The following is a 72089-nucleotide window of genomic DNA, read 5'->3' on the forward strand; positions in this document are numbered from 1 at the left end:
GGTGTGAGTTTAGTGTCTAGAGTTTTGAAAAATGACATCAAGGTTCTGAAATGAGTGCCAAAGTGATTGTAAAAAAGTGTAATATCAGGGGACAGTGGCTATTAGTGATCTGGCCTTCCGTGGCCTCTGTATTAATGTAACAGGTCACATTGTATGTGTACACTGATACTTGATAGTATAATATAGTACAAGTAAAAAACATACATAGGTATCATAGAAGTATTTTGCAGAAATGATTATGGATAGTTATCAAAATGGAGAGGAAATGCTAAATCCAGTCTCCCCAGGCTGAGCTTCTATTGCTACACCTGCTAAGTGGCTGCTGGCCCCACTATATGGATAGAGCCACACCAAGTACAAGAGTCTCCCCATTGCTATTTATATCTCCCTATCCAATCTTATATACGTGTCAGGGTGGGGTGCCTATTCCCCTGCATGCTTTGAAACCTATAGCACCTGGGACGCACACTTGGGATCCGGTTCCTCTGCCCCTCACATACACATGAGGAATCCCAGGTGCTCAATACGTCATACTGTCTCTTTCATCTCATGTGTAAACTATGGACAAATACATGACTAAACGTGTTTAGTTGCTTTTCCCAGAATGCTTTGCGCCACGATATGCAAATAACGGGGACTATGATTGGCTCCCTGACATTACCCACACTGCGACTGATGCTACCCATTTCACTACCCAACAAAGACCCATAATATGCGTGTGTCTGTCTGTCTGTCTGTCTGTCAAAGTATGTGTCTGTGTCTGTTTGTGTGTGTTTGTGTGTCTGTCTCTGTGTGAAAATGTGCCTGTCTCTGTGTGAAAGTGAGTGTGTCTGTGTCTGTGTCTGTCTGTCTGTGAAAGTGAGTGTGTGAAAGTGTGTGTGAGTGTCTGTCTGTCTGTCTGTCTTTGAAAGTGTGTGTGAGTGTCTGTCTGTCATGTAACTTGCACATCTGTTAGGGCACCATATGCAGAGATGTACACATATTGTTCCTTTTCCATATACACTCACCTAAAGGATTATTAGGAACACCATACTAATACTGTGTTTGACCCCCTTTCGCCTTCAGAACTGCCTTAATTCTACGTGGCATTGATTCAACAAGGTGCTGAAAGCATTCTTTAGAAATGTTGGCCCATATTGATAGGATAGCATCTTGCAGTTGATGGAGATTTGTGGGATGCACATCCAGGGCACGAAGCTCCCGTTCCACCTGTAGCGTAAGGTACACTTATAAATTTCAATTAAAGAAGTGAATTTATAGTATCACCTTATCACGAATCCTGGAATCTTGTAGAACTCAATTTCTGTAATAATTGGACGCAGACACCAATTCCAAAGATATAAATTGTCAAATTTATTCAAAACAAAGACTAAATGTAGCACTACACTAATTATACAAAAGGGAAAAACTAATTAAAATTCAACTCTATATCAACAAATCAAAGACAAATCACTTCCGTGACCAAATCAAAGACCATGGGATCGCATATGATAACACAAATCGTTAAACAAAAGAGGTTATAAACACATTGACTACAATACCAGTTAGTAAGATGAAGGTGAGTCTCTTGTTAGTATTATTAGTCAGACATTAAATAACTACGCAGGTTAGTATTTATGTCAGGTAACTTCTCGTTATATATATGTATCAGTCTCATTAACGTTTAGGTGGAGAGAAAGATCCTATCATTACTTGTTACCACAATTTCCCTTAACTGATTATTATTCAATGATTAAGGATAGGCAGGGCCACCTATAATCTGGTGTCTATTAACTTGTGTCAATTTCAGACTAAACAGTTAAACAGGAATGAGAAGATATTTCTCGGCGTAGACAGATTTTATTTCTAAAATTATCAACAAAACAGTTTAATGCAACACACATTTATATTTAAGAAAACTAAATGATATTACACATTCTAGAGTTATGAATCACAGATTAACATTTCTAATTGATTTCTCAAATGTCATGAATCATGAACTCCAAACTGTTAAACTTATCTGAACTTCGTCGCAGAGAGGCCTCTCTGCCTTCGGGCTCAGATAACAGCACACGGCACGAGGTCCGTGTGGTTTGGAACAAAGGCAGTCCGGTTCGGCTTTGTCCAAGAACTTCCACTCAGTTGATGCACCTGGAAGTTGGGGTTTCGCGAAAGTAGAGTCGTTTCCAAACAGATTTTCCACTGGTTTGAAGGCTCCAAGGTTGTGCACAAAATCTTCTTTGTAAGCAGGTTTCCACCGTAGTTACTTGAAGACAAAGTCTTTGAGGAAAGCAGGGCCCTGTTTGTTCCAAGGGTCAAGTTTCTTAAAACTCAAATAGCTATTTAAATGACTGACACTTTCGTATTCAGTCGACTTAGTCATTTGTCCAGCTGTAAAACTCCACTGATCAGGTGGGCACAGGCGGGCAGCGCAGTCTGTAAAGTTCTTTATTTAATAAAGTCCTTTAAAAGAATTCTTTGTACGGCTCAATCTCCTTCTCCCAGTTTAACTCTTCTGTTGCCGGCAAAGACTTGGTTGGTTTCTGGTTCCGGTTCGGGCAACAGAGCTACAGGTTGAGCTGTGGCAGCGAGTTACTGGTTCAGGTGAGAGAGAGAGAGAAAGAAAGGCCGTGTTTGTCCTTTATAGTCTATCAGATCAATAGGTGATTGGTTCCTGAGTTCTTGAGATTGGATTTCGGTTTCAGCCCCCAGTGTCCTATTGCAGGGGGGCTTGATTTATGACTGATGTCAATCCATGCCATCTTTTGGAAATGCCGGTTGGCACGGGTTCGTAGCTCTGTGTCGGGATTTCGGCTCTCGTCCATTTCAAAGAGTTTTTATTTCCTACAGGCCCCCTTCCCCAGACATCTCACAGCAGGGATTCCAAGCTATTTGGCCCATTCTCGGTGCCATCCTCCCAAGACTGTCACTTTGATGTAAACCAGTTCACATGCTGATGAGTTAAGGAAATCTGATAAATTTGGGGGGGAGAGGTCTTCTTTAGATCAGTGCTTCAGCTCAGAGCTAAAATGCTCTTATCAGAATACACCCAACATAACGCTACACTGGTTAATTCTGTTCTGGGAAAACCACAATCCTGCAGGTTTAATAAGTCTCTCTACACATCAGTCCCTGAGTACCTTCAACCAATGGTCATTTTGACCAATTAAGCCCAAGAATTGAGTCAATTAAGTTGTCATGGACTACCCAGTGAAGACGTGAACTCACGACTAGGTCACACTGTGAGCTCACCAGAGCAGACATTACACTGAGCTCACTGTGAGCTCACTTAGCGCTTTTCCAGCGACATGGTGCCGGTGCTGGAGCCGGAGCTGCTGCTCGGCCTGGGATCCAGCTGATCTTTTTTGAACCGGCCCGCTTTTCCACCGGTTTTGACGTCACTGGATGTGGGCGTTCCCAAGCATGGAGTAGAAGTGGAGAAACACAGCAATAGTAATCAGCACCGAGGCGACTGCGTCTTTAAACCCCATTTAACATCACAATCAAACTCATTCCGCGTCTATGGCAAATCGTAACCCTAATGTTACAAATGTTCCCTAAACACCTATTTTGCAGGATCAATAAAAAATTATTAGGATTTTTTAAACTTTTACTGACACACATAGTTAATAGCAATGTGTTATAACTTTACCGAAAATAATAATCTGTATATCTTTAATTGTTTAGACGTTATTAAGATATAATGCATCTTTCACATAGGGAACATTTGTAACATGTTAGGAAAAACAAACAAATGATTTGAAAATATTCATAATTACAGCATACAATTTGTCAGGCTTCATAAGAATGGTATTTATAACATACTCTGTAAAAATCAAGCAAATAGCATTTGTGGTTCACGAGAAAATATATATATATAATCAAAGCTATCAGACTATAGCAGCCGGTGTATGAAGACACATACGATTATACAGCATTATTTGGCAGCTTCGCAAGACCTAATTTGAAACGTTGTTGGTAAGTTAGATAATTAGTGGGGACCCGCTATTTGCAGTTCTTCCCCTCCATAATTGCTAAAATAAAGTTTTACTGACATTTTATTGACCCTACCACTGCATAGGGCACATCTGTAACATGAACGCTACTGAATGGCACATACATTGAAAACTACGGAGAACTGAGACAAATCCACTTTACACTTCATAAATAATCTTAAAACGTTTCCAACCAAGGCAACACCCACTTGAAATACGTTCATTCTCATTTTTGGTAAACAAAAAGAGAGATTGTTACATATGTTCCCTATGATGCATCTACAGAGAGAGAGAGACAGACAGACACTAACTCTCTCTCTCTCTCAGCTGGGAGTGTGTGGGAGGGGTCTGCAGTGAGCGGGAGTGCTGCTGAGAGCTCTGTCCTTTGGCTGCGTTTTTTTGTTGCTTTACTTTTTTCAGTTTGTTTATTTTGTCTTCTGTTTTCAGTGCTTTTCTTATTGTGGGGGAACAGGGGAGGGGAGGGGGGAGTACCGGTAGTTCTTCCCGGGTCGGGGGGTCGGACCCCCTGAATGCGTCTTTTGAAAAACTGACCCGACGCCATGGAGTCAAGATCGCTCCGGTGCAGTTCTGCCCCCTAGAGCAGTGTGTGTTAGCGGTTGGGGAGGTAGCAGGGTGTGAAAATATCAAGTCTGCTGCCATTGTTATCTTCTTAAAAACCACTGATCTGCTCAATCAGCTAGTGGCTAATGGCACAGTGTTAGACGACACTTTCACCCCGGTGTTGCCGCTCGCTGCTCCTGCCCGGAAGGTAACGCTGTCTAACGTCCCTCCGTTCATCCGCACCGGCTCGGGCAGCTGATGTCCGGCATTAAGAGGGTCCCGCTGGGCTGCAAAGCCCCGCAACTGAAACACGTCGTGTCCTTCCGAAGGCAGCTGTATATGATCCTCAATAACATCAATGAGGATCTTAATGTCTCCGAAGTTGGATCTCTCTTGCTGCCACCACCACGAAGATTGCTCTTTAGTAATGTTGGAAAGTCAAAGACAGCAACCGTCAGGGTTCTTGCATATGACGTATTCGTGCTGCACCTCTCTGCAAGGATCCAGGACAGTTTGTCAATGTAAACTCCAGTGCCTGGGAATATTTCCACCTAAAAGACAATGGTAAATAAAAAACAAGTTTATCCCCAAACTATTCTTATATTATGTTAAGTGGAATACATTATCAGTAAGGCTGTGATTTTGTTACAGAAATGTGTTATTAAAGACCACAGTATGTCTCAATTCTAAGTTTATTAATTTACAGACATAATAAAGTCAGTGAATCTGTGACACCCATAATTCAATTACATTCTTATTATTAACTTTAACTATGAATATAACTGATAATGTAGCATCATTAGATTGTTTACAACCAATATTTGTTTTCAATATATATATTTTTACCTTGTCTTTGTAATATTGTAGACCAAGAGTGTTATACCTGTTTTGGTGATTCTTTGTCAGATTCAGAACAATTTGCTGTGGGGCTGTCAGAACCACTTGATGGTGACACACTTTTGTCTTCATTGCTGATAAATGTGGCTTTTGTTACAATTTTTTTCAGATTGTCCAAAAGGTCTGGAATCTCTGGAGAAAAAAACCTTAGTATTAAATGATAATCATTTCTAGTAATATATTTAATACAAAGTGAAAACAAAACCATCAATGCCTGCAATTATACTTGAGAGACTTGCTCTATGTTATTGGCAAACTGACCTTTTTGTGGGTCATTAACATTAGCTACGAAAAAAATAAAAAAGATAAAATACAAGAATTACCAGGTCTAATGTAATGCATATAGTCATTAATGTAGGATTATGAAGTTATGTTGAAAAACTTTATTTAATAATCAGTATTATTAAACTATTAGACAGTGCACATTAAGAGTCTGTATTGTGGTTCTAGATTACTTCAGTATGATCAACTATAATACATTACTCTGGAATCTAAATTACTGAAGAATAACATTTATCAAGGTAAGGAATTATTTGCTATAAATAAAAAAACTTACCATCAACCATACGGTTTCGAAGACATTGGTTTTCATTTTTAAGTCTTGTGTTTTCCTTTTCGAGCTGCTTAACTTTTTGCTGTAGCTCAACTTCACTGGACTCTTTAAATGTCTGTAGAATATGACGGGATCTAATTCTTGAAGCTCCATCGGTTTTCTTTCTTATTTTGTGCTGTATTCAGAGAGGAAGAGAGTTTAAAATGAAAAAATATATATATATATGAATATGATTAAAAAAAAACAATCCTGCAATACATTTATTTAATATTTGCAGTAATTATCTCACCGGTAACTGTGGTTCATCAAGGTCACTATCATCTGAAATTTGAAGTTTTTTGTTTGGTTTAGGTACTCTCTTCATTTTAGGACAGGGCATTTTTGTTAGGTCATTAAGTTTTCTTCTTAGTTCGCCTTCTTTTCCTAAAATAAAAATAAAATAAATAAAACCCTGCATTATGTCCACAGATATTTGGGGATTATATTTATTTGTCATAAAAATACTGTGCTTTGACCATACAAATTAAGATGAACAGCCAACACTGAATCAAAACTGAAGTTAAATTATATCTGGTTTAATTTATTTTGTGATTTGGGGGATTTTATTGTAAAGCACAACACACAATAAATCGTTCTTACAAATGCCAGTCAAGTATGACGAGTTTTTAGCGCCCTCACCACCACCTACCATGTTATAAGAGTATGTTAGAAGTACAACACATTAATAACTTAAACATTCATTTCAAATATACTGTGATTGTATATATCAAATAGCATGTAAAGACTTTAATGTTTTTTTTTTTTAAATAAACATTGTTACCAGTCATAATGATCTGCGCTTCATGGACAGGCCATCCACCTTTTGGAGGTTTGTTCGTGTCTCTCCACTCTGCTCTGAAGTTTCGAGTCGTCTCTTCGTCATCATCAGCAATGCTGAATAAATCAAAATTGCGAAAGCAAGCAGTGGGAATCACGCTGTAAGAGTCTTTGTCGACCCCGCTTTCCCACTTCACCAACGCGTGCATCACCGCCATACTACCTTCACCTTCTCGTCCGTTTTTTCTGCGCGTTTTTCCCCCGACAAGTCACGGCACAAAAAACAGTCCCGCTCTGCATTCTGGTACTTGGCGTTCTTAATAACACCGGCAGGGTGTAATCGCATAGACCACTCGAGTATAAAGTACTACATATCCCATCTGTTACAGTTTTTTTTCTTCTTCTGAAACTGCAAGCGCACTACATAAAGTTTGGCAAATGAAGAAATTTGGATGATGAGTTTACAATCTTATAAACAGTATTTAAGTAAACCTAGATATGCAATTCCAAAAAGAACAGCATCGAGATGGAGAAACAGGATACAAAAATAATAATACAATGTTTATACTTTTTGTATTTTAATTACAGTATGTAATTATTGCCTTTTGATTTACATTTACAGAAAAAGAACGGCGGCAAACGTGGACTACCCAACAAGAAGCAACAAAGTTACTAAAATATCAGATTCTCAGGTAAGCTTCATGCAGCCATACATGTATAATTATAAAATCAATCCAAAAAATAGACCTTGTTTACCCTACAACTGATTTGAGTGTTAATTCTATTTAAGATATAAAAAAATATTTTGTTTTCTGAACTAATAATCTGTGAACATTCTATTATCTCTATAATTTTAATTAATACATTTATTTTATTATTGGTGGAACATTATATTTTTCAGCTCAGATGATTTCACGTACCATCAATTTTTCTGTTAATAAATGTGCAAAAACAAATCAGATGGATAGGCCCCTACATATGAACATTAAGTTAAAGGCCTAGAGTGAGTGTTCTTCACTTCCAGTCATGGCGGGCCACAATCCAGCTCTTTGTAACTCATCAACAACCAAAGACCTGGGAAAAGGGTTAAATGGCTTCAGTTAAGCCAATTAGGTAATTAAGAGCTCAACTGGAAAAAAAACAGCAGGCATAGGGGTACTTTAGGACCACAGTCACTGATATAACCTACAATGTTGTTGTAATGAAAATCAGCAGACAGTGGGCCTCCTCCAGGACTAAGGTTGAGAAGCACTGGTCTTGAAGACCACAATAACAATCGACCTCAAGGGCTAGGGATATTCGAGGTGATGCTAAACCAGTCCTGAATGTTTAAATATAATGTTATTTTCTTGTAGTGTGCCGTTGCTGTTAATGCAACCAGTTATATTGAGCCATCAAATACAGAAGCTGACGAAAGACATCAACATGTAAATTTAGTTGTAAATTTAAAGTGTGTGTGAAAAGTATTTTGTATATGGAGATTAACCCATAGTTTCACAGATAAATTGTGGACCAGTGATATTCAGGATCTTCAAAACAAGTCCTGAATGCTCAAACTTAACACTTCTTTTTTTAGAGTGTCGTTGCTGTCAATCCAGCCAGTGATGTGGAGCCATCAGATACAGAAGCTGATGAAAAACAACATGTAAATTTCCTAAATTAATATGGTGCATCAAAATACTTATTTAACACTTTCAACTGTTTCTTTGTGATTCCTAAAATTACTTTACAGGCTGGGGCTGGGGGAAGACACTGCGCCCGCCTGGAGAAGCCTGTACAAGCCCCCCTCAATAAGAGAGCTGGCAATCTGCAGTGGAGGGTGTTACACACCATTATTGCTGTCAATTCTTTTATTACTGTTCTTAACCCTGCTGTGTCCGACGCCTGCCCATTCTGTGCTCAGAGAGAGACCGTGTTTCACTGTTTCAGCACTTGTTCTCGGTTGTCACCCATTTTTAGTCTTTTAACTCGTCTTTTTACTGATCTTAACCTGATTTTTAACACAAAGGTTTTTATTTTAGGGGCGCGATACACCAGAAGGACCAAACATGTGGACCAGCTGGTAAACTTCTTGCTGGGCCAGGCTAAAATGGCCGTCTATAAGACTAGGAAGAACAGAGTGTGTGGGGAGGGCAGTGAGGATGCAGTGAGAGTGTTTGCCATGCTGGTCAAGTGCAGAGTCAGACTAGAGTTTAACTATTACAGGCTGATGAATGATTTGGAGAGTTTTGAACAGGTCTGGTGTATTAATGATGCCCTTTGTGAATTGTATGACGGGGAGTTGGTTTTTATTATGTAATTCATTTATAGGGTTTAGTATTTGATGGTTGTTTTGTTGTGTGTATTGGGTTGCTTTCTTTAAAAGTGTACAGATCAGTGGCGGAGTTAATGCTTGTTGGGGGGAGACAAACAAAGGGGAACACTATTTTTTATTTATTTATTTATTTTCTTTTGTATGAATTATTGCGTGTTGCAAACAGGCAATGAAGTCTGATAAAAGTCAAAAAGTCTCTCTCTCTCTCACACACACACACACAGCCAGCAAGACACACAGAGCCAGCCAGCTCAGCGATGACATCACAAACATCTCTCTCAGGTGACTCCTATGACATCACAGAGCACGTACATTCCGTTGCTTGCCGTCTGTCAACCACTCAGTCACTGCCAGCCAGACTGGCTGGCTGACTGGATGGTGGGGCTGCTTGCTGCTGCTGCGTACCTTAGCAAGCTTATTTGCTTGACCGGCCTTCCTCCTCCGCCCACATGCCCACCTATGTCCGATCTGCTGTTCACCTGGATCACAGCTCCGCCCCAACAAGGCAGAGCCTCCCAAGAATGGTACAAACTCACCCACGATCCCCTCCACGGAAAGCTATAGCAAAAGGCAAAAGCATTATACGTAATGAAGAGGAACCCGAGTCCAAGACGCATCCGACCAGCCATACATATTTGTGTGTATTAAAGATCACATTTTATTACATTTAGATTTTCTGTACTTTATTACATCTTTTTGTGATTTTTAAATGTATTGTTTCTTTTCCTTATATATGTATGTATGTATGTATGTATGTGTGTGTGTGTCTGTGTGAAAGTGTATGTGTTTGTGTGTCTCTGTGTGAAAGTGAGTGTGTGTGTGTCTGTCTCTGTGTTTGTGTGTCTGTCTCTGTGTGAAAGTGAGTGTGTGTGCGTGTGTCTGTCTGTGAAAGTGTGTGTGTGTGTGTGGGTGTGACAGTGTGTATGAGTGTCTGTCTGTCATGTAACTCGCACATCTGTGAGGGCACCATTTTTGCAGAAAGAGATGTACACATTTTGGAGCAACATATGCTGCCATCCAGACATCGTCTTTTCCAGGGACATCCCTGCATTTTTCAGCAGGATAACGCCAAACCACATTCTGCCCAGATTTCAAGCGCATGGTTGCATAGGCAGAGAGTGCGGGTGCTAGCATGGCCTGCCTGCAGTCCTGACCTGTCTCCGAATTGAGAATGTGTGGCGCACTATGAAGTGCAAATTAAGACAACGAAGGCCCTGTGCAGTTGCGCAGCTGAGGAAATGCATAATGGATGAATGGGGGGAAATCCCACTTGCTAAACTTAACCAAGTGGTGTCTTCAGTGCCCAAGTGCTTAATAAGTGTTATTAAAAGAAAAGGTGATGTTACATAGTGGTAAACAGTCGACTGTCCCAACTTTCTTGGTTTCTTTTCACTGCTAATGAGATGCTGTAGAGTGAGTTAGTTATATTGCTTTCAGGAGCTCTAATCGTATTGATGAGTTCATGCAGCATTTGTAATTGAATTTCAAAAAGAAATCCTTGCTGTCTGGCCTGTGTGTATGAGATGTACTCTGTCAATCTTTGGCTAACAACTGAAACATTGGTAGAACAGAAATGGCAACATAAAAAAGAAAAGTACATTTTAAAAGAGCACATTAAATAGGATGAATATACAGTTTTTTACAATCACTTTGTCACTAATTTCAGAACCTTGATGTCATTTTTCAAAACTCTAGACACAAAACTCAAAACGGTCATCACTTGTAACACAGGCTGTCCAATGTTCAAAACATTGCATTGTGCATTCATATCTTTAAAGAAACCTTGCACTTGCAGACTTGTTGGTTCAAATAATTCATTTATCATGAAATACCATAGTAACATTTATTTAGATCACCCACACAGAAGATACCGATAGTTTCACTGTGTAGTTGTTCGTACAATCATTAAATATTGTAGTACAAAATATGTGATACATGTTTCATTATGGTACTACATATAAATACATCACTGTAAAAGGACTAGTAGAGAGAATACTACAGACACAGTGGAATCATTGAACAAAATCTGAAATGTATTGATGCAATACAATCAAATCACACCATAGGTTTCTTTGAAGCCATGCAACAATAATTAGCTACAAAAAAGAACAAAACTACAGTAAAATGTCAACTGCAGTGTTCCTCACCTGGCTTAGTGTAAAACAAAGGATTGATTACTGTACTTCTGAATTTCCATCAGCCCTGTGTTCAGGTTCAGGTTCTCACAACCATTTTTCACAAGAGGCATCTTGAAACTGAACATACCTGAACATACTCAGTCATCAGCTGCTTCACTCTGTCTGCATTTCTTTCAAAAGGCACACTATACTCTGTGCTACACATTGGTATGCAGTATACAGTCATTTGACAATTGAGAGTAGCCTAATGTTTAGTGCATGCTGAAGACTTGCCGCTTCTCAGTACGGAAATTTCTGATGATTGAGGCCACAGTTGATCCTGAGTTGATTCTGAGGTTTGATTGAATCATTGTAGCTGCCTCAGTCATGGTCATGCCATGATTTACAACATGCTCTACAACTATTTCTCGGATTTCACTGGACACTATTTGCTGTTGCTGCCGCTGTCTGGTCCGTGGCCTTGTCCTCTACCACGTTCCCCCAACACCTCTCAAATGAGGCCCATGGCTGCCTCTCTGGTGAGGCCTAAGCCCTCCTCTATGACGAGGCCCACGACCACCTCTCAGAAGGGGTGCATGTCCCCTTCCATTCCTTTGACCACCACGTCTTCCTCCTCCCACTGCTTGACCTCTATTGTGACCTGGATGACTTGCCGGCTCCATGTTATCACTGTGTTGCTGGGGTGGATAGCACTCATTTCACTCGATACTCGTACCACAATGTGAAATCAATCATCAATAACCAGTTGGCAGTATTGGAAAAGCAATTACAAGGGCCTGCATACATACAGTAATGTCAAATCTGATGTGGAAGAACAATCATCTTCAACCAGGTTGGAGCGTTAGTTGCAATGCCTTTAATACACGCAGCGTGGAGAGGAACAGTGACTCAAGTAGATCCCAAAGTCGCTCTGCCTTCATTTTAACAGTCAGAGCTTTTATACACAAAAATCAAAGAGCTGGTTATAATCAGAAAGTCATTACTATGTTATCTTAAAAGTTAGCTAAGCAGAATTTATATCATTATAGGACAGAGTTCATAGATCAACACATGGATTAGGGAGCAGGCACTTCAATCATACTGTTTGACATTGTCTCCAAGATTCTCATCGTAAATAACAAACAGAAATCAAACTACCTTCTGGCCTGACCTTCTAGCTTGACCTTATCTTTCTTAAGTATACAAGAGAGAAAAACAGGTATTAGAGAAAAAATTTCTAACTTTCCTTCCACACTGCAAACATGGTGTGGAAAAGTGCTACATGATGATGAATGATGATGAAATATTACATCCATAGATAATGTAGTCCAACTGGTTCATGCTCCTCGTTTATTGATGTCAATGGATCTCATTATCCTGAAACTTTCATGATCGAAACATGGAATATTGTTTGTCAGTTTCCATAAAACTATGCATTAAGAGTAATGCAACAGTCACTTATCATTTTGAGCAGCTGTATCAATTGATAGTTAGATCTTTGTAATGAAATGAATAGACAGTGATCTCAGATGTAATGTGTGAATTGCATTTTGAAATGGTAATACTTTGATGTTAAGTTGTGTCATTTTAGTTCAATGAACAAATGATCTGAGGTTGATGTGTATTGTATCCAAGCAATTGTAAAAAAGTGTTAGAGTTTTGAAAAATGTGCATTTTGATCATCGGGTGTGAGTTTAGTGTCTAGAGTTTTGAAAAATGACATCAAGGTTCTGAAATGAGTGCCAAAGTGATTGTAAAAAAGTGTAATATCAGGGGACAGTGGCTATTAGTGATCTGGCCTTCCGTGGCCTCTGTATTAATGTAACAGGTCACATTGTATGTGTACACTGATACTTGATAGTATAATATAGTACAAGTAAAAAACATACATAGGTATCATAGAAGTATTTTGCAGAAATGATTATGGATAGTTATCAAAATGGAGAGGAAATGCTAAATCCATCTCCCCAGGCTGAGCTTCTATTGCTGCACCTGCTGGCCCCACTATATGGATAGAGCCACACCAAGTACAAGAGTCTCCCCATTGCTATTTATATCTCCCTATCCAGTCTTCTTTGTGTCAGGGTGGGGTGCCTATTCCCCTGCATGCTTTGAAACCTATAGCACCTGGGACGCACACTTGGGATCCGGTTCCTCTGCCCCTCACATACACATGAGGAATCCCAGGTGCTCAATACGTCATACTGTCTCGTTCATCTCATGTGTAAACTATGGACAAATACATGACTAAACGTGTTTAGTTGCTTTTCCCAGAATGCTTTGCGCCACGATATGCAAATAACGGGGACTATGATTGGCTCCCTGACATTACCCACACTGCGACTGATGCTACCCATTTCACTACCCAACAAAGACCCATAATATGCGTGTGTCTGTCTGTCTGTCTGTCAAAGTATGTGTGTGTGTGTCTGTGTGTGTCTGTGTCTGTCTGTCTGTGTGTGAAAGTGTGTGTTTGTCTGTCTGTCTGTCTGTCATGTAACTTGCACATCTGTGAGGGCACCACTAATGCAGAAAGAGATGTACACATATTGTTTATTTTCCATATATATGTATGTATGTATGTATGCATGTCCAATTGCTTTGACAATACAAATGAATTGAATTGAGAGGGAGAGAGAGAGAGTAAGAGAGAGAGAGACAGACAGACAGACAGACAGACAGAGAGACACACACACACACACACACACACACACACAGAGAGCCAGCCAGCCAGCTCAGCGATGACATGACGAGCCTCTCTCAGCTTACTGCTATGACATCACAGAGCACGTACATTCCGTTTAACAAATCGTTAAACAAAAAAGGTTATAAACACATTGACTACAATACCGGTTAGTAAGACGAAGGTGAGTCTCTCGTTAGTATTATTAGTCAGACATTAAATAACTACGCAGGTTAGTATTTATGTCAGGTAACTTCTCGTTATATATATATCAGTCTCATTTACGTTTAGGTGCCGAGAAAGATCCTATTTGTTACCACAATTTCCCTTAACTGATTATTATTCAATGATTAAGGATAGGCAGGGCCACCAATAATCTAATGTCTATTAACTTGTGTCAATTTCAGACTAAACAGTTAAACAGGAATGAGAAGATATTTCTCGGCGTTGACAGATTTTATTTCTAAAATTATCAACAAAACAGTTTAATGCAACTCACATTTATATTTAAGAAAACTAAATGATATTACACATTCTAGAGTTATGAATCACATATTAACATTTCTAATTGATTTCTCAAATGTCATGAATCACAAACTCCAAACTGTTAAACTTATGTGAACTTCGTCGCAGAGAGGCCTCTCTGGCTTCGGGCTCAGATAACAGCACACGGCACGAGGTCCGTGTGGTTTGGAACAAAGGCAGTCCGGTTCGGCTTTGTCCAAGAACTTCCACTCAGTCGATGCACCTGGAAGTTGGGGTTTCGCGAATGTAGAGTCTTTTCCAAACAGATTTTCCATTGGTTTGAAGGCTCCAAGGTTGTGCACAAAATCTTCTTTGTAAGCATGGTTCCACCGTAGTTACTTGAAGACGAAGTCTTTGAGGAAAGCAGGGCCCTGTTTGTTCCAAGGGTCAAGTTTCTTAAGACTCAAATAGCTATTTAAGTGACTGACACTTTCGTATTCAGTCGACTTAGTCAATTGTCCAGCTGTAAAACTCCACTGATCAGGTGGGTCTGTGAAGTTATTTATTTAATAAAGTCCTTTAAAATAATTCTTCGCTCAATCTCCTTCTCCCAGTTTAACTCTTCTGTTGCCGGCAAAGACTTGGTTGGTTTCTGATTCCGGTTCTGGCAACAGAGCTACAGGTTGAGCTGTGGCAGCGAGTTTCTGGTTCAGGTGAGAGAGAGAGAGAGAGAAAGACTGTCCGCTGTTCCTTATAGTCTGTCAGATCAGTAGGTGATTGGTCCCTGAGTTCTTGAGATTGGATTTCGGTTTCAGCCCCTAGTGTCCTATTGGAGGGAGGCTTTATTTATGACTGATGTCAATCCATGCCATCTTTTGGAAATGCCGGTTGGCCTGGGTTCGTAGCTCTATGTCGGGATTTCGTCTCTCATCCACTTCAAAGAGTTTTTATCACCTACAGGCCCCTTTCTCCAGACATCTCATAGCAGAATTCCAAACTATTTGGCCTCTTCTCGGTGCCATCCTCCCCAAAACTGTCACTTTGATGCAAACCAGTTCCAAGCTGATGAGCTAAGGAAATCTGATAACTTTGGGGGGGGAGAGGTCTTCTTTAGATCAGTGCTTCAGCTCAGAGCCCAAATGCTCTTATCCAAATACACCCAACATAACGCTACATATGTATGTATGTATGTATATATGTGTAGAAGGAAAATTAGAAATTATTTTCTTACACCTGTTTTTCTCTCTTGTATACTTAAGAAAGATACGGTCAAGCTAGAAGGTCAGCCCAGAAGATAGTTGGATTTCTGTTTGTTATTTACGATGAGAACCTTGGAGACATTGTCAAACGGTATGACCTACGTGCCTGTTCCCTAAAACCATGTGTTGACCTATGAACTCTGTTCTATAATGATATATGTTCTGCTTAGTTAGCCTTTAAGATAACATTATAATGACTTTCTAGCATGTATGGATGTATGTATGTATGTATATATATATATATATATATATATATATATATGTATGTATGTATGTCCAATTGCTTTGACAATACAAATGAATTGAATTGAGAGGAAGAGAGAGAGAGAGAGAGAGAGAGAAAGAGAGAGAGAGAGACAGACAGACAGACAGACAGACAGCTCAGCGATGACATCACGAGCCTCTCTCAGCTGACTGCTATGACATCACAGAGCACGTACATTCCGTTGCTTGTCGTCTGTCAACCACTCAGTCACTGCTAGCCAGACTGTCCCTAAGACAAAGTGTACAATACTTCAATTATATCTCCTCCAGACAGATAAAGAGTATTAAGAGCTACGATGAAGTTACCCAGGAGACGTAAAAAGCTTGCATCACCTGGTATTTCCTGGAGGTCACCCATCCAAGTACTAACCAGGCCCTGGCCCGTTTAGTTTCCAAGGTCTGACGAGATCGGGCACGTTCAGGACGGTGTGGCCGCAAGCCGAGATGCCTGGCTGCATGATGTCTCTTAAAGGCTGGCTGGTATTGACGGAATTTCCAGCAAAAAATAAAAAATAAAAAAATAAAAAAATGGAGGGAAAAATAACAGTGCAGGAAAGGGTGTTGAAAGTAGCCGGGAACGTGTACAATTCTTCAATTATATCTCCTCCAGACAGAAAGAGAGTATTAAGAGCTACGATGAAGTTACCCAGGAGACGTAAAAAGCTTGCAGCACCTGGTATTTCTAGGAGATCTCCCATCCAAGTACTGACCAGGCCATGCCCCGTTTAGCTTCCGAGATCTGACGAGACGGGGTGCGTCCAGGACGGTGTGGCCGCAAGCCAAAAAGCCTGGCTGCATGATGTCTCTTAAAGGCTGGCGGGTATTGACGGAACTTCCAGCAAAAAAAAGAAAAATGGAGGGAAAAATACCAGTGGAGCAAATGGTGTTGAAAGTAGCCGGGTACGTGGACAAATCCTCAATTATAACACCTCCAGACAGAAAGAGAGTATTAAGAGCTACAATGAAGTTACTCAGGAGACTAAAAAGCTTGCAGCACCAGGTATTTCCAGGAGGTCTCCCATCCAAGTATTGACCAGGCCCTGCCCCGTTTAGCTTCCAAGATCTGACAAGATCGGGCACGTTCAGGTCAGTGTGGCCGCAAGCCTAGAGAGCTGGCTGCATGATGTCTCTTAAAGGCTGGAGGGTATTGACGGAACTTCCGGCAAAAAAAAAAAGAAAAAAGAAAAATGGAGGGAAAAATATCAGTGCAGCAAAGGGTGTTGAAAGTAGCCGGGTACGTGTACAATTCTTCAATTATATCTCCTCCAGACTGAAAGAGAGTATTACGAGCTACGATGAAGTTACCCAAGAGACGTATAAAGCTTGCAGCACCTGGTATTTCCAGGAGGTCACCCATCCAAGTACTGACCAGGACCTGCCCCGTTCAGCTTACGCGATCTGACGAGATCGAGCGCGTTCAGGACGGTGTGGACACAAGCCGAGAGGCCTGGCTGCATGATGTCTCTTAATGGTTGGCGGGTATTGACGGAACTTCCAGCAAAAAAAAAAAAAAAGAAAAACGGAGGGAAAAATATCAGTGCAGCAAAGGATGTTGAAAGTAGCCAGGTACGTGTACAATACTTCAATTATATCTCCTCCAGACAGAAAGAGAGTATTAAGAGCTACGATAAAGTTACACAGGATACGTAAAAAGCTTGCAGAACCAGGTATTTCCAGGAGGTCCCACATTCAAGTACTAACCAGGCCCTGGCCCGTTTAGTTTCCAAGGTCTGACGAGTTCGGGCGCGTTCAGGACGGTGTGGCCGCAAGCCAAGAGGCCTGGCTGCATGATGTCTCTAAATGGCTGGAGGGTATTGACAGAACTTCCAGCAAAAAAAAATGAAAAAAGAAAAATGGAGGGAAAAATATCAGTGCAGCAAAGGGTGTTAAAAGTAGCCGGGTACGTGTACAATACTTCAATTATATCTCCTCCAGACAGAAAGAGAGTATAAAGAGCTACGATGAAGTTACCCAGGAGACGTAAAAGCTTGCAGCACCAGGTTTTTCTAGGAGGTCTCACATTCAAGTACTGACCAGGTCCTGCCCCGTTTAGCTTCCGAGATCTGATGAGTTCGGGCGCGTTCAGGACAATGTGTCCGCATGCCAAGAGGCCTGGCTGCATGATGTCTCTTAAAGGCTGGAGGGTATTGACGGAACTTCCAGCAAAATTAAAAAAGAAAAAAGAAAAATGGAGGGAAAAATACCACTGCAGCAAAGGGTGTTGAAAGTAGCCGGGTACGTGTACAATTCTTCAATTATATCTCCTCCAGACAGAAAAAGAGAATGAAGAGCTATGATAAAGTTACCCAGGAGACGTAAAAAGCTTGCAGCACCAGGTATTTCCACGAGTTCTCACATTCAAGTACTGACCAGGCCCTGCCCCGTTTAGCTTCCGAGATCTGATGAGATCGGGCGCATTCAGGACAATGTGTCCGCATGCCAAGAGGCCTGGCTGCATGATGTCTCTTAAAGGCTGGCGGATATTGACGGAACTTCCAGCAAAATAATGAAGAAAAAAGAAAAATGGAGGGAAAAATATCAGTGCAGCAAAGGGTGTTGAAAGTAACCGGGTACGTGTACAATACTTCAATTATATCTCCTCCAGACTGAAAGAGAGTATCAAGAGCTACGATAAAGTTACCCAGCAGACGTAAAAAGCTGGCAGCACCTGGTATTTCCAGGAGATCTCCCATCCAAGTACTGACCAGGTCCTGCCCCGTTTCGTTTCCGAGATCTGACGAGATCGGGCGCGTTCAGGTCTGTGTGTCCGCAAGCCGAGATGCCTGGTTGCATGATGTCTCTTAAAGGCTGGCGGATATTGATGGAACTTCCAGAAAAAATAAAAAATAAAAATAAAAATGGCGGGAAAAATATCAGTGCAGCAAAGGGTGTTGAAAGTAGCCGGGTACGTGTACAATTCTTCAATTATATCTCCTCCAGACAGAAATAGAGTATTAAGAGCTACGATGAAGTTACCCAGGAGACGAAAAAGCTTGCAGCACCTGGTATTTCCAGGAGGTCACCCATCCAAGTACTGACGAGGCCCTGCACCGTTTAGCTTCCGAGATCTGATGAGATCGACCGCGTTCAGGACGGTGTGGCCGCAAGCCAAGCAGCCTGGCTGCATGATGTCTCGTAAAGGCTGGAGGGTATTGACGGAACTTCCAGCAAAAAAAAAAAAGAAAAAAGAAAAATGGAGGGAAAAATATCTGTGCAGTAAAGGGTGTTGAAAGTAGCCGGGTACGTGTACAATTCTTCAATTAAATCTCCTCCAGACAGAAAGAGAGTATTAAAAGCTACGACGAAGTTCCCCAGGTGACGTAAAAAGCTTGCAGCACCTGGTACTTCCAGGAGGTCTCCCATCCAAGTACTGACCAGGTCCTGCCCCTTTTAGTTTCCGAGATCTGACGAGATCGGGCGCGTTCAGGACGGTGTGGCCACAAGCCGAGACGCCTGGCTGCATGATGTCTCTTAAAGGCTGGCGGGTATTGACGGAATTTCCAGCATTAAAAAAAAAAAAAAAAATAGAAAAATGGAGGGAAAAATATCAGTGCAGGAAAGGGTGTTGAAAGTAGCCGGGTACGTGTACAATTCTTCAATTATATCTCCTCCAGACTGAAAGAGAGTATTAAGAGCTACGATAAAGTTACCCAGGAGAAGTAAAAAGCTTGCAGCACCAGGTTTTTCTAGGAGGTCTCACATTCAAGTACTGACCAGGTCCTGCCCCGTTTAGCTTCCGAGATCTGATGAGTTCGGGCGCGTTCAGGACAATGTGTCCGCATGCCAAGAGGCCTGGCTGCATGATGTCTCTTAAAGGCTGGAGGGTATTGACGGAACTTCCAGCAAAATAAAAAAGAAAAAAGAAAAATGGAGGGAAAAATACCACTGCTGCAAAGGGTGTTGAAAGTAGCCGGGTACGTGTACAATGCTTCAATTATATCTCCTCCAGACAGAAAAAGAGAATGAAGAGCTATGATAAAGTTACCCAGGAGACGTAAAAAGCTTGCAGCACCAGGTATTTCCACGAGTTCTCACATTCAAGTACTGACCAGGCCCTGCCCCGTTTAGCTTCCGAGATCTGATGAGATCGGGCGCATTCAGGACAATGTGTCCGCATGCCAAGAGGCCTGGCTGCATGATGTCTCTTAAAGGCTGGAGGATATTGACGGAACTTCCAGCAAAATAATGAAGAAAAAAGAAAAATGGAGGGAAAAATATCAGTGCAGAAAAGGGTGTTGAAAGTAGCCGGGTACGTGTACAATTCTTCAATTATATCTCCTGGAGACAGAAAGAGAGTATTAAGAGCTACGATGAAGTTTCCCAGGAGACGTAAAAAGCTGGCAGCACCTGGTATTTCCAGGAGGTCTCACATTTAAGTACTGACCAGGTCCTGCCCCATTTAGCTTCCGAGATCTGACGAGATCGGGCGCATTCAGGACGGTGTGGCCACAAGCCGAAAGGCCTGGCTGCATGATGTCTCTTAAAGGTTGGCCGGTATTGACGGAACTTCCAGCAAAAAAAAAAAAAAAAAAAAAAGGAAAATGGAGGGAAAAATATCAGTGCAGCAAAGGCTGTTGAAAGTAGCCGGGTACGTGTACAATACTTCAATTATATCTCCTCCAGACAGATAGAGAGTATTAAGAGCTACGATGAAGTTTCCCAGGAGACGTAAAAGGCTTGCAGCACCAGGTATTTCCAGGAGGTCTCCCATCCAAGTACTGACGAGGCCCTGCCCCGTTTAGCTTCCGAGATCTGATGAGATCGGACGTGTTCAGGACGGTGTGGCCGCAAGCCAAGAGGCCGGGCTGCATGATGTCTCTTAAAGGCTGGCGGGTATTGACGGAACTTCCAGCAAAAAATAAAAAATAAATAAATAGAAAAATGGAGGGAAAAATATCAGTGCAGGACAGGGTGTTGAAAGTAGCCGGGTACATGTACAATTCTTCAATTATATCTCCTGGAGACAGAAAGAGAGTATTAAGAGCTACGATGAAGTTTCCCAGGAGACGTAAAAAGCTGGCAGCACCAGGTATTTCTAGGAGGTCTCCCATCCAAGTACTGACCAGGCCCTGCCCCGTTTAGCTTCCGAGATCTGACGAGATCGGGCGCATTCAGGACGGTGTGGCCACAAGCCGAAAGGCCTGGCTGCATGATGTCTCTTAAAGGTTGGCGGGTATTGACGGAACTTCCAGCAAAAAAAAAAAAAAAAAAATGGATGGAAAAATATCAGTGCAGCAAAGGGTGTTGACAGTAGCTGGGTGCGTGTACAATACTTCAATTAAATCTCCTCCAGACAGATAGAGAGTATTAAGAGCTACGATAAAGTTACCCAGGAGACGTAAAAGCTTGCAGCACAAGGTATTTCCAGGAGGTCTCACATTCATGTACTGACCAGGTCCTGCCCCGTTTAGCTTCCGAGATCTGACGAGATCGGGCGCGTTCAGGATGGTGTGGCCGCAAGCCGAGATGCCTGGCTGCATGATGTCTCTTAAAGGCTGGCGGGTATTGACGGAACTGCCAGCAAAACAAAAAAAGAAAAATAGAGGGAAAAATACCAGTGCAGCAAAGGGTGTTGAAAGTAGACGGGTACGTGTACAATTCTTCAATTATATCTTCTCCAGACAGAAAGAGAGTATTAAGAGCTACGATAAAGTTACCCAGGAGACGTAAAAGCTTGCAGCACTAGGTAATTCCAGGAGGTCTCACTTTCATGTACTGACCAGGTCCTGCCCCGTTTAGCTTCCGAGATCTGACGAGATCGGCCGCGTTCAGGATGGTGTGGCCGCAAGCCAAGATGCCTGGCTGCATGATGTCTCTTAAAGGCTGGCGGGTATTGACGGAAATGCCAGCAAAAAAAAAAAAAAAAATAGAGGGAAATATACCAGTGCAGCAAAGGGTGTTGAAAGTAGCCGGGTACGTGTACAATTCTTCAATTATATCTCCTGGAGACAGAAAGAGAGTATTAAGAGCTACGATGAAATTACCCTGGAGACGTATAAAGCTTGCAGCAACTGGTATTTCTAGGAGGTCTCCCATCCAAGTACTGACCAGGCCCTGCCCCGTTTAGCTTCCGAGATCTGATATGATCGGGCGCGTTCAGGACGGTGTGACTACAAGCCAAGAGGCCTGGCTGCATGATGTCTCTTAAAGGCTGGCGGATATTGACGGAACTTCCAGCAAAAAAATAAAATAAAAAGAAAAATGGAGGGAAAAATATCAGTGCAGCAAAGGGTGTTGAAAGTAGCCTAGTACGTGTACAATTCTTCAATTATATCTCCTCCAGACAGAAAGAGAGTATTAAGAGCTACGATGAAGTTACCCAGGAGACGTAAAAGGCTTGCAGCACCTGGTATTACTAGGAGGTCTCCCATCCAACTACTGACCAGGCCCTGCCCCGTTTAGCTTCCGAGATCTGACGAGATCGGGCGCATTCAGGACGGTGTGGCCGCAAGCCAAGAGGCCTGGCTGCATGATGTCTCTTAAAGGTTGGCGGGTATTGACGGAACTTCCAGCAAAAAAAAAAAAAAAAAAAAAGAAAAATGGATGGAAAAATATCATGCAGCAAAGGGTGTTGAAAGTAGCCGGGTACGTGTACAATTCTTCAATTATATCTCCTGGAGACAGAAAGAGAGTATTAAGAGCTACGATGAAGTTACCCAGGAGACGTAAAAAGCTTGTAGCACCTGGTATTTCTAGGAGGTCTCCCATCCAAGTACTGACCAGGCCCTGCCCCGTTTAGCTTCCGAGATCTGACGAGATCGGGCGCATTCAGGACGGTGTGGCCGCAAGCCGAGATGTCTGGCTGCATGATGTCTCTTAAAGGCTGGCGGGTATTGACGGAATTTCCAGCAAAAAAAAAAAAAAATATATAGAATAATGGAGGAAAAAATATCAGTGCAGGAAAGGGTGTTGACAGTAGCTGGGTGCGTGTACAATACTTCAATTAAATCTCCTCCAGACAGATAGAGAGTATTAAGAGCTACGATGAACTCACCTAAAGGATTATTAGGAACACCATACTAATACTGTGTTTTACCCCCTTTCGCCTTCAGAACTGCTTTAATTCTACGTGGCATTGATTCAACAAGGTGCTGAAAGCATTCTTTAGAAATGTTGGCCCATATTGATAGGATAGCATCTTGCAGTTGATGGAGATTTGTGGGATGCACATCCAGGGCACGAAGCTCCCGTTCCACCACATCCCAAAGATGCTCTATTGGGTTGAGATCTGGTGACGGTGGGGGCCAGTTTAGTACAGTGAACTCATTTTCATGTTCAAGAAACCAATTTGAAATGATTCCACCTTTGTGACATGGTGCATTATCCTGCTGGAAGTAGCCATCAGAGGATGGGTACATGGTGGTCAAAAAGGGATGGACGTGGTCAGAAACAATGCTCAGGTAGGCCGTAGCATTTAAACGATGCCCAATTGGCACTAAGGGGCCTAAAGTGTGCCAAGAAGACATCCCCCACACCATTACACCACCACCACCAGCCTGCACAGTGGTAACAAGACTTGATGGATCCATGTTCTCATTCTGTTTACGCCAAATTCTGACTCTACCATCTGAATGTCTCACCTCTTTTTCCTATTTGTAGTGGAGATGAGTGGTACCCAGTGGGGTCTTCTGCTGTTGTAGCCCATCCGCCTCAAGGTTGTACGTGTTGTGGCATCACAAATGCTTTGCTGCATACCTCGGTTGTAGCGAGTGGTTATTTCAGTCAAAGTTGCTCTTCTATCAGCTTGAATCGAGTCGGCCCATTCTCCTCTGAGCTCTAGCATCAACAAGGCATTTTCGCCCACAGGACTGCCGCATACTGGATGTTTTTCCCTTTTCACACCATTCTTTGTAAACCCTAGAAATGGTTGTGCGTGAAAATCCCAGTAACTGAGCAGATTGTGAAATACTCAGACCGGCCCGTCTGGCACCAACAACCATGCCACGCTCAAAATTGCTTAAATCACCTTTCATTCCCATTCAGACATTCAGTTTGGAGTTCAGGAGATTGTCTTGACCAGGACCACACCCCTAAATGCATTGAAGCAACTGCCATGTGATTGGTTGATTAGATAATTGCATTAATGAGAAATTGAACAGGTGTTCCTAATAATCCTTTAGGTGAGTGTATATGTATGTATGTGTATGTATGTCCAATTGCTTTGACAATACAAATGAAATTAATTGAGAGAGAGAGAGAGAGAGAGAGAGAGAGAGGGAGGAAAATGAGCTCCTAAAAAACATTTGTTTTTATACATAAGCGGATTTAATTTGTCATTTACAAATGAATATATAGCACTATAAACATACACAGAAGACATGGAATAGAAATTCAGAAGAAAAAGTATTCAAAAAATAATAATTTTAAGAGAAACACAAAAAGAAGAAAGCAGAGAGACAGTTCAGGAAGAAAAGTCAGAAAAGAAAAGCTGAAGACAAGAATTGGAGGTAAGAGACAAATAATTACACAAAAAAATATGTATTAATAAAATAAATAAGCATTCTCAGTAGTTGACTCAGCCAATGAAAATGCAGAGCTCCGATTTGAATAGAGTGACAGTAGGAGAGAGCCCAACTGCCACTGAGACTGATAGAAATCTATCAAACAGCAGTCTGACTGCAGAGCTGCCTTTTGAAATCCGATACCCTGAAGACATTCGCTCTGCACAGGCTAAGAAGGACTACAAACAAGCTGTGATGAGAGCATCTCCTGAGACCCTCATCCTAGACTACACCGGTAAAGGAGAAAACAGGGTCAAGAACAATCTACTGTTCTACACCGCCTTTCACAAAACCCTGTGCCAGACATACCCCAATAACAACAAGAGGGGCATTAGCAGAGGCAGGCAGATCTCAGTGCTGGTAGAGAAAGACACAGACAGTGTGATGCTCACTTTTAATGTATACCACAACGGGACCATCATGGTGCAGGGCAGCGAGAGCAGCCTGGACCAATTAGCTCTCAGCTTCCACACCTCAAAGCAGCAGACTGAGGTAGAGAAACAAGAGCCAGAGCCGGCCACCCTGCAGTCTGCCCCCAGCCACACGGAGCCAGACAGTGCCCCATCTCCCACAGACTGCCCCCCTGTCTCCCCAAAACTCTCCAGCAACATTAAAACACTAAAGGAATGCCTATCAGTGCTGGAGCTGGAGTTTGCGGAGTTCAGGGAGCAGACCTTGAGCACCCTGGCCCAGACCTCCTTGTGCGATCAGCTCCGGGATGAGATGCACAGACTAAAGATGCAGCACAAGGCTGAGATCCATGAGCTGAGAGCAGCAGTGAGAGACCTGGAGGAGCAGAGCCAAACCCTGAGGACGGAGCTGCGCAGAGCGAGGGAGGAGCTGACCAGGACACCCCAGCACAGCCAGCTAAGGAGCCTGCAGAGCCAGCTGGAGGAGCTAAGAGAGGAGCTACACATCACTGGAGCACAGAGACTGCACTGCACTGACCCCACAACACCTCCAACCCCTGACGCACCCACTGATCCACCCACACTCCCCACCACTCCTGACACACCCACTATCACCAGACCTGCCACTAATACACAACCCCCTGAAACGCCACTCCCCCAAAACACACCCGCTGCCCCCACCACTCCCGACGCAAACCCGGAGTAGCAGGTCAACGCAGAGGTGGTCATTCTGAGCGAATCCAATGGGAAGTTCCTGGTTGAGAGGCGACTCTTCCCTGGCCGAAAAGTGAAAAAGCTTTGGTGCTCCACAGCACAGAGAGCCCTGGAGCTGCTCTCCAAGAGGAGGCTTTGCCAAGTCAAACACATCCTCATCCACACCGGCACTAACGACCTGAGTGCCCGCAGGGGCGATGTGGCCTCAGCCCTGAGACAGGTAGCAACGAAAGCCACAGAGGAATTCCCAACTGCCAAAATTTCCATCTCCACACTGCTGCCCCGCACAGACGTGCCCCTGCACATCATCCAGGCCATCAACGCAGAAGTGTCCCGAAGATGTGCCCTCCTCCCCAACGTCCACCTGGCACACCACTGAGACATCCAGCCACATCACCTGTATGACCACGTCCACCTCAACAAGACGGGTGTGAGGATCATCTCAAAGGTCCTCAAGGACACAACCCTGGGCCGAAACCCCACACACCCCCACCTCGAGACCAGGAGCAAACCCCCCAGCCCCCGGCCACATCCCCAGCCACCGGCTCCACCCCAGCCCCAGCCCCTGAGACCCCACGGCCCCATTCCCCACCCCCCCATCCCCAGAGGGCCCATCCAGCACAGCAGAGCGGACAGCCGGGGACCAGCACAGCCACACAGCCACGCAGCAGCGGCTTCCAGAGCCTGGAAGCCCGATGCTGCCCAGCTGGCCCAGATAAGGCAACTCCTCAGTGTCATCTGTACCACACTGCTGAGTTAACTGAGCCTCAACACACATATATATGGTTGTGGAGATGGAGAGTAAGAAAAAATGTGATTTAATTATTCTGATATTTTGATGCAAAGATAAAATCTTTGAGTGATTATTATGTATATCCATATATAATTATTAATAGTAATATAATATCAGTTGTAGACCACAAATTAAACTTTCTTATGTAGAAGAGACAAGTATAATAAAATATATTAACATGTCCTTTAAAATAAGCAGTTGGAATATGCAGGGTTTACACTCCTCAACTTTTGGAATGAAGAGCACAGGCCCTGAACTGATCAACACTGTAAATAGTTCAGATGTTTTCATTCTTGTAGAGACTTGGTGCTGTGCAGATATGTCTATACACTGGATGGATACAATGGATACAGGGAGCTGATTGTGCCCTCCTATAAAAAACCCAAAGTCAGGTGTGGCAGGGCCTCGTGGGGGATTATCGTGTGGTACAGGGAGGAGCTCCGAGCAGCCCTATGCCCAGTACAGAGAGGAGACACACACCTGTGGATGAAAATCAGAAAAGACACCCTACAAAATAACACAGATATATACCTATGTGCAATTTATATGCCACCCGCAGACTCCCCCTACTATAATGAGGAAGGCTTTCATGAGCTTCAAAACGAAATCTGCCACTTCCAGACCCTGGGCTCTGTACTGCTGTGTGGCGATCTCAATGCCAGGACTGGCAGAGAGATGGACTACATCAATACAGAGGGGAACACACACCTGTTCGGAGACTCCCCGCTGTGCCACACACACACCTCCACACTGACACAGCCACGACAGCGTGGTAAACAAGAGCAGGAAGCAGGTAGTGCGCCTATGTAAAAGCCTGGGTCTATATATCATCAATGGCAGGACCAGGGGGTACTCTCTGGGGAGATTCACATACTGCTCGGCTCTGGGCAGCAGTGTGGTGGACTACGCCATAACTGACCTGGACCCACAAGCCAACAATGCGTTTATAGTCAGACAACAATCTCCACTATCAGACCACAGCCAAATAACACTTTACCTAAAAAGATCAGCGCAGCCACAAGTCAGAGCCAAACTTCCCACAAAACTGGTCTCCCTGCCACCCAGTTAGAGATGGTCAGAGCCCAGCACAGAGAACTACACAAGAGCCCTGAATAGTGATGAGATTGAAAACATGTTAGACAGATATCAATCCTCACACTATCAAATAAACCAAAACGGAATAAACTCAGCCACCAAAACACTGAATGAAATATTTGAGAGACTGGCTTTAAAATCAAACATTAAAACAATTAAAAACCAAAATATGAAATCGTCTAAAAGAAAAAAAGAACAGTGGTGTGACCAGGAGTGTGAAACTTCTAGGAAACACCTGAGACATCTCTCCAACACTAAACACAGAGAGCCCGACAACCAGGAGGCTCGCCTCAGCTACTGCCAGGCCCTGCGGCACTACAAGCAACTCCTCAGTAAGAAAAAAGACCACTATATGGGCAGAATAAATACCCCAAAAACAAAAAATGAAATACCAATTCAAAATGGAGAAATCTGGAAAACACACTTTGAAAAATTTTACCAAAATGTTGAAAACAATCCAAAGCCAGAACAGGTTAAAATATTAAAAAACCTAAATAAATTGGAAGAAATCATTAAGAATAACCAAAATCCCTTAGATAACCCATTTACAATACAGGAACTAAAACATCAACTCAAAATCCTCAAACCCAGGAAAGCCAGCGGCCCCGACAGCATCAGCCCTGAGATGCTGAAGCACAGCAGCCCGCAGCTGCAGGAGGCTCTGCTCAAACTCTTTAACCTGGTGCTGAGAGCCGGGTGTTTCCCTGAGGTCGGGAATCAAGGATTGATCACCCCGATTTTTAAAAGTGGAGACAAATTAGACCCCAATAACTACTGGGGCAGCTGTGTGAGCAGTAACCTGGGGAAGGTGTTCTGCAGTATCATCAACGCCCAGATACTGGCCTTCCTTACCAAGCACAGTGTCCTGAATAAGAGTCAGATTGGCTTCCTACCAAAACACCGCACAACCGATCATATTTACACTCTACACACCCTCATAAATAAATATACCCAAAACAATAAAGGAAAAATATTTGCCTGTTTTGTAGACTTTAGAAAGGCATTTGACTCAATCTGGCACAAGGGATTATTTTATAAACTTCTACAGAGTGGTGTAGGGGGTAAAGTTTATGACATCATTAAATCAATGTATTCTGAAAACAAATGCGGAGTTCAAATTGGCAACTCAAGAACAGAGTTCTTCACTCAGGGGCGGGGAGTGAGACAGGGCTGCAGTCTGAGTCCAACACTGTTCAACATCTACATCATCGAGTTGGCCACAGTGTTGGAGCAGTCTGACGCCCGCAGCCTAACTCTCCATGACACAGAGATCAAGTTCCTGCTCTATGCAGACGACCTGGTGCTGCTGTCGCCCACAGAGCAGGGGCTTCAGCAGAACCTGGCGCTGCTAGAGCAGTACTGTCAGAAATGGGCCCTGGCAGTCAATCTGGACAAGACCAGAGTTATGGTTTTCCAGAAAAAAGCCCCATCTCAGGGAAACAGGTACCGCTTCACTCTGGGCAGCACTGGATTAGAGCACTGCACCAGATACAACTACCTTGGCCTGACCATCAGTGCGTCAGGGAGCTTCAGCCTGGCTATAAACGCATTAAAAGACAAGGCACGCCGGGCATTTTATGCCATAAAGACACAATTTGGGAAAACAACAATACCAATAACTATTTGGATTAAAATATTAAACTCCATCATCCAACCAATCCTGCTATATGGGAGCGAAGTGTGGGGTCCCCTCATGAACCTCAATAACAACAATTGGGACAAAAGCCCCATGGAAATATTCCACCTAGAATTTAATAAAAACATCTTACACGTACACAGAAACGCCCCCACGGCTCTGAGGCTCACAGAGCCCGAACACACAATGACCAAAACAACAACAATTGGGAAAATTGACATGTACCTGAAAAGCAAATACACAAAAGATTAGAGACACGAATTAGAATTACAAAACAAATTGGAATGCTACCAGGCCCTGAATAGAAACATTACATTGGCTGAATACTTAAAAATCCAAAATATAAAAGAGAGACAAAATCTAACTAAATACAGGCTCAGTGACCACAGCCTCGCCATTGAAAAAGGCCGCTACAGAAAATTCTGGGTTGCCAGAGAAGAGCGGCTGTGCAGCCAGTGTGACCTAGGGGAGGTCGAAACACAGGCGCATTTCCTGCTGTCCTGCCCTAAATACACAAAAATCAGGGAGACATACTTTAAAATATTAAAAATGCATATCCCTGAGTTCAGCATGATCCCCGATTGCTGCAAACTCCCCGTCCTGCTGGGAGAGGAGGAGCGCACTGCCTTCTTAGCAGCGCAATATGTATCCACCTGCCACAGCCTGCGAGACAGTGTGTAGACACCAGCCTGTGGCACTCCATTTGCAAAACAAAATAAAAACAGTGATTTTTCTGATGTCATGACACAAATTTTGATACAAACAACAAATATGGTTTATATCCTACTTAATTTTATTTCAATGTGTACTATATTTGTTCCACTGAATCTTGTATTGCAATGTTTTGTCTTGATTGATAGAACATTTGTATCTGCTTTGGCAATATTGTGATAGATCATGCCAATAAAGCACCTTTGAATTGAATTGAAATGAATTGACAGACAGACAGACACACGCACACACACACACACACACACACACACACACACACACACAGAGCCAGCCAGCCAGACAGCCAGCCAGCTCAGCCATGACATCACGAGCCTCTCTCAGCTGACTGCTATGACATCACAGAGCACGTACATTCCGTTGCTTGCCGTCTGTCAACCACTCAGTCACTGCCAGCCAGACTGGCTGGCTGGCTGGATGGGGGGGCTGCTTGCTGCTGCTGCGTACCTTAGCAAGCTTATTTGCTTGACCGGCCTTCCTACTCCTCTGCCCACATGCCCACCTATGCCCGATCTGCTGTTCACCTGGATCACAGCTCCGCCCCAACAAGGCAGAGCCCCCCAAGAATGGTACAAACTCACCCACGTTCCCCTCCACAGAAAGCTTTAGCCCAAAATAAGGGACACATTCTGCCCAATATGTCAGCGCCAACCACAGCCTGAGGGACACAGTGACACACGAGCACCGGCTGTAAATATAATGTAAATACTCGTTTGTAATGCATGTCATTGTATTTCAAAAAAGGAATCTGGAAATGGTATACCTATTTTCTTTATTTGTATGTATTAAAGATCACATTTTATTACATTTTCTTTTTCTGTACTTCATTACATCTTATTGTGATTCATAATTCTATTATTTATTTTCCGTGTATATGTATGTATGTATGTATTGTGACAAACCAAGGGGCAGGGTCATACATGGCAGATATGTCAGGCCAGGTCTGCTGCAAGGTGTGTACTCTAGGGTAGAATACCGACCCTAGGCAACTACACTCCCCAGAAACCCTCAGGCAGCCATTCTAGCACCTAATGTGGTCACTTGGTGTTACTTCCTCAATTATTCACCAGGTATATAAGGCGGGCCTGAGAGAGAGAGAAGTGAGAGACAATAGGGTGAGTTATCTGGAAAACAGAGGTAGCTCATAAGGAGAAAGCCAAGACTTATTTATTCCAGACTTTGTTTAAAATAGAATGATTATGTAAGATTAGTTACAACTCCAGTGTGAGTTAGGTTTTGTTTTCAGATTTGTTTTGTTTGAAGTAAACATACAGGCACAGCCCTGTATTTGCAACCTCCTCCCTGGGTCATGACTGGTTTTTACTCCTAAGAAGATCACAGAGAAGACCCGCACATGTGTACAGCCAAGGCGTTTTGTCACATTTGGTGTAGAATGCGGGCAGCACCTCATGAAACCCAGACTGGCTGAGTGAATTTTTTTATCCAAAAAAAAAAAACTACAGGCTGTAATAGCCCAACAGGAAGCGACCAGGGTGCAGCAGGTGGCTCACCAGGATGCTATGCGGATGCATCAGGAAGCACAGCAGGTCCAGCATGATACAAATAAAATGTTTAGAGAAGAGCAGGAAAAGGTGACTAAAGAGCTGAAAGAGAGTGTTGAAGCACTTGCAACCAGGATTGGGCCACAGGGGGCTGCAACCCATTCCACTCCCCGCACCAATCACTTTCTGCAGAAAATGACAAAACAGGACGATGTTGAGGCCTTCCTTATGACCTTTGAGAGGACAGCAGAGAGAGGGATGGCCAAAAGATTCCTGGGCAGGGCTTGTGGCACCTTATCTGGCAGGGGATGCACAGAAAGCGTACTTTGATCTGGAGCTGAAGGACGCCCAGGACTATGATAAATTGAAAGCGGAGATAATGACCCGATTGGGCGTGACCACCGCAGTGAGGGCACATCGGTTTCAGCAGTGGGCCTACCAACCAGGACAACCAATCCGAACGCAGATGTTTGATCTGATCCATCTGGCCAGGAAATGGCTACAGCCAGAGGTCCATTCATCAGCCGAGGTGGTGGAGGCCATAGTCCTTGACAACTACCAACGCTGTTTGCCCAAGGACGTTCGACGCTGGGTTGGCCAGAATGAGGTGCTGTCCGCTGACACCTTGGTGGCCATTGTAGAGCGGTTCTATACAGCCGGAGCAGCAGAGCATGTACCGGAGGTTAAAAACTCGTTCCCCAGGCCATGACGAACCAGCGGACCGGGTAAGATGGTTCCAAAGTACTCTGGGAAACATGACGCGCTGGGTTGGAAGAAAAGAGCAAGACTGGGGGGGGCAAAGGTGGGGCCTAAAGCCGAGACTAAGGGTTATAGGGGGTCACCATCACAACCAATTGTCTGCTACAATTGTGACAAAGTAGGACATATTGCGGCCCACTGCCCAGGTAGAGAGGAACCAATGCAATGTAATGTGTGTGATATGGGGAAAGAGAAACCGGTATTTTATGCCTGCCCTGTTGGGACGGATGTTTTCATAGGCGGAGTACCTAATCCAAAACACATGTGTACAGTGATAGTCGATGAGAAAGAAGTGGCTGCTCTACTCGACTCTGGCAGTATGGTTACACTGGTCACAGAAAAATTAGTAGCGACCAACAAGCTGGATAGACATCAGGAGCTCAGTATCACATGCACACATGGTGACACACGCCCCTATCCCACAGCCCTTGTAAACATACAGACAGAGGCCGGGAAACTAGATTACGAAGTCGGTGTGGTACCCAACATGCCATATGATGTGATACTGGGACGATATTTTCCTAATTTTGGAAAACTAGATAGAAAACATAGTAAATTGGAAATGCACACTGAAAACTGTAAGCCAGAAGTTGCCTTGATCCCACAACTAGAGCTAAAAGTAGACCTGGTTCCAGTTGAGTCGACAGTGAAGGTTTTGGTTGGGGAAAATTAAACTGAAAACATAGGGGTGGAATGTAGTGACGTAGATGACCCTATGGAGGGTGAGGAACCCAGCACTAGCAGGGTGGGTGAGAATCCATTCATAGAGACCCCTGAAGCTGACAATGTAGAAGTGTCAGTGTTAGAGGGACTCCCCACTGATTTTGGCAGCGCACAGGTGCGAGATCTCACTCTACACTATGCTAAAGAAAATGTGAAGGTAGTAAATGGGACCCCTATGACTACTGCAGACCCGCCAACAGCTTATCCTTATTTTATGGTAAAAAATGACCTATTGTACCGTGTAAATAAGATAGGGGTGGACATTGTGGAGCAATTGCTAGTTCCCACCCCATTCAGACGAACAGTTCTCAATCTGGCACATGGGCATATCCTGGGGGGACATCTGGGGATGGACAAAACCAAGGATAGACTCCTGAGGAGGTTTTACTGGCCAGGCGTACATGCAGACGTGACAGAACATTGTAGCTCATGTCCTGAATGTCAACTACATGCTCCTAAACCAGCCTTCAGAAGCCCACTGGTCCCTTTGCCCATCATAGAGACCCCCTTTGCTAGGATAGCTATGGATGTGGTGGGACCTCTCCCGAAATCAGCCAGAGGGCATCAGTATATACTGGTTATTTTGGATTATGCCACCAGGTACCCAGAAGCCATTCCACTGCGGACCATGGCTTCAAAAGGTATTGCAAAAGAGCTAATGTTGATGTGTAGTAGGGTGGGGATACCGAGGGAGATATTAACAGATCAGGGCACACCCTTTATGTCTAAGGTTATGACCGATCTGTGTAAATTGTTGCAGGTTAAGCAGTTGAGAACATCAGTCTACCACCCACAAACAGATGGGTTGGTTGAGAGATTTAATAGGACCCTGAAGTCCATGCTAAGAAAGGTAATCGATAAGGATGGGAAAAATTGGGAATTCATGCTGCCCTACTTGATGTCTGCCATTAGGGAAGTCCCACAGGCTTCCCTGGGCTTTTCGCCTTTTGAACTGTTATATGGGAGGCACCCCAGGGGGATATTAGACATAGCCCGTGAAACGTGGGAACACGAGTCCACTCCTTTCCGGAGTGTAGTCGAGCACATCAATGCTATGCAAGAGAGAATAGCCACAGTCACTCCCATTGTGAGAGAGCACCTAAGGCAGGCACAGGAACACCAACAATTCGCCTATAATCGTCAGGCTACACTGAGGGTGTTCCAGCCTGGTGATAGGGTGTTGGTGTTGGTTCCCACTGTAGAATGTAAATTTCTGGCTACGTGGATTGGACCTTATGAGATTATAGAGCGAATACGGGAAGTGAACTATAAGGTTCAGCAACCCGGCCGCCGACCCCCAGAACAAATATATCATGTCAACTTAATAAAAGCCTGGAAGGACAGGGAAGTGTTGATGTTGACTTACCCCCCTCAGCCACTAGGGACACCGAAGGTGAATATTGCAGCTGCCTTGTCACCTGACCAGTTGAAGGAGGTGAACGACTTGATAATACATAATAGGGAAGTTTTCTCAGGCATACCGGGGCGTACCCATTTAGTCTCTCACAACATTGTGTCTCTCCCAGGAAAGAAGGTAAATATGAGGCCTTACAGGGTACCAGAAGCTCGCAGGAACACTATTAGAAATGAGGTTAAGGAAATGCTGGAGGCAGGGGTTATTGAAGAATCCCACAGTGAGTGGTCCAGCCCTATAGTCATGGTTTCCAAACCTGATGGCTCCTGGAGATTCTGTAATGATTTTAGAAAGGTTAATGAAATTTCAAAGTTTGATGCATACCCAATGCCCCGAGTAGATGAATTGTTAGAGAATATTGGGAATGCTCGCTATATTTCAACTATTGACTTAGCCAAGGGCTACTGGCAGATTCCCTTGACCCCGGGTGCCAAAGAAAAAACAGCCTTTGCAACCCCAGATGGTCTGTTTCACTACACAGTGATGCCCTTTGGCCTGCATGGTGCTCCTGCCACCTTTCAAAGGTTGATGGACCACATACTTAGACCACACAGGACGTATGCGGCAGCATATTTAGATGATGTGGTCATTCACAGTCCAGATTGGGAATCACATTTGTCTCAGCTCCAAGCGGTATTGGATTCAATACATGCAGCAGGCCTGATGGCTAATCCAACCAAATGCAATTTGGGGTTGGAAGAGGCCAAATACTTGGGCTATACAGTAGGGAGGGGTATGGTGAAACCCCAAATATCCAAGGTTGAAGCCATAAACTCTTGGCCTAGGCCTGTCAATAAAAAGCAGGTTAGGGCATTTTTAGGGTTAACTGGGTATTACCGGAGGTTTATTCCCAACTATGCTACCTTAGCGGCCCCTCTGACTGATATGACTAAGGCTACAGAACCCAATATGGTTAGATGGGGTGATACAGCAAACCGGGCTTTCCGGAGCCTACAGGAGGCGCTCTGCCGCAACCCCGTTTTAATGGTACCTGACTTTCAGAAAGAATTTATAGTCCGGACGGACGCCTCTGAGGTGGGGATCGGAGTGGTTTTGTCCCAAAGAATGGGTGATCACGAACACCCGGTGTTGTTCCTTAGCAGAAAGTTGGAATCCAATGAAATAAATTATTTGGTAGTTGAAGAAGAATGTTTGGCAGTGAAGTGGGCTTTGGACAGTCTTCGATACTATTTGTTGGGCAGGCACTTCACCCTGATCACTGACCATGCCCCCCTCACTTGGATGCATCGTTCGAAAGACAGGAATGCCCGTGTGATGAGGTGGTTTTTGAGTCTCCAACATTTTCATTTCACCCTGCAGCACAGGCCAGGGAAGGCCATGGGGAATGTTGATGGGCTGTCCCGGGTGCATGCTTTTTTGCGGCTGTCGCTCGACCTATGGGGTCGCAGCTGGGGGGGAGGATGTGGGACAAACCAAGGGGCAGGGTCATACATGGCAGACATGTCAGGCCAGGTCTGCTGCAAGGTCTGCACTCTAGGGAAGAAAACCGACCCTAGACAACTACACTCCCCAGAAACCCTCAGGCAGCCTAATGTGGTCACTTGGTGCTACTTCCTCAATTATTCACCAAGTATATAAGGCGGAAAGATAGAGTCAAGCTAGAAGGTCAGGCCAGAAGCTAGTTTGATTTCTGTTTGTTATTTACGATGAGAACCTTGGAAACAATGTCAAACGGTATGACCTACGTGCCTGTTCCCTAAAACCATGTGTAGACCTATGGACTCTGTTCTATAATGATATATGTTCTGCTTAGTTAGCCTTTAAGATAACATAGTAATGACTTTCTAGCATGTATGCATGTATGTATGTCCAATTGCTTTGACAATACAAATGAATTGAATTGAGAGGGAGAGAGAGAGAGAGAGAGAGAGAGAGAGAGAGAGAGACAGACAGACTGAAAAACAGACAAACAGACACACACACACACACACAGACATACACACACACACACAGAGCCAGCCAGCCAGCCAGCTCAGCGATGACATCACGAGCCTCTCTCAGCTGACTGCTATGACATCACAGAGCACGTACATTCCGTTGCTTGCCGTCTGACAACCACTCAGTCACTGCCAGCCAGACTGGCTGGCTGGCTGGATGTGGGGGATGCTTGCTGCTGCTGCGTACCTTAGCAAGCTTATTTGCTTGACCGGCCTTCCAACTCCTCTGCCCACATGCCCACCTATGCCCGATCTGCTGTTCACCTGGTCACAGCTCCGCCCCAACAAGGCAGATTCTCCCAAAAATGGTACAAACTGATCCACGTTCCCCTCCACGGAAAGCTTTAGCCCAAAATAAGGGACAAATTCTGTAACAACATAATGGATGCCCACCCAACCTGTGACAAAACTGAGAAAAAAGAAAAACGCCAGTCCTCCTGGGGGAGGGACACACAGCCACCCTGGCTGCCCAATATGTCAGCGCCTACCACAGCCTGAGGGACACAGTGACACACGAGCACCGGCTGTAAATATAATGTAAATACTTGTTTGTTATGCATGTCATTGTATTTCAAAAAAGGAATCTGGAAATAGTAAACCTATTTTCTTTATTTGTATGTATTAAAGATCACATTTTTTTACATTTTCATTTTCTGTACTTCATTACATCTTATTGTGATTCATAATTCTATTATTTATTTTCCGTGTAGATGTATGTATGTATGTATGTATGTATGTATATGTATGTATGTCCAATTGCTTTGACAATACAAATGAATTGAATTGAGAGGGAGAGAGAGAAAGAGAGAGAGAGAGAGAGAGAGAGAGAGAGGAATATGAGCTCCTAAAAAACATTTGTTTTTATACATAAGCGGATTTAATTTGTCATTTACAAATGAATATATAGCACTATAAACATACACAGAAGACATGGAATAGAAATTCAGAAGAAAAAGTATTCAAAAAATAATAATTTTAAGAGAAACACAAAAAGAAGAAAGCAGAGAGACAGTTCAGGAAGAAAAGTCAGAAAAGAAAAGCTGAAGACAAGAATTGGAGGTAAGACCTTTCACCTATAGAGACAAATAATTAAACAAAAAAATATGTATTAATAAAATAAATAAGCATTCTCAGTAGTTGACTCAGCCAATGAAAATGCAGAGCTCCAATTTGAATAGTGTGACAGTAGGAGAGAGCCCAACTGCCACTGAGACTGATACAAATCTATCGAACAGCAGTCTGACTGCAGAGCTGCCTTTTGAAATCCGATACCCTGAAGACATTCGCTCTGCACAGGCTATAAGGACTACAAACAAGCTGTGATGAGAGCATCTCCTGAGACCCTCATCCTAGACTACACCGGTAAAGGAGAAAACAGGGTCAAGAACAATCTACTGTTCTACACTCAGTACCCCACCGCCTTTCACAAAACCCTGTGCCAGACATACCCCAATAACAACAAGAGGGGCATTAGCAGAGGCAGGCAGATCTCAGTGCTGGTAGAGAAAGACACAGACAGTGTGATGCTCACTTTTAATGTATACCACAACGGGACCATCATGGTGCAGGACAGCGAGAGCAGCCTGGACCAATTATCTCTCGGCTTCCACACCTCAAAGCAGCAGACTGAGGTAGAGAAACACGAGCCAGAGCCGGCCACCCTGCAGTCTGCCCCCAGCCACACGGAGCCAGACAGTGCCCCATCTCCCACAGACTGCCCCCCTGTCTCCCCAAAACTCTCCAGCAACATTAAAACACTAAAGGAATGCCTATCAGTGCTGGAGCTGAAGTTTGCGGAGTTCAGGGACTAAAGATGCACCACAAGGCTGAGATCCATAAGCTGAGAGCAGCAGTGAGAGACCAGGAGGAGCAGAGCCAAACCCTGAGGACGGAGCTGCACAGAGCGAGGGAGGAGCTGACCAGGACACCCCAGCACAGCCAGCTGAGGAGCCTGCAGAGCCAGCTGGAGAAGCTAAGAGAGGAGCACAGAGACTGCACTGCACTGACCCCACAACACCTACAACCCCTGACGCACCCACTGACGCACCCACTGATCCACCCACACTCCCCACCACTCCTGACACCCCCACTATCACCAGACCTGCCACTAATACACAAACCCCTGAAACGCCACTCCCCTAAAACACACCCGCTGCCCCCACCACTCCCGACGCAAAACCCGGAGTGGCAGGTCAACACAGAGGTGGTCATTCTGAGCGACTCCAATGGGAAGTTCCTGGATGAGAGGCGCCTCTTCCCTGGGCGAAAAGTGAAAAAGCTTTGGTGCCCGACAGCACAGAGAGCCCTGGAGCTGCTCTCCAAGAGGAGGCTGTGCCAGGTCAAACACATCCTCATCCACACCGGCACTAACGACCTGAGTGCCCGCAGGGGCGATGTGGCCTCAGCCCTGAGACAGGTGGCAAAGAAAGCCACAGAGGAATTCCAAACTGCCAAAATCACCATCTCCACACTGCTGCCCCGCACAGACGTGCCCCTGCACATCATCCAGGCCATCAACGCAGAAGTATCCCGAAGATGTGCCCTCCTCCCCAACGTCCACCTGGCACACCACTGAGACATCCAGCCACATCACCTGTATGACCACGTCCACCTCAACAAGACGGGTGTGAGGAAGGTCCGTTTTTAGTGTTTCTCTGAACACATCCAAGCTTACCTAGGCGCTACATATTATTTTCAATTACCCGTAATTCTGATCTGTATTTTGGCTTGTTAATAGAAGTTATTGAAGTTGGACTCCTAATTCAAAATAACCAATATGTATCTCAACGTAATTTACTGACAGACATCACTCTTTATCACTTTCACTTTTGAAGGAACTGCTTTGTATTCTGTGTATTGTTTTATTGTAGTGCTGCTTCCTTTCTTGGCCAGGTTTTACTTGCAAAAGTGATTTTATTCTCAATGTAAGCTCAAAGTCAAATAGTTTAAATAAGAAAACAATGTATTGAAATGAGAACATCATGAACCTGTGTAATTGTGCTGAAGGACAAGCACTGAAAGCAGAGAGAATTTTGTGTTTGGCATTGAATAGCCTTAAAGAAAACTATGCCGTTTTTGGAAACTTTCATATTTAAGTTGAATGTAGGCAAAAACATTCCAGTCACTCTGAAGAGAGAATACAGTTTACTGTTCGAATAAGTAGCCCCTGAATTGAAGATAAAAATCAAAAGTGCTGTTCGTAATTAGTTTACACTTTTACATCAGATGTCTTGTTTTTGCGTTCCAAATTGAGGAGTTGTGGCATATAATGTAAATGAAGTTACTTCACTAGTAGTGCGATTTCTACGTTGTGTATGTGTGTTTGTATATATGAACTCATACATTTTTTAAAGATTGTATTTGGAAAACAAATTCAGGTATAGCACGTGTCCCCCTTTTGAATGGGTTCTATATATAACATTTTAAAACGAATGGTTCTGTGTAGAACGCTATGTTTGGGGGTTCTTCATGTAACCCCTTTGAAGGGGTTCTACATAGAACCATAAAGGGATCCACCAGAGCGATTACTCGAGGAACCCTTTATGGTTCTGTGCAGAACAATTTCTTCTAAGAGTGTGGAGTGTCGCCACACAATTTCTCTCAGAGGGCTTTTGACCAATGGCAATCCAATCCTGAATGACGTCACCACTATCCTGTTGTACTTTATGGGAGAGATGTATTAAGTAGTTTATAATGAGAAGAATAACAATAATCGCCTGTTTTTCATAGTTGCCTATAGGTTTTGTATCCATTGTCTCCTTCATATTAGGAAAGGAAGTTGATCCATAGCCTACTCAGAGACAACTGAGAGTTGGTCTCTGAGCAGCAGCACAAAGGGGTCGAGTCTCTCAATGTCCGTGTGTTGGAGATATTCCACCATATTGGTCCCAGCCTTTAAAACAATGTTAAAGAAGATGTTAAAGATATTGTAGAAATATATTGCAGAAGAGCAGAACTACAATCACACTTTTTCAATGCTATTGCTGTTTTCTACCTCCCTGGTGAGGTACCAATGCGGGAAGTTTGAGAGAGTATTTCTAAAATGTGTATGATCCAATACACACAGTTATTTAAAAAGCTGACGTCTTGTACATGCTCACCAGAACCAAGCCTAATTAAATAACACATTTAATATTAAATAAGTACATGTGCAGTAGCCACTTGGACAATTACAGATCCCCAGGTCAAAACACAACAGAAAGACATGGAAGATCGTATTTTCAAATCACATCTGTGGCCCCCATAACTGTAATTTGGTATTAGTGGGTCAAAGGATTTATTTGGTTCAAGTGATAATAAGATCATATTTTGAAAACAAACACTACAGGATGTCATATTTAAAATGACTGTGAGTACCTTTCTTTAGTGACGGTTCTGAGGGGGGCAGGGATTAGTTGAGTGTGCTAATTGGAGCTGTGAAGTGTGCAGAGAAAATACAAATGTTTTCTTTTAATATGAAAACAAAGAACTTTTTTTTAACACCGACCTGGGATTGTGTTTCTTTCCAAGTTTCCTTATTGTTTCTGAGAAGAGACTGTTCACTTGCAAAGTGAACTGGACCTGTGTGACTCGCAGGTAAGGAGAGCCCGTGTTGAACTAAGATGGCTACAGTGAGTTTTCCTGGACAAAGCTCGGGCAAAGGATAGCGCAGAGTGCACCTGCACCTGAGATTGTGTTGAGAAGCTTTGTGATAAGAGCAGGTAAAGAGGGAAAAGAAACACAAGTATTTTCTTTGTTTGAAGAACACATTTTGTTTTAACTGAAACGGGACTACAACTTTTGAAAGGAAATAGTTGCTAGTGCACTGTATTTTTATTGAGTTTATTAGAAGAAAAAAGCTTATATTTTGGACAGAACGAACTCGTTTGGCATGCAACTAGCAGCAAACGATGTGAAGCAAACAAAACAGTTAGCAAGTTAGCAAGTTACAGTCTGTCCTAGGTCCGGGGGTGCTTATGGTTGTTTATGGGTTCCCTTACCTTAGCCAGTGTCATGTACGGGTGTCCGTACCTTACTGGAGTGTTTGTTTTTATTATAATATATATACATAATATAATATATAATAATGTAATATTTCAGATAAATCGTCACAGTGAGTGACACCAGCATTATTGTTTTTTTGAGAAATAAAAAAACAGAATGTAGAGAAGAAAATGTTGGAAGGAAGTTGGGAGAAAGACTGGTCTCCGAAGGAGCACCGGGACTGGTGGAAGCAACAACAACCAGATAAGACAGAGAAAGGAATTGTGATATTGTGTCAGGTTGGTGAGAATCAAGAAAAGAAAATAACAGAAATGGAAGATCATCATAAACAGTAATGTGAATTGAGAGAAGAAGTTGTGAAAAATACGATAGAATTAATAGAACTACAAGGCAAATTAGAAGGGCAAGAAAAGTGGTCAGAAAAGGTGAAGGTGTAGGTGCGCGATGTGCTGCCGTGTTAGGAGCGCGTCGCGACACAGATCACTCCGAGGACGACAGGCCCGATTGGGATGATTTAGATCGCAAAGCATGGGAATATGAAAAAGGAGGTTTTGCTAGCGCTCCTCCCCCATATAATCCGGAATATAAATCAATCACTGATTTTGGTTATAATAATACATTGTATCCAGATATGACCGCTCTGAAAACGGTCCCAGCTGCACCCATGCAAGTCAAAACTAGACAGAGTAAAGAGGAAGGTCAATCAATAGTCTATACGACTAAAACCCATGTCCCCTTCTCCCCAGGAGAAAAAGAAATGATATGGGCGTCCCTCCCAAAATTAAAACCAAACCAGGGTAACACAACTTTTTGGGATATTCTAGATGAAAAGATGGTTATTCACCTCCTTCACCCGCACGATGTACACATCATCGTGAAGGCTAAATGTCCGCCCAACATTTGGATACAGTTACTACGAGAATATCAGACCGGGGAGTGGGCTAATGTAGCCTCTACAGATGAGGAGGAAATAACAGAACTTTTTCACAATGGATCAAGAAAACTGAGATAGTGAAATAATGAAATAATCGAGTGGGATTATTTGACATTTTATTCTAAATAATCATAAGCTTAAATAATAAGTTATAAGGGCTGTTTGAGACACTGCAGGGTCAATAAAACATGCCACAGATCGGATATCTGAATTATCTTTAGATATCAATGTGTATGTGCTTTGTGTGTTTATGTATATGTATAGTTTGAAGGTGATATAAGGTAAATGTCTATGTTTTGGCAATCATTTTAGAATTATATTTAAAAATGTAACAACAGATTTATCATATTCATGAGGATCTTTGGCTCTATACAGAGTGCCTCAAGCATCAGAAATCAGAAAGAAAGACTATTATAAGAAAAGTAATCCAAAATATACATTGAATAAACAGATGGATAATAATAGTAATACATAAATAGTCATGGTGTCTCCACAAGAAGAACCAGAATTTGTTTGTTAAACATCATGTTATGGACAAGCTCTGTCAAAAGTCAAATTCAAGGAAACGAAAGGCTAGAAGAGAGCCTGGTGCAGCCCTGACAGCCTGTGAAAGCAGGAGAATGTAAACAGTCTGGTGACATGTTACAGTCTTTCAGAAAATGTTTGGTTATTGGTGCCTAGCATATAATACCTGAAATGAAAGTCAAAGTAGACCATGGTTTTAAGATGAGTGATGTAGGAAAAGGGTAAGATACCGCAGAAGTATAAGATTACAACTATAGAATAAGTAAGCTCAAGTAATATAAAATGCTTTACAGGAGAAAAGTAAGAATGGAAAGGGAGAGTAAAAGAGAAGGTGTCCTAGGATTATGGGAATCATTATTGAGATCAATGGCCTATTGGCTAATATTTTGTTAGGTACATATATGACTTCAATAAACGAATAATGGAGTGACATCTGTATAAATATAAATAAAACATATTGATAAAAAAACCTGAATACATTTCTTGTAAGAAATTAAGAATAGGAGAAAGAATAGCTGTTAGAATGCAGAGCAATGTTAACCAAAGTTGAAGAGGGTTTGAGTAAGTTGACGAGGGTCTGAGTAAGTTGATAAGGCTTGGGAAGCAGGAAAAGGTGAGTTTGATGTGTGTGAGACAAATGTGCTGCCACTTTTAGCACAGAGAGCTTCTGATGGTGATTGAATGAAACGTGGGAAAATAAATAAACTTGATGTAGGATAAATGAATAAATAATTGAATGAGATATGAGCCGCAGAGACCTCCCACATTGGAAAGTGGACTACAGCAGATAATCCTCTCCTCTCCCAGGGCAGGGTGATTAAGTGGGGACGCGTGTGAAGAGTGCAGGTGGACCCAGGTGAGTTGTGAAAGAAAGAAGAAACAAAAATAATAAGGCACGCGTGCAAACAATCAAAATAATACTAAGTGAATAACAAATTAAACAATAAAGAGAAAGATAATCAACACACATAATAATGGCAATATAGAACCAAACAAAATACACAAGCCATATTGCATAAAGTGAAGTGAAATATAAATATAATAAGTAATGGTGATTAAGGAGCTAATTAACACCGTCCGTGACATTTACATTGGTTGGGTGTGTGTTTTATTGAAATACAAAATAATTCTATTTTTCCGAAGTGCTGAACTTTAATACAGTCTAGAAAGATTAATATTTTTTGTCTTGGGCTATATTATTATTACCATAGTTTTTCTATTGTATAAGTATCTTGGAGTAGAGGCATAGGTGGGCATGTGGGCAGAGGAGTAGGAAGGCCGGTCAAGCAAATAAGCTTGCTAAGGTACGCAGCAGCAGCAAGCAGCCCCCACATCCAGCCAGCCAGCCAGTCTGGCTGGCAGTGACTGAGTGGTTGACAGACGGCAAGCAACGGAATGTACGTGCTCTGTGATGTCATAGCAGTCAGCTGAGAGAGGCTCGTGATGTCATCGCTGAGCTGGCTGGCTGGCTGGCGGGCTGGCTGGCTCTGTGTGTGTGTGTTTTTCTGTTTGTCAGTCTGTCTGTCTGTCTCTCTCTCTCTCTCTCTCCCTCTCAATTCATTTGTATTGTCAAAAGCAATTGGACATACATACATTCATACATATATATATATATATATATATATATATATATATATACATACATACATACATGCTAGAAAGTCATTACTATGTTATCTTAAAGGCTAACTAAGCAGAACATATATCATTATCGAACAGAGTTCATAGGTCTATACATGGTATTAGGGAACAGGCACGTAGGTCATTCTGTTTGACATTGTCTCCAAGGTTCTCATTGTAAATAACAAAGACAAATCAAACTACCTTATGGCCTCCTGACCTTCTAGCTTGACCTTATCTTTCTTAAGTATACAAGAGAGAAAAACAGTTGTGAGAAAAGAATTTCTAACTTTCCTTCCACACATACATACATACATACATACATACATACATACAAACCAGAGGCATGCAAAAAAATATAAAGAGGAAGAAAATGTTGTATAGCACATACAAAAGGGATGGTGATGAAACAAAATACATAGAATATGTTGAGCTGCAAAGAGATCTTAAGAAAGGGATCAGGAAAGCAAAGAGGGAAATAGAAAGAAACATAGCTCTTGGAGCTACAACCAATGCAATGAGCTTTTTTCAAAATTACAACAGCAAGCGGTCAATTAAGGAGGAGGTGAAACAGATAAAGGGCAAAAATTGAGGTATCTTGGAAAACGAACAAGATGTGGCAAATATTCTAAATGAGTATTTCACAGAGGTTTTTACAAAAGAAAAAACAGATGACATGCCACAGGTTGACAATCAATCCAGTCAAACCCTAAGAGAGATGAGGATAAATAAGGAGGAGGTACTAAAGGGACTAGCAGAATTAAAATCAAACAAATCACCTGGGCCAGATGGGATATTTCCAACAGTTCTTAAAGAAATGAGGGAAATTATGTATAGGCCGCTAACTCGATTATTCCAAATGACACTTAGAACAGGGGATGTTCCCACTGACTGGAAGACAGCAAATTTCATACCAATCCACAAGAAAGGGGACAAAACTGAGCCAGGAAATTACAGACCAATCAGTCTCACCTGCATCACCAGTAAAATGTTGGAAAAAATGATTAGACAGAAAATAGAGGAGCATCTCAATGAAAACCATATTCTTGGAGATAGTCAACATGGGTTTAGACGAGGCAGATCATGTCTTACTAACTTAATACATTTTTTTGAACATGGAACTGCAGCTGTAGATCACGTGAAAGCATATGATATGATATACTTAGATTTTCAAAAAGCTTTTGATAAGGTTCCACACCAAAGACTGATCCTCAAATTGGAAGCTGTAGGCATTCAGGGTCATGTAAGTAGATGGATTATGAACTGGTTGATGTATAGGAAACAGATTAGAGGAGTCACTTCTAACTGGAGTGAGGTTGTTAGTGGAGTTCCACAGGGATCAGTACTAGGGCCTTTGCTTTTTCTAATCTATATTAATGATCTGGACTCTGGGATACTTAGCAACCTTGTCAAATTTGCAGATGATACTAAAATAGGTGGCTTAGCAGATACAATCTTGGCAGCACATGCTATTCAGAGGAACTTAGATAAATTCAGTTGTGGGCTGACACCTGGCAAATGAAATTCAATGTGGACAAGTGCAAGGTAATACATGCAGTAAAACAAAAATGTCCACTATAATTACACTATGGGAGGTACAGATCTAGATGAAGTAATGCATGAGAAAGACCTAGGAATCTATGTGGATTCACTTTCTCCATCCAAACAATGTGAGGAAGCAATACAAAAGGCATACAGAATGCTAGGGTATATCGTCAAAAGTGTAGAATTTAAAACAAGGGAAGTAATGTTAAGACTGTACAATGCGCTAGACCTCATCTGGAATACTGTGTACAGTTCTGGGCACCACACTTCAAGAAGGATATTGCTGCTTTAGAGGCAGTTCAGAGGAGAGCAACCAGACTTATTCCAGGTCTGAAGGGAAAGTCCTACTCGGAGAGACTGAGGGAACTGAACCTTTTCACCCTGGAACAGAGGAGATTACGTGGGGACTTGATCCAAGTCTTCAAAATCATGAAAGGTTCCTCAAACCAGAGGAGCTTTTCCAGATCAGCAGGGACACACGCACCAGGGGACAACAAATGGAAATTGGGCTTCAAGGCATTCAAGATGGAAAGTGGTAGAAGCTGAAAGTTTGGGAACATTTAAAAATAGACTGGATAGGATCCATGGATCACTTAGATATTAATGGACACCAAACGAGCATGATGGGTCGAATGGCCTCCTCTCGTTTGTAAACTTTCTTATGTTCTTATGTTCTTATGTTCTTATGAATGTTCCCTAAGCATGTTTCAAATGTTCCCTAATTTATGTTACAAATGTGCCTTAGCACCTCTCTCTCTCTCTCTCTCTCTCTCTCTCTCTCTGTCTCAATTCAGTGCATTTGTATTGTCAAAGCAATTGGACATGCATACATACATACATACATATATATGGAAAATAAACAATATGTGTACATCTCTGCATTAATGGTGCCCTAACAGATGTGCAAGTTACATGACAGACAGACAGACAGACACTCACACACACTTTCACACACACACACACACACACACTTTCACAGACAGACAGACAGACACACACACACACACACACACACACACACTTGTATACCTGACACGTATAGAAGACTGGATAGGGAGATATAAATAGCAATGGGGAGACTCTTGTACTTGGTGTGGCTCTATCCATATAGTGGGGCCAGCAGCCACTTAGCAGGTGTAGCAATAGAAGCTCAGCCTGGGGAGACTGGATTTAGCATTTCCTCTCCATTTTGATAAGTATCCATAATCATTTCTGCAAAATACTTCTATGATACCTATGTATGTTTTTTACTTGTACTATATTATACTATCAAGTATCAGTGTACACATACAATGTGACCTGTTACATTAATACAGAGGCCACGGAAGGCCAGATCAGTAATAGCCACTGTCCCCTGATATTACACTTTTTTACAATCACTTTGGCACTCATTTCAGAACCTTGATGTCATTTTTCAAAACTCTAGACACAAAACTCACACCCGATGATCAAAATGCACATTTTTCAATTGCTTGGATACAATACACATCAACCTCAGATCATTTGTTCATTGAACTAAAATGATACAACTTAACGTCAAAGTATTACCATTTCAAAATGCAATTCACACATTACATCTGAGATCACTGTCTATTCATTTCATTACAAAGATCTAACTATCAATTGATACAGCTGCTCAAAATGATAAGTGACTGTTGCATTACTCTTAATTCATAGTTTTATGGAAACTGACGAACAGTATTCCATGTTTCGATCATGAAAGTTTCAGGATAATGAGATCCATTGACACCAATAACCGAGGAGCATGAACCAGTTGGACTACATTATCTATGGATGTAATATTTCATCATCATTCATCATCATGTAGCACTTTTCCACACCATGTTTTCAGTGTGGAAGGAAAGTTAGAAATTCTTTCTCTAATACCTGTTTTTCTCTCTTGTATACTTAAGAAAGATAAGGTCAAGCTAGAAGGTCAGGCCAGAAGGTAGTTTGATTTCTGCTTGTTATTTACGATGAGAATCTTGGAGACAATGTCAAACAGTATGATTGAAGTGCCTGCTCCCTAATCCATGTGTTGATCTATGAACTCTGTCCTATAATGATATAAATTCTGCTTAGCTAACTTTTAAGATAACATAGTAATGACTTTCTGATTATAACCAGCTCTTTGATTTTTGTGTATAAAAGCTCTGACTGTTAAAATGAAGGCAGAGCGACTTTGGGATCTTCTTGAGTCACTGTTCCTCTCCACGCTGCGTGTATTAAAGGCATTGCAACTAACGCTCCAACCTGGTTGAAGATGATTGTTCTTCCACATCAGATTTGACATTACTGTATGTATGCAGGCCCTTGTAATTGCTTTTCCAATACTGCCAACTGGTTATTGATGATTGATTTCACATTGTGGTACGAGTATCGAGTGAAATGAGTGCTATCCAGCCGAGCAACACAGTGATAACATGGAGCCGGCAGGTCATCCAGGTCACAATAGAGGTCAAGCAGTGGGAGGAGGAAGACGTGGTGGTCAAAGGAATGGAAGGGGACATGCACCCCTTCTGAGAGGTGGTCGTGGGCCTCGTCATAGAGGAGGGCTTAGGCCTCACCAGAGAGGCAGCCATGGGCCTCATTTGAGAGGTGTTGGGGGAACGTGGTAGAGGACAAGGCCACGGACCAGACAGCGGCAGCAACAGCAAATAGTGTCCAGTGAAATCCGAGAAATAGTTGTAGAACATGTTGTAAATCATGGCATGACCATGACTGAGGCAGCTACAATGATTCAATCAAACCTCAGAATCAACTCAGGATCAACTGTGGCCTCAATCATCAGAAATTTCCGTACTGAGAAGCGGCAAGTCTTCAGCATGCACTAAACATTAGGCTACTCTCAATTGTCAAATGACTGTATACTGCATACCAATGTGTAGCACAGAGTATAGTGTGCCTTTTGAAAGAAATGCAGACAGAGTGAAGCAGCTGATGACTGAGTATGTTCAGGTATGTTCAGTTTCAAGATGCCTCTTGTGAAAAATGGTTGTGAGAACCTGAACCTGAACACAGGGCTGATGGAAATTTAGAAGTACAGTAATCAATCCTTTGTTTTGCTTTTTACACTAAGCCAGGTGAGGAACACTGCAGTTGACATTTTACTGTAGTTTTGTTCGTTTTTGTAGCTAATTATTTTTGCATGGATTCAAAGAAACCTATGGTGTGATTTGATTGTATTGCATCAATACATTTCAGATTTTGTTCAATGATTCCACTGTGTCTGTAGTATTCTCTCTACTAGTCCTTTTACAGTGATGTATTTATGTGTAGTACCATAATGAAACATGTATCACATATTTTGTACTACAATATTTAATGATTGTACGAACAACTACACAGTGAAACTATCGGTATCTTCTGTGTTACTATGTTACTATGGTATTTCATGATAAATGAGTTATTTGAACCAACAAGTCTGCAAGTGCTAGGTTTCTTTAAAGATATGAATGCACAATGCAATGTTTTGAACATTGGACAGCCTGTGTTACAAGTGATGACCGTTTTGAGTTTTGTGTCTAGAGTTTTGAAAAATGACATCAAGGTTCTGAAATGAGTGACAAAGTGATTGTAAAAAACTGTATATTCATCCTATTTAATGTGCTCTTTTAAAATGTACTTTTCTTTTTTATGTTGCCATTTCTGTTCTACCAATGTTTCAGTTGTTAGCCAAAGATTGACAGAGTACATCTCATACACACAGGCCAGACAGCAAGGATTTCTTTTTGAAATTCAATTACAAATGCTGCATGAACTCATCAATACGATTAGAGCTCCTGAAAGCAATATAACTAACTCACTCTACAGCATCTCATTAGCAGTGAAAAGAAACCAAGAAAGTTGGGACAGTCGACTGTTTACCACTATGTAACATCACCTTTTCTTTTAATAACACTTATTAAGCACTTGGGCACTGAAGACACCACTTGGTTAAGTTTAGCAAGCGGGATTTTCCCCCATTCATCCATTATGCATTTCCTCAGCTGCGCAACTGCACAGGGCCTTCGTTGTCTTAATTTGCAGTTCATAGTGCGCCACACATTCTCAATTCGGAGACAGGTCAGGACTGCAGGCAGGCCATGCTAGCACCCGCACTCTCTGCCTATGCAACCATGCGCTTGAAATCTGGGCAGAATGTGGTTTGGCGTTATCCTGCTGAAAAATGCAGGTACGTCCCTGGAAAAGACGATGTCTGGATGGCAGCATATGTTGCTCCAAAATGTGTACATCTCTTTCTGCAAAAATGGTGCCCTCACAGATGTGCGAGTTACATGACAGACACTCATACACACTGTCACACCCATACACACACAAACACACACTTTCACAGACAGACACACGCACACACACACACACACACACACTTTCACAGACAGACAGACAGACACACACACTTTCACACACAATCACTTTCACAGACAGACACACACACACACTTTCACACAGAGACAGACACACACACACTTACATACATACATACATACATACATACATACAGTGAGGGAAAAAAGTATTTGATCCCCTGCTGATTTTGTACGTTTGCCCACTGACAAAGAAATGATCAGTCTATAATTTTAATGGTAGGTGTATTTTAGCAGTGAGAGACAGAATAACAACAAGAAAATCCAGAAAAACGCATTTCAAAAAAGTTATAAATTGATTTGCATGTTAATGAGGGAAATAAGTATTTGATCCCCTATCAATCAGCAAGATTTCTGGCTCCCAGGTGTCTTTCATACAGGTAACGAGCTGAGATTAGGAGCACTCTCTTAAAGGGAGTGCTCCTAATCTCAGCTCGTTACCTGTATAAAAGACACTTGTCCACAGAAGCAATCAATCAATCAGATTCCAAACTCTCCACCATGGCCAAAGAGCTGTCCAAGGATGTCAGGGACAAGATTGTAGACCTACACAAGGCTGGAATGGGCTACAAGACCATCACCAAGCAGCTTGGTGAGAAGGTGACAACAGTTGGTGCGATTATTCGCAAATGGAAGAAACACAAAATAACTGTCAGTCTCCCTCAGTCTGGGGCTCCATGCAAGATCTCACCTCGTGGAGTTTCAATGATCATGAGAACGGTGAGGAATCAGCCCAGAACTACATGGGAGGATCTTGTTAATGATCTCAAGGTAGCTGGGACCATAGTCACCAAGAAAACAATTGGTAACACACTATGCCGTGAAGGACTGAAATCCTGCAGCGCCCGCAAGGTCCCCCTGCTCAAGAAAGCACATGTACAAACCCGTCTGAAGTTTGCCAATGAACATCTGAATGATTCAGAGGAGAACTGGGTGAAAGTGGTCTCAGATGAGACCAAAATCAAGCTCTTTGCCATCAACTCAACTTGCCGTGTTTGGAGGAGGAGGAATGACCCCAAGAACACCATTCCCACCATCAAACATGGAGGTGGAAACATTATGCTTTGGGGCTGTTTTTCTGCTAAGGGGACAGGACAACTGCACCGCATCAAAGGGACGATGGACGGGGCCATGTACCGTCAAATCATGGGTGAGAACCTCCTTCCCTAAGCCAGGGCATTGAAAATGGGTCAAATACTTATTTCCCTCATTAACATGCAAATCAATTTATAACTTTTTTGAAATGCATTTTTCTGGATTTTCTTGTTGTTATTCTGTCTCTCACTGCTAAAATACACCTACCATTAAAATTATAGACTGATCATTTCTTTGTCAGTGGGCAAACGTACAAAATCAGCAGGGGATCAATTACTTTTTTCCCCCACTGTACATACATATATATGGAAAAGAAACATTACAAGTATAAATCACAATAAGATGTAATAAAGTACAGATAAACAAAGTGTAATAAAATGTGATCTGTTTGAAAATGCAGGGACGTCACTGGAAAAGATGATGTCTGGATGGCAGCATATGTTGCTCCAAAATGTGTACATCTCTTCTGCAAAAATGGTGCCCTCACAGATGTGCGAGTTACATGACAGACAGACAGACAGACAGACACTCACACACACTGTCACACCCACACACACACTTTCACAGAGAGACATATACACACACACACACACACACACACACTTTCACACAGAGACAGGCACACACACACACACACACACACACACATACATACATACATATGGAAAAGAAACAATACTTTTATAAATCACAATAAGATGTAATAAAGTACAGAAAAACTAAATGTAAGAAAATGTGATCTTTAATACACACAAATATGTATGGCTGGTCGGATGCGTCTTGGACTCGGGTTCCTCTTCATTACGTATAACGCTTTTGCCTTTTGCTAAAGCTTTCCGTGGAGGGGATCGTGGGTGAGTTTGTACCATTCTTGGGGGGCTCTGCCTTGTTGGGGCGGAGCTGTGATCCAGGTGAACAGCAGATCGGGCATAGGTGGGCATGTGGGCAGAGGAGTAGGAAGGCCGGTCAAGCAAATAAGCTTGCTAAGGTACGCAGCAGCAGCAAGCAGCCCCCCCATCCAGCCAGCCAGCCAGTCTGGCTGGCAGTGACTGAGTGGTTGACAGACGGCAAGCAACGGAATGTACGTGCTCTGTGATGTCATAGCAGTCAGCTGAGAGAGGCTCGTGATGTCATCGCTGAGCTGGCTGGCTGGCTGGCTCTGTGTGTGTGTGTGTCTGTGTCTGTCTGTTTTTCTGTTTGTCAGTCTGTCTGTCTGTCTCTCTCTCTCTCTCTCTCTCTCTCTCTCTCCCTCTCAATTCAATTCATTTGTATTGTCAAAGCAATTGGACATACATACATACATACATACATATATGTAGCGTAAGGTACACTTATACATTTCAATTAAAGAAGTGAATTCATAGTATCACCTTATCACGAATCCTGGAGTCTTGTAGAACTCAATTTCTGTAATAATTGGACGCAGACACCAATTCCAAAGATATAAATTGTCAAATTTATTTAAAAACAAAGACTAAATGTAGCACTACACTAATTATACAAAAGGGAAAAACTAATTAAAATTCAACTCTAGATCAACAAATCAAAGACAAATCACTTCCGTGACCAAATCAAAGACCATGGGATCCCATAGGATAACACACAAATCGTTAAACAAAAAAGGTTATAAACACATTGACTACAATACCGGTTAGTAATTCTAGGAATCACTAAGAAACAGTTGAAAGTGCTAAATTGCAGTTTCAGAAGATGAAAAAAAACTGTAACTGATGGGATATGTAGTACTTTATACTCGAGTGGTCTATGCGATTACACCCTGTTGGTGTTATTAAGAACGCCAAGTACCAGAATGCAGAGCGGGACTGTTTTTTGTGCCGTGACTTGTCGGGGGAAAAACGCGCAGAAAAAACGGACGAGAAGGTGAAGGTAGTATGGCGGTGATGCACGCGTTGGTGAAGTGGGAAAGCGGGGTCGACAAAGACTCTTACAGCGTGATTCCCACTGCTTGCTTTCGCAATTTTGATTTATTCAGCATTGCTGATGATGACGAAGAGACGACTCGAAACTTCAGAGCAGAGTGGAGAGACACGAACAAACCTCCAAAAGGTGGATGGCCTGTCCATGAAGCGCAGATCATTATGACTGGTAACAATGTTTATTTAAAAAAAAAACATTAAAGTCTTTACATGCTATTTGATATATACAATCACAGTATATTTGAAATGAATGTTTAAGTTATTAATGTGTTGTACTTCTAACATACTCTTATAACATGGTAGGTGGTGGTGAGGGCGCTAAAAACTCGTCATACTTGACTGGCATTTGTAAGAACGATTTATTGTGTGTTGTGCTTTACAATAAAATCCCCCAAATCACAAAATAAATTAAACCAGATATAATTTAACTTCAGTTTTGATTCAGTGTTGGCTGTTCATCTTAATTTGTATGGTCAAAGCACAGTATTTTTATGACAAATAAATATAATCCCCAAATATCTGTGGACATAATGCAGGGTTTTATTTATTTTATTTTTATTTTAGGAAAAGAAGGCGAACTAAGAAGAAAACTTAATGACCTAACAAAAATGCCCTGTCCTAAAATGAAGAGAGTACCTAAACCAAACAAAAAACTTCAAATTTCAGATGATAGTGACCTTGATGAACCACAGTTACCGGTGAGATAATTACTGCAAATATTAAATAAATGTATTGCAGGATTGTTTTTTTTTTAATCATATTCATATATATATATATTTTCATTTTAAACTCTTTTCCTCTCTGAATACAGCACAAAATAAGAAAGAAAACCGATGGAGCTTCAAGAATTAGATCCCGTCATATTCTACAGACATTTAAAGAGTCCAGTGAAGTTGAGCTACAGCAAAAAGTTAAGCAGCTCGAAAAGGAAAACACAAGACTTAAAAATGAAAACCAATGTCTTCGAAACCGTATGGTTGATGGTAAGTTTTTTTATTTATAGCAAATAATTCCTTACCTTGATAAATGTTATTCTTCAGTAATTTAGATTCCAGAGTAATGTATTATAGTTGATCATACTGAAGTAATCTAGAACCACAATACAGACTCTTAATGTGCACTGTCTAATAGTTTAATAATACTGATTATTAAATAAAGTTTTTCAACATAACTTCATAATCCTACATTAATGACTATATGCATTACATTAGACCTGGTAATTCTTGTATTTTATCTTTTTTATTTTTTTCGTAGCTAATGTTAATGACCCACAAAAAGGTCAGTTTGCCAATAACATAGAGCAAGTCTCTCAAGTATAATTGCAGGCATTGATGGTTTTGTTTTCACTTTGCATTAAATATATTACTAGAAATGATTATCATTTAATACTAAGGTTTTTTTTCTCCAGAGATTCCAGACCTTTTGGACAATCTGAAAAAAATTGTAACAAAAGCCACATTTATCAGCAATGAAGACAAAAGTGTGTCACCATCAAGTGGTTCTGACAGCCCCACAGCAAATTGTTCTGAATCTGACAAAGAATCACCAAAACAGGTATAACACTCTTGGTCTACAATATTACAAAGACAAGGTAAAAATATATATATTGAAAACAAATATTGGTTGTAAACAATCTAATGATGCTACATTATCAGTTATATTCATAGTTATAGTTGATAATAAGAATGTAATTGAATTATGGGTGTCACAGATTCACTGACTTTATTATGTCTGTAAATTAATAAACTTAGAATTGAGACATACTGTGGTCTTTAATAACACATTTCTGTAACAAAATCACAGCCTTACTGATAATGTATTCCACTTAACATAATATAAGAATAGTTTGGGGATAAACTTGTTTTTTATTTACCATTGTCTTTTAGGTGGAAATATTCCCAGGCACTGGAGTTTACATTGACAAACTGTCCTGGATCCTTGCAGAGAGGTGGAGCACGAATACGTCATATGCAAGAACCCTGACGGTTGCTGTCTTTGACTTTCCAACATTATTAAAGAGCAATCTTCGTGGTGGTGGCAGCAAGAGAGATCCAACTTCGGAGAAAAAGACACCTCTGGATCGCTTAAAGGTGGAAGCCACATATGGTATGTAAATGCTGTTGTACAAAATTTCTAACTCTCCTTTTTAACTGTATAGAACACAAAGGGTTAGCATTTGAAATGTTCCTTTGGCCTTTGTTTTAGTTTCAGAGACTAGAGTTAATTTATTAATAAATAATAATACCTTACATGTAGCAGCTGGAAAGATCCCAAAGTGCTCTACAGACTCACTTCACCCACCACCCTCTGGGGTGCAGCCATTTTGTACCAGCAGATTACTACACAGCAGTAAAGGTGGAGTCATAACAAATTTGTTAGACCTGATTGAGGGAAGCCTGACTTAGAATTCAGCCACGTCACTCTTTCAACAACACCTTGTAAATCACCTTGGATTAATGCTTCAGACATATTAATACATAATAATAATGAATAGTGCCATGGGATCCTTGACAATATAAACTTTCATGTCTCATTTAAATTTGACTTTTGAGCAAATACTTCACATTTCAGTCCAGTTGTGCCACATCAATGTAATGCTTAAGCAAGGTATTAATGGAGAAAAGACTGCCTTTGCATAGCTGCTTCGCCAAGTACAGATTTTACTATGAACTAGTGTAAGACAAGTTTAAGAGCATACACCAAAACATTTAAATACACCCACACACAAAAATGTTGATTTACTGTGGCAATATGTAACTAATGAACCCTTCTCAAAGATATGTGGTATGTTTATTAAAAGATTTTTATATATCTATGTGCAAGTCATTAAATCTATGTGATACATGTTTTTTAGGGGCTACCTTGAAAAAATTGCCCAGTACCCCAAAGAGTGTAATTGGTGGTGCAATTAACAGCAAGATAAATGAACTACGACACAGAATGAAACCAGAGTGAAGATTTGAAGAACCAGATCTGTATTTTTTGTTTTGTTTTCAACAGGGTTGGGGTCAATTCCAATTCAATTTTTAATTCCCTTTTCAATTCAATTCCAATAAAGAATATTATGTGAATGCAAAAAGTAATTGCAATTTTGAATTGATTTGTAGGAGGAATTGGAATTGAAAAACAGGAATTGACCCCAACCATGGTTTTCAGTGAGTGTTGTACAAATTGATAGGTCAGGGTTTCTGTAAAAACTTAATAGAGGCCAGCAGGCGTGCACGATCTGGGAAAAACTGCTCCACTACAACAGACCTCTTTCCCTTCGTTTTCTCTAAAAACCTCCTGATATCCTTCACTGCAGCTCTGACTCACCGAGGACGAGGAGGCGAGAGAGGAATCCGTGAAGCCGCCCTCACTGTCACTCCGAGCCGCGATGCTCCAGCGTGTAGCCGGACCTTTCCCCACCAAGCCGCTCGCTACCCCAGCTTCACTACTGTGCCACCACTTCTTTTACTGCCACTATTTACCAACACCGTCCGTGCTCCCTCCCAGCACCTTCTTAGTGCGTTTTTTCCACCCGGCGCCTCGGCTTGTACCGCCGAGCCTGGCCCTGCCTCCTCCTCGGCTACACCCTGTGTGTCTGTCCGCCCGTCTGCTGGCTGCTGAGGTTGTTCCTCGTCACTAACCAGCGCCCCGTGCACCGCCTCAACACCATCTCCCCCCGGCGTCTCGGTCGTCACTATCCCCCGCTGCCTCGACCCCGTCCCCCAGCTGTGCGTCATCGCCTCCGGGCAGCTCTTCCCCCGTCACGGCATCAGTGGTACCATCGGTCCGACCGGCGACTGTCTCCTCCGCCGGGGCTCGATCTCTGTCTGCCCGCTGCATCTGTGGCTGCGGGCCGGTGTCTCTATTCCTCCCCGCGTCGCCCCGCTCCTCCTCCCGCTCCCTGTCCTGCTCGGGACAGTTCCTCACGACATGCCCCTCGCTCCCACACCTGAAACACTTCATGGACTCCGAAGTAGCGAACACGACGTAGTCGGTATTGTCGATCTTAAATTTAAAAATGACATTAAGATCCTCATTGATGTTATTGAGGATCATATACAGCTGCCTTCGGAAGGACACGACGTGTTTCAGTTGCGGGGCTTTGCAGCCCAGCGGGACCCTCTTAATGCCGGACATCAGCTGCCCGAGCCGGTGCGGATGAACGGAGGGACGTTAGACAGCGTTACCTTCCGGGCAGGAGCAGCGAGCGGCAACACCGGGGTGAAAGTGTCGTCTAACACTGTGCCATTAGCCACTAGCTGATTGAGCAGATCAGTGGTTTTTAAGAAGATAACAATGGCAGCAGACTTGATATTTTCACACCCTGCTACCTCCCCAACCGCTAACACACACTGCTCTAGGGGGCAGAACTGCACCGGAGCGATCTTGACTCCATGGCGTCGGGTCAGTTTTTCAAAAGACGCATTCAGGGGGTCCGACCCCCCGACCCGGGAAGAACTACCGGTACTCCCCCCTCCCCTCCCCTGTTCCCCCACAATAAGAAAAGCACTGAAAACAGAAGACAAAATAAACAAACTGAAAAAAGTAAAGCAACAAAAAAACGCAGCCAAAGGACAGAGCTCTCAGCAGCACTCCCGCTCACTGCAGACCCCTCCCACACACTCCCAGCTGAGAGAGAGAGAGTTAGTGTCTGTCTGTCTCTCTCTCTCTGTAGATGCATCATAGGGAACATATGTAACAATCTCTCTTTTTGTTTACCAAAAATGAGAATGAACGTATTTCAAGTGGGTGTTGCCTTGGTTGGAAACGTTTTAAGATTATTTATGAAGTGTAAAGTGGATTTGTCTCAGTTCTCCGTAGTTTTCAATGTATGTGCCATTCAGTAGCGTTAATGTCACAGATGTGCCCTATGCAGTGGTAGGGTCAATAAAATGTCAGTAAAACTTTATTTTAGCAATTATGGAGGGGAAGAACTGCAAATAGCGGGTCCCCACTAATTATCTAACTTACCAACAACGTTTCAAATTAGGTCTTGTGAAGCTGCCAAATAATGCTGTATAATCGTATGTGTCTTCATACACCGGCTGCTATAGTCTGATAGCTTTGATTATATATATATATTTTCTCGTGAACCACAAATGCTATTTGCTTGATTTTTACAGAGTATGTTATAAATACCATTGTTATGAAGCCTGACAAATTGTATGCTGTAATTATGAATATTTTCAAATCATTTGTTTGTTTTTCCTAACATGTTACAAATGTTCCCTATGTGAAAGATGCATTATATCTTAATAACGTCTAAACAATTAAAGATATACAGATTATTATTTTCGGTAAAGTTATAACACATTGCTATTAACTATGTGTGTCAGTAAAAGTTTAAAAAATCCTAACAATTTTTTATTGATCCTGCAAAATAAGTGTTTAGGGAACATTTGTAACATAGTTAGGGTTAGCCACTGGGTAAGGGTTACATCTTCAGCAGTAAGTTTATTCATGTTAATTATTCTCATCAATGTTAAAGAACAATAAGTTCTATCATGTGTGTCGATAAAATGCTGATATTCCATAACGTTTGCTTGTGTATTCTGCAAAACACATATTTAGGGAACATTTGTAACATTAGGGTTACGATTTGCCATAGACGCGGAATGAGTTTGATTGTGATGTTAAATGGGGTTTAAAGACGCAGTCGCCTCGGTGCTGATTACTATTGCTGTGTTTCTCCACTTCTACTCCATGCTTGGGAACGCCCACATCCAGTGACGTCAAAACCGGTGGAAAAGCGGGCCGGTTCAAAAAAGATCAGCTGGATCCCAGGCCGAGCAGCAGCTCCGGCTCCAGCACCGGCACCATGTCGCTGGAAAAGCGCTAAGTGAGCTCACAGTGAGCTCAGTGTAATGTCTGCTCTGGTGAGCTCACAGTGTGACCTAGTCGTGAGTTCACGTCTTCACTGGGTAGTCCTTGACAACTTAATTGACTCAATTCTTGGGCTTAATTGGTCAAAATGACCATTGGTTGAAGGTACTCAGGGACTGATGTGTAGAGAGACTTATTAAACCTGCAGGATTGTGGTTTTCCCAGAACAGAATTAACCAGTGTAGCGTTATGTTGGGTGTATTCTGATAAGAGCATTTTAGCTCTGAGCTGAAGCACTGATCTAAAGAAGACCTCTCCCCCCCAAATTTATCAGATTTCCTTAACTCATCAGCATGTGAACTGGTTTACATCAAAGTGACAGTCTTGGGAGGATGGCACCGAGAATGGGCCAAATAGCTTGGAATCCCTGCTGTGAGATGTCTGGGGAAGGGGGCCTGTAGGAAATAAAAACTCTTTGAAATGGACGAGAGCCGAAATCCCGACACAGAGCTACGAACCCGTGCCAACCGGCATTTCCAAAAGATGGCATGGATTGACATCAGTCATAAATCAAGCCCCCCTTAATCGTTTGACTTAATGACTTAAATGACTTAATCGTTTCTCCAGATAGGCAGGAATTGTTTCTGTTAACGAGCGATTGACACTAGGTAAATGACGACCGTGGGATCGCATCTTCCTAGTGCACATCAAAGACGGACATCTGCTTTGGATCCATCACCTCTTCACGGGAGGACAGATCATAAAACGGACCCGGACCTGTATCTTCTGATTGGATGAACGGCCATAAGATGTTACGTCATTTTCCTATAAAGCTGCACTCATGTTGGTAAACATTAAGTTCTCACTGAAGGAATTATTCCTGACGTGGGGCTTCCGAGCGGCTCGATTAAAGTTCTATTTGCTTTATCTCCACGATTTCTCCACTTATTTCCCACACGGTTCTACACCATATAATCACAGTTTAAACGATATTAAATCAAATCGCAGCCAATCAGCTTTTCTTCATTTTGAAATCATTTAATGAGAGCATTACATTTATTTTGGTAAGACTAAATTAGAATGCATATTTCCTGTAACCAACTAAACACATTTATACATTTTGCTACAAGTAAGACTTTAAAAATAGATCATGTAGTACTGTATACCCGCTGCTACAGCCATCACTGTGATTCTCTCTCCGTCACAAGAGGCACGTCATCAGGGGCCCAGTTGATAAGGACAGTACAGGAACCTAAAACATGCACTGCAGCAGTCACATGATTCACAGCAAAAAAAATGTTACAATACAGCTTCATGTGAAACCCTCAAAACCCAGCACAGAAGACTGGTGAATAATCATGTACTGGCACTAGGAAACACATGAAAACAAAAAACAATAAGCTCGTACCTTATCCATATTAAGATCTCTTTGTAGTGGCCTTACATAGATCATGGCAGAGCCAATGTGGATTTCTGGGTCCCTTCAATATTTCATGAGTACCCCTCATCAGGGCAAGGAATAACATCCAAGATCCTGAAATCTTCATGAGTTCAAATCCAGCCCCTCACTCAGTTTAGGATACGATTCCAAGAACTGATTTCTGAATCCTTCACAACTGCGCTCACATCCTGACATGAAATACAACTCAAATGTGAATCTAATGAACATCTTACTCACTAATAGACAACCTTGGATTCACAATAGGTTTCTATTCTTTTCATTTGTATAGCATGTGCACGTAGAACAAGCGAATGGATCACAAACGGGCAAATATTCCCGATCTGAATTCCACACATTTCATTAGGAGAGGCATCTGAAAGGATTTGGGGAGCTTTCAAATTGTAATAGTTGATGATATTTCAGTAGCACAGGACAGTGCTTTAATAAAACGTCTAAAATATCCAAGGTACATATAACATTACATGTCACTCATATAGCTGTCTTGTTTTCCCAATGTTTCTTGTGCTGTGCAGTATATGTACAACTAAATAACACTTTATAAGATCTGTCTTCTAGTTGTTTTACGGTGCTGCTCCGGTTGCGCTGCGGGTTAAACGCCCAGAGCATCAGAGCGGCGGCGTCGGAGCAGCACTGGGCCCCCAAACAGCGCGGCTCGAAACCTACATAGAGCCAAACATTTTAACCTTTTGACTTGTCCATTATAACCTCAATTAAATCATTAATATCATATATAACTCTTTTAATAATCATTATTGTAATCATCGCTTCACTGCACCGGCTCTTTTCATGCTGTATTACAGCAGTGCTCTGTTCACACAATCTCTCTCTCTCTCTCTCAATTCAATTCAATTCAATTCAAGGGTGCTTTATTAGCATGACAAACAGTTTCGTAGTGTTGCCAAAGCAGTTAATATTATATACATAAATTGAAAAATAATAAAAGGTAAGAAAAATAATGTATAAATAAAATCTTAATAGACATGTACATTTACTTTATTTATACTTAACAAGTTTACACCTGGTGCTCCTGTATGTTTTCACAGTGAGCCCCTCAGGCTGTGGCAGGCGGCTACATATTGGGCGGCCAGGGGGGCAGTGTGTCCCTCCCCCAGGAGGATAGCTATTTGTTTTTCATGTATCAATTCAGAAAATGATTTTACAATATTTATGAATTTATTAAAGAATGTGTCCCTTATTTTGGCATATTTATTGCAGTGGAGGAGGAAGTGCATCTCTGTCTGGACCTCTCCTGTCTCGCAGTGACCACAGCGCCGCTCCTCTCTGGGCAGCCAGCTCTGCCTGTGTCGGCCTGTCTCTATGGCCAGGCTGTGGTCACTGAGCCTGTACTTGGTCAGGATGCGTCTCTGCTTCGTATCTCTGACAGTGAAGAGATACTCTGTCAGGGTGTTTTCTCTGTTTAGGGCCCGATAGCAATCCAGTTTACTTTGGGAATTTGGTTTCATTGTTCCAATGTTCCAGATAGGAGGTTTTGATTATCTTTATGATTTGGTTGACTCTAATTGGGGGCAGGTAAGCAGTGCTGACCTGAAGCTGGTCTCTGTTCGCTGTATTAGCGGGGGTCAGTGCCGTGAGCTTCAGGGCCAGCTGACTCAGGGGACTCTTTTCAGGGCTGAACTCTTGGGTTTGGAGGACCTTGTACTGCAGTGAGTCTGACTCACTTTTCTTCAGGTGCACCAGAATTGCAGTGCTCTTTTCTTTATATTAATGAGAGTTGGGTAGCGGCCTTATTCTGCCCTGCATGCGTGGTTTGGTGTGTTCTTCTTCTGATTGTGTAGAAAGCTCTTCTTGTTTTGTCTTTGAGTGCCTTCACTGCCAGGTTAAAGTCAGGGGTGCTGAGGACCATGTTGAACAATTTAAGCTCAGCCTCCTGCAGTTGTGCGCTGCTGTGTTTGAGCATCTCAGTGCTGATGCTGTCCGGGATGCAGGCTTTTCTGGGTGGAAGTGCCTGGAGCTTTTTAGATATTTCCTGTAGGGTGATTGGAGCATCAGTTGGGTTTTGATTATTTTTAATTGATTGTTCGAGTAATTTCAGTTTTTCCCTGGGTTCAATTTGTTTGTGTGTCAGATCATTTTTTTGGATATCTTTATAAAGCTTTTCAAAGTATTTTTTCCAAATGGTTCCATTTTGTATTGCCAATTCTTGTTGTTTTGTTGAATTTAAATTGTTCCACATTTCCCAGAACTGGATGTTTTTGATTGGATAGGTGCCTTAAATTTGTTCGTATTGATTTACACTCATCATCAAACCATGTCTGTGTGTGTGTGTGATTCTGGTTTATCTTTTTCTTTGTCTTTTTAAGATTTGCCATTGTGGCTGCAATTTGAAATATTTGATTGATATCATTTATGGCCAGATTTAGTCCTGAGATGTCAGGCTGATACTGTGAGCTGAGGAAAGAGTTGATGATGTTGGTTATTTCTGTAGAACTGATTGCTTTGTTAAATTCCTCTGTGCTGTTTGGAGCCCATCTGTATGTTTAATTAAGGTTGTACAGCTTACCGGGCTGTGTCTGTGTGTTGCTGGCCTGACTTCTGCTTTTCAGAATCGATTTGCAATGGTCATTTTGACCAATTAAGCCCAAGAATTGAGTCAATTAAGTTGTCAAGGACTACCCAGTGAAGACGTGAACTCACGACTAGGTCATACTGTGAGCTCACCAGAGCAGACATTACACTGAGCTCACTGTGAGCTCACTTAGCGCTTTTCCAGCGACATGGTGCCGGTGCTGGAGCCGGAGCTGCTGCTCAGCCTGGGATCCAGCTGATCTTTTTTGAACCGGCCCGCTTTTCCACCGGTTTTGACGTCACTGGATGTGGGCGTTCCCAAGCATGGAGTAGAAGTGGAGAAACACAGCAATAGTAATCAGCACTGAGGCGACTGCGTCTTTAAACCCCATTTGACATCACAATCAAACTCATTCCGCGTCTATGGCAAATCGTAACCCTAATGTTACAAATGTTCCCTAAATATGTGTTTTGCAGAATACACAAGCAAACGTTATGGAATATCAGCATTTTATCGACACACATAATAGAACTTATTGTTCTTTAACATTGATGAGAATAATTAACATGAATAAACTTACTGCTGAAGATGTAACCCTTACCCAGTGGCTAACCCTAACTATGTTACAAATGTTCCCTAAACACTTATTTTGCAGGATCAATAAAAAATTGTTAGGATTTTTTAAACTTTTACTGACACACATAGTTAATAGCAATGTGTTATAACTTTACCGAAAATAATAATCTGTATATCTTTAATTGTTTAGACGTTATTAAGATATAATGCATCTTTCACATAGGGAACATTTGTAACATGTTAGGAAAAACAAACAAATGATTTGAAAATATTCATAATCATACAATTTGTCAGGCTTCATAAGAATGGTATTTATAACATACTCTGTAAAAATCAAGCAAATAGCATTTGTGGTTCACGAGAAAATATATATATATAATCAAAGCTATCAGACTATAGCAGCCGGTGTATGAAGACACATACGATTATACAGCATTATTTGGCAGCTTCGCAAGACCTAATTTGAAACGTTGTTGGTAAGTTAGATAATTAGTGGGGACCCTCTATTTGCAGTTCTTCCCCTCCATAATTGCTAAAATAAAGTTTTACTGACATTTTATTGACCCTACCACTGCATAGGGCACATCTGTGACATTAACGCTACTGAATGGCACATACATTGAAAACTACGGAGAACTGAGACAAATCCACTTTACACTTCGTAAATAATCTTAAAACGTTTCCAACCAAGGCAACACCCACTTGAAATACGTTCATTCTCATTTTTGGTAAACAAAAAGAGAGATTGTTACATATGTTCCCTATGATGCATCTACAGAGAGAGACAGAGAGAGAGAGAGAGAGAGGTGCTAAGGCACATTTGTAACATAAATTAGGGAACATTTGAAACATGCTTAGGGAACATTCATAAGAACATAAGAACATAAGAACATAAGAACGTAAGAAAGTTTACAAACGAGAGGAGGCCATTCGACCCATCATGCTCGTTTGGTGTCCATTAATATCTAAGTGATCCATGGATCCTATCCAGTCTATTTTTAAATGTTCCCAAACTTTCAGCTTCTACCACTTTCCATCTTGAATGCCTTGAAGCCCAATTTCCATTTGTGTCCCCTGGTTTGTGTGTCCCTGCTGATCTGGAAAAGCTCCTCTGGTTTGAGGAACCTTTCATGATTTTGAAGACTTGGATCAAGTCCCCACGTAATCTCCTCTGTTCCAGGGTGAAAAGGTTCAGTTCCCTCAGTCTCTCCGAGTAGGACTTTCCCTTCAGACCTGGAATAAGTCTGGTTGCTCTCCTCTGAACTGCCTCTAAAGCAGCAATATCCTTCTTGAAGTGTGGTGCCCAGAACTGTACACAGTATTCCAGATGAGGTCTAGCGCATTGTACAGTCTTAACATTACTTCCCTTGTTTTAAATTCTACACTTTTGACGATATACCCTAGCATTCTGTATGCCTTTTGTATTGCTTCCCCACATTGTTTGGATGGAGAAAGTGAATCCACATAGATTCCTAGGTCTTTCTCATGCATTACTTCATCTAGATCTGTACCTCCCATAGTGTAATTATAGTGGACATTTTTGTTTTACTGCATGTATTACCTTGCACTTGTCCACATTGAATTTCATTTGCCAGGTGTCAGCCCACAACTGAATTTATCTAAGTTCCTCTGAATAGCATGTGCTGCCAAGATTGTATCTGCTAAGCCACCTATTTTAGTATCATCTGCAAATTTGACAAGGTTGCTAAGTATCCCAGAGTCCAGATCATTAATATAGATTAGAAAAAGCAAAGGCCCTAGTACTGATCCCTGTGGAACTCCACTAACAACCTCACTCCAGTTAGAAGTGACTCCTCTAATCTGTTTCCTATACATCAACCAGTTCATAATCCATCTACTTACATGACCCTGAATGCCTACAGCTTCCAATTTGAGGATCAGTCTTTGGTGTGGAACCTTATCAAAAGCTTTTTGGAAATCTAAGTATATCATATCATATGCTTTCACGTGATCTACAGCTGCAGTTGCATGTTCAAAAAAATTTATTAAGTTAGTAAGACATGATCTGCCTCGTCTAAACCCATGTTGACTATCTCCAAGAATATGGTTTTCATTGAGATGCTCCTCTATTTTCTCCACTTTCTTGTGGATTGGTATGAAATTTGCTGTCTTCCAGTCAGTGGGAACATCCCCTGTTCTAAGTGTCATTTGGAATAATCGAGTTAGCGGCCTATACATAATTTCCCTCATTTCTTTAAGAACTGTTGGAAATATCCCATCTGGCCCAGGTGATTTGTTTGATTTTAATTCTGCTAGTCCCTTTAGTACCTCCTCCTTATTTATCCTCATCTCTCTTAGGGTTTGACTGGATTGATTGTCAACCTGTGGCATGTCATCTGTTTTTTCTTTTGTAAAAACCTCTGTGAAATACTCATTTAGAATATTTGCCACATCTTGTTCGTTTTCCAAGATACCTCAATTTTTGCCCTTTATCTGTTTCACCTCCTCCTTAATTGACCGCTTGCTGTTGTAATTTTGAAAAAAGCTCATTGCATTGGTTGTAGCTCCAAGAGCTATGTTTCTTTCTATTTCCCTCTTTGCTTTCCTGATCCCTTTCTTAAGATCTCTTTGCAGCTCAACATATTCTATGTATTTTGTTTCATCACCATCCCTTTTGTATGTGCTATACAACATTTTCTTCCTCTTTATATTTTTTTGCATGCCTCTGGTTTGTATGTATGTATGTATGTATGTATGTATGTATGTATGTGTGGAAGGAAAGTTAGAAATTCTTTTCTCACAACTGTTTTTCTTTCTTGTATACTTAAGAAAGATAAGGTCAAGCTAGAAGGTCAGGACAATGTCAAACAGAATGACCTATGTGCCTGTTCCCTAATACCATGTGTAGACCTATGAACTCTGTTCTATAATGATATATGTTCTGCTTAGTTAGCCTTTAAGATAACATAGTAATGACTTTCTAGCATGTATGTATGTATGTATATATATATATATATATATATATATATAAATGTATGAATGTATGTATGTCCAATTGCTTTGACAATACAAATGAATTGAGAGGGAGAGAGAGAGAGAGAGAGACAGACAGACAGACTGACAAACAGAAAAACACACACACACACAGAGCCAGCCAGCCCGCCAGCCAGCCAGCCAGCCAGCTCAGCCATTACATCACGAGCCTCTCTCAGCTGACTGCTATGACATCACAGAGCACGTACATTCCGTTGCTTGCCGTCTGTCAACCACTCAGTCACTGCCAGCCAGACTGGCTGGCTGTCTGGATGGGGGGGCTGCTTGCTGCTGCTGCGTACCTTAGCTAGCTTATTTGCTTGACCGGCCTTCCTACTCCTCTGCCCACATGCCCACCTATGCCCGATCTGCTGTTCACCTGGATCACAGCTCCGCCCCAACAAGGCAGATCCTCCCAAAAATGGTACAAACTGATCCACGTTCCCCTCCACGGAAAACTTTAGCCCAAAATAAGGGACACATTCTGTAACAACATAATGGATGCCCACCCAACCTGTGACAAAACTGAGAAAAAAGAAAAACACTCAGTCCTCCTGGGGGAGGGACACACAGTCACCCTGGCTGCCCAATATGTCAGCGCCTACCACAGCCTGAGGGACACAGTGACACACGAGCACCGGCTGTAAATATAATGTAAATACTCGTTTGTAATGCATGTCGTTGTATTTCAAAAAAGGAATCTGGAAATAGTAAACCTATTTTCTTTATTTGTATGTATTAAAGATATTAAAGAATAAAGATTAAAGATCACATTTTATTACATTTTCTTTTTCTGTACTTGATTACATGATTCATAATTCTATTATTCATTTTCCGTGTATATGTATATATGTATGTATGTGTGTGTATATATATATATATATATATATATATATATATATATATGTATATGTATGTATGTCCAATTGCTTTGACAATACAAATGAATTGAATTGAGAGGGAGAGAGAGAAATAGAGAGAGAGAGAGAGGAATATGAGCTCCTAAAAACATTTGTTTTTATACATAAGCAGATTTAATTTGTCATTTACAAATGAATATATAGCACTATAAACATACACAGAAGACATGGAATAGAAATTCAGATGAAAAAGTATTCAAAAAATAATAATTTTAAGAAATACACAAAAAGAAGAAAGCAGAGAGACAGTTCTGGAAGAAAAGTGAGAAAAGAAAAGCTGAAGACAAGAATTGGAGGTAAGACCTTTCACCTATAGAGACAAATTATTAAACAAAACAATATATATTAATAAAATAAATAAGCATTCTCAGTAGTTGACTCAGCCAATGAAAATGCAGAGCTCCGATTTGAATAGAGTGACAGTAGGAGAGAGCCCAACTGCCACTGAGACTGATACAAATCTATCGAACAGCAGTCTGACTGCAGAGCTGCCTTTTGAAATCCGATACCCTGAAGACATTCGCTCTGCACAGGCTAAGAAGGACTACAAACAAGCTGTGATGAGAGCATCTCCTGAGACCCTCATCCTAGACTACACCGGTAAAGGAGAAAACAGGGTCAAGAACAATCTACTGTTCTACACCGCCTTTCACAAAACCCTGTGCCAGACATACCCCAATAACAACAAGAGGGGCATTAGCAGAGGCAGGCAGATCTCAGTGCTGGTAGAGAAAGACACAGACAGTGTGATGCTCACTTTTAATGTATACCACAACGGGACCATCATGGTGCAGGGCAGCGAGAGCAGCCTGGACCAATTAGCTCTCGGCTTCCACACCTCAAAGCAGCAGACTGAGGTAGAGAAACAAGAGCCAGAGCCGGCCACCCTGCAGTCTGCCCCCAGCCACACGGAGCCAGACAGTGCCCCATCTCCCACAGACTGCCCCCCTGTCTCCCCAAACTCTCCAGCAACATTAAAACACTAAAGGAATGCCTATCAGTGCTGGAGCTGGAGTTTGCGGAGTTCAGGGAGCAGACCCTGAGCACCCTGGCCCAGATCTCCTTGTGCGATCAGCTCCGGGATGAGATGCACAGACTAAAGATGCAGCACAAGGCTGAGATCCATGAGCTGAGAGCAGCAGTGAGAGACCTGGAGGAGCAGAGACAAACCCTGAGGACGGAGCTGCGCAGAGCGAGGGAGAAGCTGATCAGGACACCCCAGCACAGCCAGCTAAGGAGCCTGCAGAGCCAGCTGGAGGAGCTAAGAGAGGAGCTACACATCACTGGAGCACAGAGACTGCACTGCACTGAACCCACAACACCTCCAACCCCTGACGCACCCACTGATCCACCCACACTCCCCACCACTCCTGACACACCCACTATCACCAGACCTGCCACTAATACACAACCCCCTGAAACGCCACTCCCCCAAAATACACCCGCTGCCCCCACCACTCCCGACGCAAACCCGGAGTGGCAGGTCAACACAGAGGTGGTCATTCTGAGCGACTCCAATGGGAAGTTCCAGGATGAGAGGTGCCTCTTCCCTGGGTGAAAAGTGAAAAAGCTTTGGTGCCCGACAGCACAGAGAGCCCTGGAGCTGCTCTCCAAGAGGAGGCTGTGCCAGGTCGAACACATCCTCATCCACACCGGCACTAACGACCTGAGTGCCCGCAGGGGCGATGTGGCCTCAGCCCTGAGACAGGTGGCAACGAAAGCCACAGAGGAATTCCCAACTGCCAAAATCACCATCTCCACACTGCTGCCCCGCACAGACGTGCCCCTGCACATCATCCAGGCCATCAACGCAGAAGTGTCCCGAAGATGTGCCCTCCTCCCCAACGTCCACCTGGCACACCACTGAGACATCCAGCCACATCACCTGTATGACCACATCCACCTCAACAAGACGGGTGTGAGGATCTTCGCAAAGGTCCTCAAGGACACAACCCTGGGCCGAAACCCCACACACCCCCACCCCATATCTTGTTCATTTTCCAAAATACTTCAATTTTTGCCCTCTATCTGTTTCACTTCATCCTTTATTGACCTCTTGCTGTTGTAGTATTGAAAAAAGCTCTTTGCATTCGTTATAGAGCTATGTTTCTTTCTATTTCCCTCTTTGCTTTCCTGATCCCTTTCTTAAGATCTATTTGCAGTTCACCATATTCTTTGTATTTTGTTTAGTCTCTATCCCTTTTGTATGCGCTATACCACATTTTCTCTCTCTTCAAATTTTTTTGCATACTTCCATTAAACCATTTTGGCCAATGTTTTTTGGTCCTCAATTTGCTAAGTTTTGGTATAAATTTCTCCTGAGCCTCAAGTAGTATATTCTTAAATATACCCATCCATTTTCAACTGAATCTGATCCAGTGTGCTCCAGTCTACCTCTTCCAAGTGTCGCCTCATACCTTCAAGGTTTGCTTTTCTAAAATTGTAGACCATTGCTTTAGACTTGGGCCTTGTTTCTAGAAAGAATGCCTCAAAGATGACCATATTGTGATCACAGTTTGCTATTGATTCTATAACTAATGTCCCTCTGACTCTATCTAACATCTCGGTTATTTGAAGGGAAATCTGTCAAGGTCACTGTTAAGGTACAACGCTTCAGTTGAAGCAGCCCTTCAGATCCCAGTGAATCGGGCAGTCAGGCCAGTCAGCGTTTCAGCTACAGGGGAGACTTTTCAGCAGGAGACGAGCGCTCGGGAAGAAAAATGCACAGACACAGAAGTAGTCCGTTCGTTTATCTTCAGTTTATTTAAAGTTTCACACAGCCTTTATACAGTCTAACAAACATCTTCAGTGATAGTTACGGGGCAGTCCCGATATGTAGTTACACACCATAATAGTACTGATTTTGCAGTGTTCCCACAAGCAGGTACACATGTCATGCCTCGTGGGAATGTTATTGTCCGAGGATGTGTGTAACCCATAATATATTTGTGTTTCGGGAAGGGGAAAATGTAGCACATACTGTACGAACAACATGTTTTGTGTCTGCCACAGCTGCTTGGATTACAAGCAGTTCTGCAAGCTATTTCAGCAGTGTGCATAAGACATAGATAATAAGTAAAGTTATGAATAACTCACAGTTCCTAACTAGTAACTTACTGGAAAGTTTCCTATATTTTCTAACAGTTATACAGTGGGTATATACAATACATAGGAGGCAATTTTACCCCAACAGTCACCGTTGACAATTGGAAACAGCTCCTCAGTGGAATATGCCAGTAATGAGGACATAAGTGTACAAACATAAAGAAAGTCCTGCTATTACAAACTGCCAGCAAATGCATGTAATGCATTACTCATCTATTCAAAATACCTAGTTTACTGCATTACTATGATTATTATTATCCAATATAGAAATATATTAACACATTAGTCTCAGTAACGTGCATTTTTCACCTTTAATTGTGTGTAATTTCCAGGAAAATAGTGTTGATACATTTTGAATAGTCAGTGAAACATATCAATTTTCAAAGACTTCATGTCCCTCTTAACAGCCCTAGCAAACAATGCATTTACAGCATATTAATAAATAAAGAATACTTTAAGGGGGATGGTGTAAAACATCCATAGGAACAGCAGAGAAACTGTAAGTTAAACATGAACCTGAGATATTTCCACAATGTTTCTGGGTTAAAAAATAGGATCACCAAATAAATAAGCAAGTAAATCTTAAAGTACAGCTATAGATAATTCATTTTTGTAAGGATATTATACATTATTGACAATGTTTTCTGTATCAGTTGTTAAAACCCCTAAAAAGAGCACATTATAAATGGTCAATGTGATATATTTCCAGCACACAATCCCCAAAGAAATGACAGGAATTTAGGACTGTGTTGTGGAAATACCATTTTAACTTGTATAAAAGGAAAGCTTTAAAGTTAATCTCTACTTTCTTTGGGTCTCAAATATTTAATTCTTAATTCCCCTAACTGGTCTTGGTTTGTATCGTTGAAATGCAATTTGATCACAGAATTTATCTATTTAACATGTCAAACAGTAGGTGGCAGAGTTTACATTACATTATTTGTCATTTAGCAGACGCTCTTATCCAGGGCGACTTACATTTGTACCCATTTATTATTATTATTATTATTATTATTATTATTATTATTATTATTATTATTATTATTATTATTATTAATATTTTTATTTCTTGGCAGACGCCCTTATCCAGGGCGACTAACAACATAACTGCAAAAATACAGTGAAGTACAATCAATCAATCAATCCATTTTTATTTGTATAGCGCCCTTCGCAGGGTAGCCACAGAGTGCTTTACAGACTGGTAAACATACAACAAACGTACAGCAAAATAAAAAACATAAATACAATAAAATCAAATATAGACCTGTAAACATTTTACATGATCTAGAATAAAGTGAGTGAACATTTAAGTAAATAAAGCATTTAGGAACGGAGGAGAGAAAAACAAGAAAACTCCTAAGGATGGCATGTAGGAGAAAATGAATCTCTGGGGGTCCACGGCCTAGGGCCTAGGCCTAATGGTTGCCTCCCCTCCAGGCAGTATACTTATTACAGCAGCAAGGAGATCAGAAAGTTCTTTATCGGTGCTGCTGGCTGTGGTCTTCCCTGTGGAGGAGGCCTCTCGCTGGCCATCGGGGGTGGAGGGTTTGG

General features: G+C 42.1%; 5 non-coding genes and 17 pseudogenes across 5 annotated transcripts; 1 reads left to right on the top strand and 21 right to left on the bottom strand.

The window, feature by feature from the left end:
- Positions 1–9608: 9608 nt before the first annotated feature.
- LOC136744083 (U5 spliceosomal RNA) lies at positions 9609–9723 on the bottom strand. Its single transcript, XR_010815886.1, has one exon. It is a non-coding gene; the product is annotated as a U5 spliceosomal RNA (small nuclear RNA).
- Positions 9724–16224: 6501 nt separating this feature from the next.
- Positions 16225–16343, bottom strand: LOC136743891 (uncharacterized; annotated as a pseudogene).
- A 221-nt stretch (positions 16344–16564) lies between these two features.
- Positions 16565–16683, bottom strand: LOC136743970 (uncharacterized; annotated as a pseudogene).
- Positions 16684–16888: 205 nt separating this feature from the next.
- LOC136743955 (uncharacterized) lies at positions 16889–17007 on the bottom strand (annotated as a pseudogene).
- Positions 17008–17223: 216 nt separating this feature from the next.
- On the bottom strand, positions 17224–17342 carry LOC136744005 (uncharacterized; annotated as a pseudogene).
- A 213-nt stretch (positions 17343–17555) lies between these two features.
- Positions 17556–17674, bottom strand: LOC136744020 (uncharacterized; annotated as a pseudogene).
- A 214-nt stretch (positions 17675–17888) lies between these two features.
- LOC136744051 (uncharacterized) lies at positions 17889–18007 on the bottom strand (annotated as a pseudogene).
- A 217-nt stretch (positions 18008–18224) lies between these two features.
- LOC136743939 (uncharacterized) lies at positions 18225–18343 on the bottom strand (annotated as a pseudogene).
- Positions 18344–18559: 216 nt separating this feature from the next.
- On the bottom strand, positions 18560–18678 carry LOC136744043 (uncharacterized; annotated as a pseudogene).
- Positions 18679–18893: 215 nt separating this feature from the next.
- On the bottom strand, positions 18894–19012 carry LOC136743928 (uncharacterized; annotated as a pseudogene).
- Positions 19013–19229: 217 nt separating this feature from the next.
- On the bottom strand, positions 19230–19348 carry LOC136743911 (uncharacterized; annotated as a pseudogene).
- A 220-nt stretch (positions 19349–19568) lies between these two features.
- On the bottom strand, positions 19569–19687 carry LOC136744052 (uncharacterized; annotated as a pseudogene).
- Positions 19688–19903: 216 nt separating this feature from the next.
- Positions 19904–20022, bottom strand: LOC136743940 (uncharacterized; annotated as a pseudogene).
- Positions 20023–20238: 216 nt separating this feature from the next.
- LOC136743951 (uncharacterized) lies at positions 20239–20357 on the bottom strand (annotated as a pseudogene).
- A 220-nt stretch (positions 20358–20577) lies between these two features.
- Positions 20578–20696, bottom strand: LOC136743847 (uncharacterized; annotated as a pseudogene).
- Positions 20697–20917: 221 nt separating this feature from the next.
- On the bottom strand, positions 20918–21036 carry LOC136744107 (5S ribosomal RNA). The gene has a single exon (XR_010815909.1). It is a non-coding gene; the product is annotated as a 5S ribosomal RNA (ribosomal RNA).
- Positions 21037–21246: 210 nt separating this feature from the next.
- On the bottom strand, positions 21247–21365 carry LOC136743959 (uncharacterized; annotated as a pseudogene).
- A 209-nt stretch (positions 21366–21574) lies between these two features.
- Positions 21575–21693, bottom strand: LOC136744072 (uncharacterized; annotated as a pseudogene).
- Positions 21694–21902: 209 nt separating this feature from the next.
- On the bottom strand, positions 21903–22021 carry LOC136743920 (uncharacterized; annotated as a pseudogene).
- A 216-nt stretch (positions 22022–22237) lies between these two features.
- Positions 22238–22356, bottom strand: LOC136743848 (5S ribosomal RNA). Its single transcript, XR_010815855.1, has one exon. It is a non-coding gene; the product is annotated as a 5S ribosomal RNA (ribosomal RNA).
- A 218-nt stretch (positions 22357–22574) lies between these two features.
- On the bottom strand, positions 22575–22693 carry LOC136744100 (5S ribosomal RNA). Its single transcript, XR_010815902.1, has one exon. It is a non-coding gene; the product is annotated as a 5S ribosomal RNA (ribosomal RNA).
- A 29295-nt stretch (positions 22694–51988) lies between these two features.
- On the top strand, positions 51989–52103 carry LOC136744078 (U5 spliceosomal RNA). Its single transcript, XR_010815881.1, has one exon. It is a non-coding gene; the product is annotated as a U5 spliceosomal RNA (small nuclear RNA).
- Positions 52104–72089: the final 19986 nt, after the last annotated feature.

This window comes from Amia ocellicauda, unplaced genomic scaffold (assembly GCF_036373705.1).
Source record: "Amia ocellicauda isolate fAmiCal2 unplaced genomic scaffold, fAmiCal2.hap1 HAP1_SCAFFOLD_82, whole genome shotgun sequence".
Lineage (NCBI taxonomy): Eukaryota > Metazoa > Chordata > Actinopteri > Amiiformes > Amiidae > Amia > Amia ocellicauda.